This window comes from Narcine bancroftii, chromosome 5, assembly GCF_036971445.1.
Source record: "Narcine bancroftii isolate sNarBan1 chromosome 5, sNarBan1.hap1, whole genome shotgun sequence".
Lineage (NCBI taxonomy): Eukaryota > Metazoa > Chordata > Chondrichthyes > Torpediniformes > Narcinidae > Narcine > Narcine bancroftii.
Window position 1 is genome coordinate 18,619,588 of NC_091473.1, and position 72,089 is coordinate 18,691,676.

General features: G+C 40.0%; 1 long non-coding RNA gene across 2 annotated transcripts; it reads left to right on the plus strand.

Moving 5' to 3' along the window:
* Positions 1 to 21,637: 21,637 nt before the first annotated feature.
* LOC138762631 (uncharacterized) lies at positions 21,638 to 45,232 on the plus strand. Of its 2 annotated transcripts, none has more exons than XR_011356990.1 (3): positions 21,638 to 21,815; positions 44,466 to 44,522; positions 45,093 to 45,232. It is a non-coding gene; the product is annotated as an uncharacterized lncRNA (long non-coding RNA). The 2 variants fall into 2 exon arrangements; XR_011356989.1 differs by having other exon boundaries at positions 21,638 to 21,758.
* The last annotated feature ends 26,857 nt before the right edge of the window (positions 45,233 to 72,089 follow it).

A 72,089-nucleotide genomic window follows, 5' to 3' on the forward strand; every position in this document is an offset into this window, starting at 1 on the left:
TTGGGATGTCACATTGAAGTTGTATAGGGTATTGGTAAGGCTAAATTTGGAATATTGCATGCAGTTTTAGTCGCCAAATTATAGGAAGGGTATCAGAGTGCAGAGAAGATTTACAAGAATGTTACCCGAGTTCAGGGTTTGAATTACAGGGAAAGGTTAAACAGACTGGGACTTGATTCACTGGAACGAAGAAGATTGAGGGGTGATTTGATAGAGGTAGTTAAAATTATGAAGAGTACAGATAGAGTAATTGTGGACAGGCCTTTTCCATTGAGAGTGGGGGAGATTCAAACAAGACGACATGCATTGAGATTGAAGGGGGAAAAGTTTAGGGGAAACATGAGGCAAATTCCTTCTCTCAGAGGGTGGTGGGAATGTGGAATGAGCTTCCAGTCAAATTGGTAGATGCGGACTCAATTTTAATATTTAAGGAAAAGTTGGATAGGTGTATAGAAGTTTAAGAGGTGGTACAGGTCAATGGGACTAAGTGGGAGAAGGGTTTGGCATGAACTAGAAGAGCCAAACTGGCTTGTTTCTGTCCTGTAATTGTTATATGGTTTTGAGAAGGTTACCAGGAAGATTGACTTGGAAGTATGTGGTTGTTTTCTACATGGTCAGGGCCACACGTGGAAGGTTAGTCAGGATGGTTCAGATGCTATGTTTTCATGGTGAACTGGATTCGACAATGGCTAGATGGGAGAAGCCAGAAAGTGGTGGTGGACAATTACTGCTCAGACTGGAGACCTGTGACTAATGCTGTGCCAATGCTGTGCTTGGATTATTGTTGTTTGTCATCTATATCAATGATCTGGATGATGATGTGGTAAATTGGATCAACAAGTTTCCAGATGACACTAAGATTGGAGGCATTGTGGACAGTGAAGAATGTTTTCAAAGCTTGCAGAGGGATCTGGACCAGCTGGAAAAATGGGCTGAAAAATGGCAGATGGAATTTAATGCAGACAAGTGTGAGCTGTCAAATTTGGAAGGTCAAAGCAAGAAAGAACATAAATGATAAGGAATTGGGGAGTGTGGTAGAATGGAGGGATCTGGGAATACAGATACATAAATCCTTGAAAGTGGTGACACAGTTGTAAAGAGATTTTTGGAATATTGGCCTTCATAAATCAAAGTATTGAGTACAGGATTTGGGATGGTATGGTAAAGTGTATAAGACATTTTTGAGGTCATATTTGGAGTATTGTGTGTAGTTTTGGTTGCCTAACTACAGGAAAGATATCAATAAGATTGAAAGAATTCAGAGAAGATTTACTAGGATGTTACCCGGACTCCAGAAATTGAGTTACAGGAAAAGATCAAATAAGTTATGACTTTATTCCCTAGAGTGTAGAAGAATGAGAGGAGATTGGATAGAGCTATTTAAAATTATTAGAGGTATAGACAAGAGTCTATAATTGAGGGTAGCTGAGATACTAACCAGAGGATATGGGTTAAGGGTGAAAGGGGAAAAATTCAGAGGAACATGAGGAGGAACCTTTTCATGCAGGGTGTGGTGGGACTGCGGAACGAGCTCCAGCTGAAGTGGCGAATGCGGGCTTAATTTTAACATTTAAAAGGAATTTGGACAGGTACATGGATGGGAGTGGTATGGACGTCAATGGACTGGGTGCAGGTTAGTGGGATTAGGCAGAAAAATTATAGACTGCTCTGACAGTACAAAAGTTTATCTGCACTTTTTTGCACTAGGATTAATATGAATGTTTATTATCTATCTTGCATCTTTTAATTTAATTATATTAGTTTACCATCATAGTTTTTTGCAAGTACCTGCTCGTTTGCAGCAAGGAAGAATTTTGGTGCATTTATACATTGCACAATGCATTGAACAATAAGTTCATTATCATTATCAAATGGTTGCTAGTGTTTCAAAAGGAAAGTACTGGGATGTGTCAAGCTCGAGGCCAGTTCCAGCTGCAGGCTTTAGCTCATGGCTGCTAAGATGATGGTAGCCACCTACTATTGTGAGTTAGGCTTGTTTCTGGCTGAAAGTGGCTGCATGCTTTTTGTCTAAGGGAAAGGCATTCTCCCTTCTGGTCAATTTACAGCAGTGGAAAATACTGTGCCTAAAGTCTATTAACTGTAGTGCAAAGGACTAGCATTGACCATTGTAGGACTAGCAACTAAATTGTCAGTGACAGAGCCACCTGGGATCTAGCTTGGATCCTCTTCCCTCTTGCCTTGGTTGCCATCTGCTCAAACCCAATACATGCACACAGTTTCCTGGGTGATGGAAATCTCAATATTAGATCTGGCAGCTGTTGTCAATCTAATGTTTGCTTTCTTGCCCATCTGCCGATAATGGCTGATTTTCAATGATTGACCAATGAAGGAAAAAGTCCCAGGATAATAGTGATAGGAGAGAAGAGGGCAAGTGCTGCATGAATTGGAGAGGCTGATTGGTTGAGGAGTAAATGGATTTTGAGATAGAACATGACTGCAGTATAATATCACCTCTTTCATACCGCAGTCTCAATAAAAGGTCCTGACCTAAAATGTTGACTAACCATTTCTCTCCATAACCTCTGCCTGACCTACTGAATCCCTCCATTAGCTCATTGTTTGCTCAAGATTCCAATATCTAGTCTTTGTGTTTCTCATTATGTTACAATTGTCTTCAATAGTCGTTTTTGTCTGTTTTAGCGTCATGGACTTTGTAACAGTCCCTCCATTTATGGCTGGCACTCCGTCCTCCTGGGCTAAGGCAATGCATTTGTCCCTGTGCCCTGCATTGATGTGTCAGCCCTAATCATTTTTTTCAAACTCCTAGAGTCAGGCGTGCACCTGTCCAATTTCACCACTGCGCCATAAGATGTTTACTTTTGCTAATTTTGCCCCGGATATGGAAAGCTTGAGTACGAACAAAATTCAAGTGGAGCTATTTCAAGTCCAATAGTTCTGTGTATTGACCATTAACCAATTGCTTTTCAATCTTGAGTCCAAATCTCTTTGGATTATACAGAAATAATGAACTGCTGTGTGCAGCTTCTTAACCTAGCCACTCACCTGAGGCATAACATGTATATTGAATTGGATTTTCTGTTTAAAATGACCATAAAATGATCAGCATTGAAGTAATTATTTTGTAAATCTAAAGGCAGTATTTTAGATTGCTGTGCAAGGGGAAGCTGAGGCAAAGTGTTGCTGCCAAGTTGTTCAATCTTTGGTCATGATCAGAACCATTGTTCTACAATCAAGGGAATTTGGTGAAGTTGCTAAACATTTCAACTATTTATGAACTACTTTTGTTGAAAGCAAGTTGAAAACATTGCACAAGGTACTAAATAAGTCTTAAGTGGTGTACCGAGTCCAAGTAACTCAATCCATCACAATTACTGGAGAACACTTGAGGCAAAGTCGTGCGACTTTTGTCTCCACAACCTCAAAGATCTTAAAACACAGTAGCTGCAGAGGTAGCAGATTCACAGGTTGTGATCTTCCAAAAGTCTGAGAACTTCCCAGTGGATTGGAAAACTGTTCATATAACACAAATCTAAAAATAGTCTCACATTTGTTATTGGGAAAATGAAATGTATCATCAAAAAAGATATTTGGTAACTGAAAGTGCAATGAAGATTTGTGAAAGGGCAGTCATGTTTAACAAATTTTATGGAGTTTACAGGTTACCACAGGCAGGATGTTTACAGAGGAATTAATAGATCTAGTGCATTGGGATATCTGGAAGAAAATTGATAAAATGTTCAGTACAATAACCTGTCAATTTGTCAGGGTGCATGAGCCAAGATCCCGTTAAGTCAAGGGGAGCATGGAAATTTGGGCCTAGGAGTTTTGGAAGGAATGCGGGTCTTAGAATCTGGTGAGCAGGAAAGAATGTAGGAAGCAGGAGGTTAAAGAGAATGGAGCTCTGGTGCTACAATGTGTCAGATAGAGCATCTGGCAGCACCCAGTAAGCTGGATGCCCATTCCTCGGGATTTCTGAATTGTGAGATAGCAGATTATTGGGATTTTTTTCAGAGAGATTTACTGGACAATGCACTGGGATAACATATGAGCACAGAGGATTATATGATTAACAGAAAGTAAGGATTTGAAATAACTAGGTCATTTTCAGGTTGGTGAGCTTCAATGAGGTGTGGCATAGTGATCAAATCAAGAACCTGAACTATTTCTGATCTGTATTCATGGTTTCCATGCAGAGACTGAGTGTTTCCTAGCTAACTATGCAGGAGGCACAAAAACAGATGGGAAACTATTTGCTGTTTTTTCCACCTCCCCCTTTTCTGTTCCGAGTTAGTTCTGATGTAACTCTGGTTAGACCACATTTGGAATATTTTGTTAATTTCTGGTTGCCTCAAGGATGTGGAAGCGATGGAGAGGATACAAAGGAGATTTATCAGGATAAACTCAGTTGGTCATATAGTGTCCTTGATATAGCAAAGAAAAAGATACATAACCAATGTTTATCTTTGCTGTATAGGTCACTGTTTGACCTGCTGAGTTTCTTTAGTGTTGTGTTTTCACTCCAATCACCGGGTCTGCAGACTTTTGTGTTTTGCTTTAGATTTATCACAATGTTGCTAAAATTGGAGAACATATGAGACAATGTTAGCAGACCCAAGGCTTTTCCTTTTTGGAACGTAACTAACTAGAGGCCTACAAGATTATGAGAGGCATAGATAGGTTGATAGTCATCATCTTTTTCCTGGGATGAGTGTAGCAAATACCAGAGGGAATTTGTACAAAGTGAGGGGATGAAAGTTTAGAGGAGATGTCAGGGGGAATTTTACACAGAGAGTACTGCCTGCCTGGAATGTATTGCCATGGGTGGTCATGGAGGCTGGTACAGTAGAAACATTTAAAAGACTGCTAGATAGTCACCAGCATGTTGACTAGGTTTATGTAGGTCAGCACAACATTGTGGGCTGAAGACCCTGCACTGTGCTGTAACATTTATGTTCTATACTTGGTGTAGTAAACCACTGTAATGTATAATTGTCTGGTCAGGCACACCTATTGGCTGGTTGTACCCACTGATCCACAGCCCCCTGTAGCTCTGTGCAGGACAACCGAATAGCATGGATGTGCTTGTATTCTTAAGTGAATAAAAGCCTATTGGTTTCTGCACAAAAGTCTTTCGAGTAATTGATGCTGCATCACTTTGTTTTTTTTTACAATGGAGTTGATCCCCAAGCCAGAAAGTAAACATGGTATCGACTGAAACAAATATTGGGTTCGAGGAAAAATATTCATTTTAATACAATTTACTCGACCAATTAATGTTAACGGAAGATCTTTCCATTTAATCAAATCCATTTTAATCCTTTTTAACAAAGGAACATAATTTAATTTATATAAAGATTGATAATCTGCATTTACAATTACTCCCAAATATTTAATTCTATCTGATCATTTTAATTTTATAATATTTTTATATTCTGAATAATCTCCTTCCCCAACTGGCAATATTTCACTCTAATCCAAGTTTACTTTGTATCCAGTTAACTCTCCAAATTTCAGCAAACAATCTTGCAAATATTTCAAAGACTGCTTCGGTTCTGTCAAATACACCAACACATAGTCTGCAAATAAATTAATCTTATGTTCATCATCCGCAATTCTCATCCCTTTAATCTTATAATTCTGTCATATTGTCTGAGCTAATGGTTTGATAGCCAATGCAAACAAGGCTGGTGATGATGGACAACCTTGCCTGTTCGATCGCATCAATTTAAATGGTAAAGAAGTTTGACTATTTGTCATCACCCTTGCAATTGGATTTGTATATAGAGCCTTAACCCAACCAATAAAATAAGGGCCAAAATTAAACTTTTCTAACACCTTAAATAAAAAATTCCACTCAACCCTATCAAAAGCTTTTTCCGCATCCAATGCAACTATCATTGGGTGGTTGGTTTGCTGTCTAGATGCATTGACCAATGTTATCAATCTAAGGATGTTATCAGATGCGTTTCTATTCTTAATAAAGCCTGTTTGATCTATATGTATCAACTGAGGTGAATATTTAGCAAGTCTATTCGCTAACTCTTTCGCTATAATTTTATAATCTACATTTAATAAAGAAATAGGTCTACATGAAGATACTTTGAACAGGTCCCTATCTTTCTTTGGAATCACAGTAATTATAGCACTCAAACAAGATTCTGGTAACAACTGATCCTCAGTTATTTGCTGCAATACTTCTCCAAATACAGAGGATAAATCTTCATAAAATACTTTATAAAATTCAACTGAAAATCCGTCATCCCATGGCAACTTTCCATTTGGCATCTCCTGTATAGCTTCTTTAATCTCAAAATCTGTAAATGGAGCTTCCTCCTCCCCTAAAACAGGTAATTTTAATTTGGATAAATAAGATTCAATAGGTTCAACATCCTCCTTTCCCTCAGAAATATATAATTTTTGGTAAAATGAATAAAACTGATCATTAATTTCCTGAGGTTTAGAGGTAACTATTGAATTCTTTTTAACAGCATTAATAATTTGCGATGTCTGTTCCAGTTTTAATTGTCATGCTAATACCTTATGAGCTCTCTCACCCAGTTCGTAATAAAGTTGCTTAGATCGGTGAATTAAAGGCTCATACCGGTAAGTTTGTAATGCATTATAACATAATTTCAACTTCGTTAAAGCAGCTTTTTAAAAATCTTCTGTAATATCTTTCTGAAAATCTTTTTCCAACTCAGTAATTTGCTTCTCCAATGTTAAACTTTCCACCACATATTTTTTTTTTTTAGCTTTCATAGTATAACTAATAATTTCCCCACGCAAATATGTTTTCAAAGCATCCCACAATATGAAATTACTACTTACTGAATTGGTATTCTCAGTCAAGAATAAAGCAATATGTTCCTTAACAAAGGTAATAAACTCTGGTTTCTTCAGTAGCATTGTATTAAACCTCCATCTATAAGACAATTGCACCACTTCTGGACTTGCACAGGAGAAGAACAATATAGAATGATCTGATATAACCCGGCTTTTATATTCAGCCTGTAATATTCTACCTTGTAAATGTGCCAATATCAAAAAAAATCTATTCTAGAAAATGAATCATGTCTAGATGAATGAAAAGAAAATCTTTCTCTGTAGGATTTACTCTCCTCCAAACAGCAATTAAATTCAAATCTTTCATCAGAGCTCCTATTTGTATTGCCGTCTTTGATTTCCTTACACTTTTTGGAGATCTATCCAATAAAGGATCTAAAACAGTTAAAATCTCCCCCAATCAAAATATTTTCATTGGCCTGATTTAACAATAAAAAAAGCCTCCGACATAAACCATTCATCGTCTAATTAGGTGCGTAAATATTTAACAAAGTCCATGATTCAGCAAAAATTTTACAATTCACCATCAGAATCCTCCCTGCATTTTCTTCAAATATTTCCAATTCAAATGGTAATTTCTTATGAATTAAAATCGCTACACCCCTTGCCTTAGAATTAAAAGAAGAATAAAACACATGACCAACCCACTCTCTCTTCAATTTCAAATGTTATTTTTCAGTCACATGTGTCTCTTGCAAATAAAAGTATCAACTTTCATTTTCTTTATGTAAGTCAATACTTATTTACGCTTAATGGGATTATTCAATCCCTGAACATTAAAAGTTGCAAAACTCAAATTAGACATTTCATTAGTAATAAACTTCACACTATTAGAAAATTGCTCCCCTTTCTAATTCCCTTAATATTCTGAACCCTCCCCCTATATAAAAATTCCACAAAGTCCAAAAAAATAACAAAAATATACTACCCCAAATAAACTACTAAAAAATAGTAGCTCCCTAAAAATCTGGGTGTGGTAAAACCCAGTAGAGGCAGATGAGTATAAGGTCTCAGTGTCATCCACTCCCCAAGTCAGACTTTCACTAAGTACATAATCAAATATATTCAACCCAATTATTCCACTCCCAATGATTGTTCCGGGTCTTCAATGTTAAGAAGACTTTGCGTCAATCCAACTTTCTTTCCATTCTTTCCATATTTCCCATTCTTCCCATTCTCATTTACCCTTCTTTTAGGTGACTATAATGGTGACCGTCCACTTCCTCACAGATCTGGCAATGAATTAGCAAAAATTAATGGATCATGGTCATTTTCAAAAAATTGAGATTGAAAATTCCCATAAAAACTTTCAATACAGCTGGGTAATGAAAAGCAAATTTATAACCCTTTCGCCACAATACTTGCTGAATTAAATTCTCGGCATCTTCTAATAAATTTTTGACTCAGATCAGCATAAAAAAGCACTCTGTTATTTTGAACCATCATTGGAGTCTGATTTTGCCGTGCCTTCTGCACCGCAACTCGTAGTATAATTTCTCTATCCTGATATTTCAAACAATGAATCAAAACTGCTCGTGGTGGTTGACCTGGAAATGGTTTTTTCCTCAACGCTCTATGTGCCGGTCTAGCTACAGACCATCCGGAAAAAAATTATTGCCCAGTACCTCAGGAATCAATTTCTTTAAAAACTTTACCGGATCTGAGCCTTCCATATCTTCCGGGAGACCTATAATTTTTACATTATTTCTTCGACCTTGATTCTCTCATGAATCAATCTTCTTCTTCAGTAGTTCCTTCTTCTGAATCCCCCAATCCACAAAAGAATCTTCCACTTATCCCATTTTTTCTCTATTACGATCCACTTGATTCTTACATTCAAAAAAACTTCTTCAATTAAAAAAAATTATCCTGTACACTATCCACTGGTTTTATACATCTACTAACGTCACTTTTAACTACAGTCATATCTTTCTTCATAGAAGTCATCTCTTCACACATATTATTCATTTTAGTTTTCACTTCCATAAATCCTTGATTTATCTGAGAAGACATCTGCATTGACATGTTTTCCATTTGATGAGCAATCCCTTCCAATATTGTAAACATAGAATCCAGTCCAGGTTCCATCACTTCCCCTTGAGGCCTACCTTCTCTGGTCCCAGTCCCCATATATTCTTCCTGTGTTGATTCCAGCAGTGCTGTACTTTCTTCCTCTTCTGATACAGTGGTTCCTCTTCCTGTGCGGCTGCAAGTCTGGATAACCTTCAACAGCGTGCCGACCTCGTCAGCCCACTGTCTTTCGGGCTCCCCCATAGCCCACACCTTTTCAAATCGTTCTCTGACTCGCGACGCATAGCGTATGCCCAGAAGAGTCACTGACCACACAGGTGCATCTTCTGACACTACACTGCACGCCCCTAGATCACCAGGCATGACTGTAGGCTCGTGAGTCTGTCCCTGCTCGGCTGATCCGTCTGCGCGCCGGGCGCGAGTCAGGGCCGGCCAAGCTCGTCACAGAACCGGCGTCATCTTGCGGACGTGCGATCAGCGCCGCATAATACTCAGCCGAGCAGGGGTCCTTTGAGGCTTGGGAACTCCAGTCGATGACTCCGTGGCTTCAACTTGGTCGGTAGGCCTCAATTCTTCAACACTATATTATAAGGTAATTTATTTTGTAATTGTGTCTTTGATTTCTTCACATTTGTAGCCATTGCAAACCTCCACTATTCCAAAGTCTGTAAATACTATTTTTAACCACTTTTACAGGTTTTAAAATTGGGTATTTATAAGTCTAACTGGGGAAAGGTGGAACTGCACATCTTCCTTCTACACCATCTTGCCATGCCCCCCAGAATGGGTCATCCTTATCAATGGACGAGAGTGTAGCTTTGGCAATATCAGCTTTAATTCTCTCAAAAGCCTTCAAGGCCATTGGAGAGAGAGGAAAAGATTTAGTGTCAAATAGAGGGTGCGCCTTCGTGGTGTAGTCCTGAACCCATTTTCAGTAGTAGGAAAAGAATCCCATACACCTTTTAAGGGCTTTTTCTGAGTCTGGTGGTGGTAACTTCTTAAGGGGGAGCCATTCTTTCTGGGTCGGGGGGGATTTTGCCCTTGCGGACAATAGCCCAGAATGGGTAGCTCTGACGTGTTGAACACACATTTGCCCTCGTTAAATGTAAGGTTGAGTTCTTTAGCAGTTGCTAAAAATTTCTTTAAGTTGTTGTCGTGCTCAGCCTGTGTTTTCCCACAGATAGTGACATTATCCAGATAGGGAAATGTACCCTGTAGGCATCTAGGTTAGTGTAACGGTTGATTGTCTGGCTGTAGTCAATAGCCAGTCATCTCTTAGTGTGATTTTTCACGACTACCACTTGGGCCCGCCATGGACTCTTACTAGGTTCAATTACTCCCTCTTTAAGCAGTCTCTGGGTCTCTGCTTTAATAAACTCACGATCCTCTTTGCTGTAAGAACAGCTTTTAGTGGCAATCGGCTGACACTCGGGATAAATCACTGAAAAGGGAAGGAGCTTTGATCTTTAATGCAGACAGACTGCAGTAACTAGCGCAGGGGATGGTAAGTGTGGGTTGTGGCTCACCAAAATTTAACACTACACTGTTCATCTGAGATTGAATATCTAACCCCAGTAACATAGGGACACGGAGTTCCAGCATAATAAAGAGCCACACATCACCAAGGCAATGTCCCTGCAAATTTAAAGTAACTTTACTCTTGTCCTGTACAGTTTTTGTAAGTTCACTACAAGCCATCGATATCTTTCAGTTCGCTGGATATCTCCGCAAATTTAAGGCTCTGGCAACTTTCTCGTGGATGTAGCTGTCAGTACTCCCCGAGTCTATTGGACAATCAAGAGTCACCATTCACCTCTCCCTTCATAGTCGACCATTCCAGTCCGTAACATCTGCCAAGCTTTGGAGTCAATTGAGCTATCACAGGGGATCTCACCTCGCAGTCACATGAAGTCGATTCAGCCTGCTCGTCTGAAGATTCCCCCTTTTCACAGTTGTCTTCCATTCCTGCAGCTCCAGGATACATTTTCTTGGTGCTTCTCTTCTTCTTCTTATCAGTGGGAGTACTTTTCACCTTACACGCTTTAGCAAAGTGGTCGAGTTTTCCACAATAGCTGCAGGTAGCAAATCAAGCCAGGCACTTCTGTCTGGGGTGCCAGCTCTTATCACAGAAGCAGCATTTTTCAGGAGTTCCCCCTTTTCTTTCCTTCGGGGTTCCAGCACTCCTGGATGTTTCCTTTTCAGTTTCTAGCATTTCACTGGACTGCATGGCACTTCTCAGTGTTTTGGCTGCTGGTCGTAGGTTAAGGGCTCCGTCTCCAGCAGCCTCTGTCGGATATAACTGGAGTCAATCCCGTTGACAAAAGTATCCAGCTTCAAGGCATTGCAGTGTTGTTGCACATTCTGACATCACATTCATTTGCCAGTGAATCGAGGGCCAATGCATAGACAGCATCACTTTCCCCGGGTTTCTGGCGTCTAGTCAGCAACTGGTGTCGAGCAAACACCATATTCCTTGGCGCTGCATAGTAAACAGTCAGACATTCCCGGGCTATAGCCAGAGTGGTAGCTCCTTGCGTTATGGCGAAAGGGACCTCACCCTGCGGAGAGTTCAGGTGGCCCCACTGTATTGCCTCATCGACCATGTTGTTTCAAGCCAGGTAGTAATCGAAACAAAGCAATCCAGTGGTTGAAAATTTCTCTGGCCCTTGGGGCAGACTGGTCGATTATCAGCTGCTCTGGTTTGAGTGCTGGATCCAATTCTGCTAATAAAATTGAAGTGCCAGTTGATGAAGTAGACAAAGATGATGTGGTCAAACAATAATTATGGCTTTTATTAGCAGAAACTCATGGTACAATAATGAAAGACAATAGATGCATACACAGTTATACCTAAGGGGAGTATCCTTAACAGTAGAGATAATGCACAGCCAATGTTAGCACATCAAGGCTTGCCAGAGGGGAGACAGGCAGCTTGGCAGACATTCACCAAAATGATTGGCTGCATCAACAGAGCATTTATGGAGGGGTTTCGCTGCCGCACAGCATTCTGAGAAATGAGGTCTGCCATTGCTTTTTCCCTTGGTCTTTATAAATTGTGTGCTACAGCAGTACCAAATTTCCCACACTATTTAAAATTGTCTGCTATTGCTATTTATTTCCTCTCTTTCTTTCTTCCACATCTCTCTTTCCAATGGCAAAGTTTACACCTTCATTATAATCTTTTCTTCCATCAGGTTTCTGTACTCATGCAAAAACTTGGGTCTTTTCAATCCCAGAATGCAATTACCTGTTTCACGCTGGTGTCTACAGACACTGGGGATTGAACTTGGGGTCGAGGCCGTCAATCCCCAGCATGAGATGATTGATCTAATTTTGCTTTCACACTTGGCATTTTAAAGACCAATTGATAGTTAATTCCTGGGATCACTTTCAAGTGTGAAAGTGGCTTTAGAAACTCTCTTTAATTTCAGATTTCCAACAACATTTGTATCACTTAGTCCCAGAATGTTTCTTTCTGATTCTCTCTTCCATTCACCCTCCATTTTCACCTCCTTCAGACAGATTAGCTGCCACATTTATACCAGCTTTACCCATTCTCAGTTAACATCAGTTTAGTCTTTGCCCAGTAAGAGATGATCCTTCTGTTCTCAGGATCCTTCTGTTCTCAGCATCTCTCCCTTTCTGCAATTTAACTTATGCATGTTTCCTAAGTTTTCTCTAGCCTGACAAGTGTTATTGACCTGTAATGTAAATATTCCCAGCATTTTCTATTTCTGTCGTGCTAAAAATCCACTTCCATCAGGGACAGCACCAAGGCAAGACTTAGCGGGGGACAGTAGGGTAACCGCAGGGGGCACAATCTGACTTGTGAAAACTCGCTCGGGGGGGGTGAGGGTGGTGGTGCCGCCTTCCCCCTCCCTTCAACATAGGAGAGAAACATGCTGCTTATATTTCTTGGAGACTAGTGACGTTAGACGCTAGTGACATTAGGCTATGGGTCACAATACCTCATTTGGTGGGGCAATGGGTGTGAGCGGGTGGGGGGGTCTCATTGCCTTGTTTGGAGGGGGAAATGCCTGTGAATGCTCCCCCCACCCTTGGCACTAACCCTGCCTTCCATCTCTTTGAAGCCTCACAGTTTGCCCAAACTGACAAGAGCACCCTTGAGATTTGAAGGAATAAAACCTGAACTCAGCCAAACATCTGTTTGAATATGATTCGTCCCCTTGATTCTGATCCATCATTGAATTTGTTCCTGGTTGGCCTGCATCTTAACTTGATCGTTCTGCCTTTGCTCGATATCCCTTGATATTTCTACCTGACAAAAATCTATCAACCTTAGACTTGCATGTTTCACTTCCTCCTGAGGCTAAAACAAAGTTACTGCCTCCCCTGAATATCAATAACTCTGCTGTCAGTTTTCTTTATACTAATTTGCGATTATAATTATTCTAAATTTTAAAAAAATTAAGGGCTGATTTTCCCAATTAAAGTCTCCTAGTGCCACAAGTTAAAACAACCCTTTCTGCTGTTATTGGCTGATCACACTGGTTTTAAATACTTTTGTTGAAACAGTGCTAAGATCATAATTGGTGGAACTGACTCACAGGAGTGACTGAGCCAAACAGTGCAAATTAATTTTGGAGAAAGCATAGACATCAACACAGGGGGCTCAGCAGCATGTCAATTCAATTTATATGCAAATGCACCTCCCCTGTGCTGTCAAACTCAACACTTTTTCAGGTCCAATTTTCTAGTCCTGCCATCAGAGCTCTTTGTTAATCAAAGCATAGTTCAGGAAGAAAGGCAGAAGAGGAAACCATTTTTCTTCATTTTTTTTCCCACAGATATAGAGACTTCAAACCAGTGGTTTTCAGCCTTTTTCTTTCCACTCACATACCACTTTAAGTAATACCTATGCCACAGATGCTCTGTGATTCGTAAGGGATTTCTTAAAGTGGTATGTGACTGGAAAGAAAAAGGTTGAAAACCACTGTTTAAATCATACCTAATTGACTCGTTATGTGCATGGTTTCATAACTCCAAAGGAAATGGGCCCATGACAATTTTCTCAAGCAAAATATTTCAGTAACAATTGAGTCTAGAGCAGTCGTTCTCAACCTTCCTTTCCCACTCACATCCCACCTTAAGCAACCCCTTACTAATCACAAAGCACCGATGGCATAGGGATTACTTAACATAGTATGTGAGTGGAAAGAAAAAGGTTGAGAACCACAGCTCTGGAGTTTATTCTTGTCCTGAGATTTGGTGCCTCCACACCAGAAAGTGATACAACCAGCCAGAATGCTCTCCATGGTACACCTGTAGAAGTTTTCCAGAGTCTTCGGTTTCATACTGAATCTCCTCAAACACCTCACAAAGTATAGCTGCTGGTGAGTCTTCATCGTGATTGCATCAGGACAGATCCTTTGGAGATGGTGACACCCCAGAATTTGAAGTTCTTGACCCTCTCCATCACTAAGCCCTAAATGAGGACTGGGTCATATTCCCCTAACTTCCTCCTGAAGTCCACAGTCATCTCCTTGGTTTTGCTGATATTGAGCACAAGTTTGTTGTTACACCATTCAAGAAGCTGCTCTTTCTCCCTCCTGTATGCTTTCTCATTGCCGTTTGTGATTCTGTCGACAACTTTGGTGTCATTGGCAAACTTGTAGATAGCATTGGACTTGTGCCTGGCCACACAATCATGGGTGTATAATGAGTAGAGCAGTGGGCCAAGTACATATCCTTGGGGTGCACCTGTGTTGTTGATCAATGAGGAGGTAATGTTGTTTCCAATTCATAATGACTGTGGTCTTTTGATGAAGTAGTCAAGGATCCAGTTGCAGAGAGGGGTACAAAGGACCAAACTTTGTCCTTCTTGATCAGCACTGAGGGAATAATGGTGATGAAGAGAAGCCGTATGTATGAATTGCTGTTTTTGAGGTGATCTGAAGCTGTGTGGAGAGCCAACGATATTGCATCTGCTGTGGAACGATTGTGCAAAATGTGAAGTAATTTGGAAAAATAATCAGTATTGTGGTCCTTAATTATGTCATGTTCAGGTAATTGTGTAAGTTACAAAGTTTAAATTTGAATCCCGGTCGCTGGCGTGTACCAGTGTTGCGCTAACCGTGCCACCGTTATGATTAACACCTCCCCCCACCACCAAGTTTACAGATAAAACCATACTAATATATTTAATACTAGTAAAGATAAAGACTGACTAGGCAGGGATGGGAGACACTTTGGGAGAGTCACCCCAGCAGCGAGCGGCATCGGCCGGCTCTTCATCCTGGGTGCCGCCATTTTATTCAAATACAATTTTATTGAACACCGCTGGCTGAATGTTTGCCCCCATCTTCACTGAGGGGTTGTGTGGCTTTGAAGAACATTTACAATTTTAAACTTTTTAAAAAACTTTATTTAAGATTTTATAACATGAATAAAATAAAAGATTACATTTAAAAAGAATAAAAGTAAGATAATAAAATTACAGTACCACATCGGTAAACTAAATAAACTAACCCCCCCCCCAATAATTATTACACAACATTAATAACCTAACTTAAAATTAGTCTAACCCCCCCCTACAATTTTAAACTTTTATTTAATTTTTAAATTTATTCTTATTCATTTCTGTATTTATTTCCTATTTTTTTGTCAGTTGGTTGGGTTGCCAGTTCTGGATACTGGGGATTGTACTGTACTTTAGCCTGTCAAGGGCTAAAGAAATTTGGAGAAAATTTACTATTCATTGTCATCATGTACATGGTGCGTTATGCATTTCATTAAAAATCTAGGGCAAAAGATATTATTTAACTTCATTGCAACAGACATGTTACCGCATCTTAGATATGTTTGAACTTAAATAAAATTTTATCACATACTTCCCTTGACTTCTACTAATAAATTATCATAAATACTTGGGGAAATGAGGATCCTTTGTCCACTCACAGTGACTGTCATCCCACAGATGTGCGTATCGCTGTAACAGATTGAAGCAGTCATCATCAATCAATCAATCAATCAAAAGAAATTTGAATTTTCTAAAGATAACATTATCTTTTTAATTGTAGGGCAAATGTATTTTCTAAAGAATTCTTTAGTGGACTTTCTTTGCAAATACAGCTAATTCAAAAGAGAGGATTTTGATTTCATAGTTCTGTAGATGGAAATGCGATATGACCCTCAGTGAGGTTTAAGTGCCAAATTGACTTGTATTTAAAAAAAATATTTAGATCCGTAAAATACTTTAAACTACATGTTCTTTCTTTTCTGTTCCTCACTGGGATTTCTGATTCTAATGATCACCTTGTTGGTTGTATTGTACTGCTGGACTGGGCTGATAAGATGAAAATGGGTCAGTAAGCTGTGAGATCCAGTAGAAGAAAATACTGTGTGTTTAAAAGAAAAAGAATGAATTATTTATGTTCTTTGAAAATAGTGATGTAAAAAAAATCACTTTGTACAAAGCTCCTTGGGCAAATTCCATCCTTTTTCTTGTCTTCTATGCATTAAATACAATGGAAAAAATAGTCGAAGATCAAACAGGCCTCATTTTCTTCAGCAAAGCTTTTCATTGAAGTTGATTGCTGCCAAGTTTTTAAAGGGAATGCCACTGGTATCCATGAATGTGGCACAAGCACCTTTGACACTTCTGAATCTCTAAAAATAGAATCAGTTTGATCCTGAATTTCCATATTATTATATGGCATGGTGTTCGAAAGTTCACCTGACCTGTTCATCAGGAAACAGGTTGGAAGTCGCCTCACCTGCCAACGATGGGTTAGACTCACCCACAAGTGAGGCTGCTAAGCAATTGGTTCTCACAGCACATACGAGCTTGCCCCCGACATATTTGACTCTCACAGGTCACGTGCATGTACCAGAGCCTCCACCCCCTCAGTCGCCTGCAGTATAAAGCCTACCACATGGAGCATCTCCCTCTCTTGTTCCCTTGAGATGATCTGTGAGCTCCACTCCAGGTTTTGAGTGATGAGCAACCCTGGATGACTGACGATGAAGGGTCTGATCCAGATTGTGAGCTGGAATCCAGTTGTGATGTGCATGCCAGTGCAGGGTGTGGTCTATTGTGGCACACACCCAGGAGAAATCATTGTGTTTCACCTGTTGCAATTGTAACTCGAATAGTGTTCCTCTGTTAATTTGTGTGCCGTATTTGTTTATTGTGGAGCAGTGGCGGGTATTGCTGTTTAACCCTAGCATCACCATCGGAAGTTGCGAGTATCTTTGACTGACTAGCATCTGATGTGTGTGATTTGTGTTTTAATGGTGTGTGTGTGTGTGTGTGTGTGTTCCCTATGGTGAATTCCCCTGCATGTAAATAAAGATCACCATTTTCTACTAACCCATGTCCAGGACTTGTTACTTCTTGAATCGTTCTCATCTTCACACACGGAAAAAGACCCTTTGGTCTATTGCATCCATGGCTACCATTAGACATCAGTTCCTCTATCCTCTGCATCTCTGTCACTTATCCTGATTCTCCTGCCGCACACTTAGAGCAAGGTCAGTTTGGAATAGCTAATTAACCTATCAACCAGCATGTTTTTGGGATTTGGGTGGAAGCAAAGCAACTCATGTTGCCACTGGGAGAATGATCCCAAATTAGCTTGTTGAAAACCTGTGATGAGTGGTGCTGCACAGAGATTGGTTTTGGGAGCCTTGCTGCTTGCTGTTTGTTGTACAGGTAGACCTCAACTTACAACCATCTATACACACAACCAAAAAAAATCTATAATTTTTTTTAAATAAAGAAAAAATATATAAAAATTATGCTTTTGGGGTGAAAGTAGGGCTTATTTATAGAAAATAGTGCCTTTCATGAGAGCTGGCCTTGGTGGCCACCAGTGAATAGCAAGAACAGGGAAGGACTGAAGAATATGTACAAATAATGCTGAGGCAGCAGTCGAGATAGAGAAGATAATGTGGTACGGTATATTTGTTTTCATTAGCCTGGGGATAGATGTAAATATAGGGAGGGTATTGGTGCAACTTTCTAAAACATTAGTTAGACCACAGCTAATGTATTGTGTGTAGTTTTGGTCACAAGGCTACAGGAAGGACGTTATTGCACTGGAGAAGGTGCAGAGGAGATTCTGCAGGATAGTGGAGTGTTCCAGCGACAGAAAGAGATGAGATCAGTTGGGTTTGTTTTCTATGGAATGGAAAAGGCTGAGTAGATCCTGATTGAAGTGCTCAATTTTGAAGGTAGTCCAAAACTACAGTAGAAATCCAAAAAATCTGGATGCCAGAAATCCAGACCACCTGAGAAACTGGACTTTTTGAAAACTCTCAAAAGTTTTTAAATTTAGTGGGCTTTTGTGTGCATGCGTAAGTGCCTCAGATGCACAGTGGCCACAAGTGTTGACTTTATTTTTCTTTGAAACTGCTCGTTTTTGAAAAATGAAGCATACTGTACTTGCTAATGAATGAATTATAAAAATGTACCTGTTCATCTCCTCTTCATCCCTCCTTAAATTTTAATTTTAAAAGTGCTGCTCGAAAATCCAGAAAACTGGACTGAGCCAATCCCCAAGCAGTGTGGAATTTTGAACTCCTACTGTAGAAGGCATAGGTTTAAGTTAAGGGTGGGTGATTTGGAAAAGATTTTTTTTTCACAAAGTGGATGGTTGGAGTCAAGGGTCCTTGACGATGGAGGCTCCTTTCCTGAGACACTCCTATAAATGTCCTCAATGGAGTGAAGACTAATGCCCATGGTGGCATTGGCTGGGTTCACAACACTCTAGCTTTTTCCTGTTCTGTTCATTGGCACCTCCATACCATACAGTGATCTAGTCAGAATTCTCTCCACAATGCACCTGTAGAAATGTGCAAGAGTCTTTGGTGACAAACCAAATCTTCTCAAGTTCCTAACAAAATATAGCAGTTGGTGAGCCTTCTTCATAATTACATTAACGTGAAGTCCCTAGGATAGATCTTCAGAGATGTTGACGCCCAGGAATTTGAAATTCCTTACCTTACCAGTGCTGACCTCTTGATGAGGACTGGTTTGTGTTCTCCTTGTTTCTCCTTTCTGAAGTCCCCAATCAGTTCCTTAGCTTTGCTTACTTTGAGTGCAAGGTTGTTGCGACACCACTCATCTAGCTGATCTATCTCCTTCCTGTACACTTCCTCATTGCCGACTGTGATTTCACCGACAACTGTGGTGTCATCGGAAAATTTGTTGATGGCATTTGAATTATGCCTGGCAACACAGTCATGGGTCTAGAGAGAGTAGAACGGAGGGCTAAGCATGCATCCTTGAGGTCTACTTGTCTTTATTGTCCACCTGTCTTTATTGTCATGTCTGTTCATGGTCTCATGCACTGTCAGACTGAGACCACCCACAAATTGGAGGAACAACATCTCATCTTCCAACTATGTCTCCAACTGCATGGCATTAATATTGACTTCTCTGGCTTTCATTAAACTCCCGCCCCCCCCCCCCCCCCCACCACCCTTGCTTCACCATCCTCTCCCCTCCCCCGTTGTCTCTCCAATTCCACCTAGACCCATATCACATCTAATTAACACGTTTGGTTGGTCTGGATTCTTCCCTCAATGATGGAATTCTGAGACTTCCTGATATATTCTGCTTCTGGCTTTTCTAATTTTATTTTTCCCTTGAAGAAGGGCTCAGGGCCAAAATGTCAGCAATATATATTTGTCCCCTATAGATGCTGAACACCCCAGATGAGTTCCTTCTGCATTTCAGCATTTTTTTTTTTACATACTGTGGTTAAACAAGATAATTTGCAAATGCTGTGATTGTAGTTTACACAAAAATGCTGGAGAATCTCATCAAGTCTTGCAGCAAAGATAAAGATACATAAACAACATTTCAGACCTGGGTCCTTCATCAAGGTATGAGCAAAACGCAGCCAGGAGTCTGATTATAATAGTAGAGGGAGGAGCACAGGCCCATAGGCAAGAGAGGTCATTGGTGGGAAGGCACAAGAGAAAAAAAATGCAAAGTGTTAGGGGGAGGTGATAGCTCTCTGAATGAAGAAGGAAGGGGGTGGAGAGCTGGAGGAAAGGAGACAGAGGGATGGTGAACAGAGGGAGACAGGGAAGTGGCCCAATGGAAACTGGAGAAGTCGATGTTAATCCATCTGGTTGCAGAGTGCCCAAACGGAATATTCGGTGTTGCTCCTCCAATTTCAGGTGGCCTCAGTTTGACAGTGCTTGAGGACATGGGTAAACTAGTTGGTGTGGTGGTGAGATGTGGTATTGAAATGAGTGGCTACTAGGAGATCCCCACCATTGCCGCGGAGAGAGCGAAGGTGCTCAACAAAATGAACTCCTAGTCTGTGTCCAGTCCGTCCGATGTAGGGAAGGGCACACGAGAGAATTAGATGCAGTAGATGACCCCTGCACATTCACAAATGAGTGTTGCTTCACTGGTACAGACTATTTGGGCCCCGAATGGTGGTGAGAGAGGAGGTTTGTCACAAGTGTAGCACTTCCTGTGGTCACAGGGGTAGTGTTAGGTCCTCGGTTGTACCATCGGGAATTTTAATAAACACTCAGGGAAGCTTGCAAGTTTACAGCACAAACATTTACTCACATCTCAGGCTGCTGGTCATGTGTATATATATATATATATATATATATATACACACACATATATATATGTATGTATATGTATGTATATATATATGTATATATGTGTATGTATATATATATGTATATATGTGTATGTATGTGTATATATGTATATATATATGTATATATGTGTATGTATGTGTATATATATGTATATATGTGTATGTATGTGTATATATATATATGTGTGTGTATATATACACACACACACACACACACACACACACACACACACACACACACACACACACACACACACACACACACACACACACACACACACACACACACACACACACACGTGTGTGTGTATGTATATATATATGTGTACTGTTGCACTGAGCATGCTCACCACTCAAGTGTGATGTGGCTCTTGCAGTCCTCCTGCTGCAGCATAAAATAGTCCCAAGTTTCCACTGTATATACCAGGTAGATTAGATACCAAAGGGGTGATTAGTGGGAAGGGAAGAGTGGTTGAGGGTGTCTCTCAGGGAGTGCTCCCTGCAGAAGGCGGAGAGGAGAAGTGGTGGGATTATGTTGCAGGTAACAGAAATTTGGAAGAAAATACTGTATGTTTATATACTGTATCAGGTTTGGATTATAATCAGTTTGGATTATAAAGGAGCCACTATTAAATAGCCAGATTATATAGGAGCATCATGCTCAATCCCTTCAATATCATCATGGAAACACTTTGCACTTCAAGCAAAAAGAGCATTCATTAGTAGTCCAGAAGAAATGTTTTTTTTTCTAGCCGTATAATTAAGCATTCACTTTGTGTATTAAAATATATATTTACTGAGAGCACAGTTAATAACACGATGGATAATGAGGGCAGTGCTTTCAAACAACTCTTTAATTTTACTGATGGCAAGTCAGTAGTAGAAAATATTCTTTCTGAAATGGTAATCTTAGACACTTATTCCAGAATCATTCTCATGTTTTGCACAAGGGCATCCAGTTTGTGTAGTTTGTGAAGAGAGTATTGAAGTATGATGAAGCAATGGAAAGTAATTGAGATAAAATCAATCAACAGTATCCTTGACAATGTTTATGAAAATCATTAAGGGGTTCCCACAAAAGTGGCCAATAATATATTCAATATGATTATGACAGGACTGAAATGCATATGTCACAAAGGAACAGTAGCAAATTGCAGGTTACACTTTGCATTCATTATCCTCTTGGATAATTAGATAAACGTATCTGATTTCTTTTCCTTGGTATTCACTAGGGAAAAAAATATTGTACCAGTTGAAGTAAAGAAAAATAGTGGGGAGGTCATGAATCGTTTAAGGATAACTGAGGAGGTAGTGATGGCAGTGTTAAAAAAGATAAAGGTGGACAAATCTCTGGGTCCGGACAAGGTATTCCCAAGGACACTCAGGGAGACTAGTGTACAGATAGTGGGGCCATTAACAGAGATATTTAGGATGTCACTGGTCACAGGGGTAGTGCCAGAGGATTGGAGGGTGGCTCATGTTGTTCCACTGTTTAAGAAAGGGTCCAAATGTAAGCCTGGAAATTATAGACCTGTGAGTCTGACGTCTGTGGTGGGTAAGTTGATGGAAAGTTCTGAGGGGTGGCATTTACAAATATTTGGATGAACAAGGATTGATAGGTAGTAGTCAGCATGGTTTTGTCAGGGGTAGATCATGCTTAACAAACCTTATAGAGTTTTTCGAGGGAGTTACAAAAAAGATTGATGAAGGGAAGGCTGTGGATGTTGTCTATTTAGACTTTAGTAAAGCTTTTGACAAAGTTCCCCACAGGAGGTTAGGTAAAAAGGTGTAGTCGTTAGGTATAAATAAGGAAGTAGTGAAATGGATTCAGCAGTGGTTGGATGGGAGGTGTCAGAGAGTAATGGTAGAAAATTGTTTGTCAAATTGGAGGCTGGTGACTAGTGGAGTTCCTCAGGGATTGGTCCTGGGTCCACTATTGTTTGTTATATACATTAATGATTTGGAAGAAGGGGTGGTGAATTGGATAAGTAAGTTTGCAGATGATACAAAGATTGGTGGTATTGTGGATAGTGAGGAAGAATACCGTAGCTTAAAAAGAGATGTAGGAAAGCAAGAGGAGTGGCTGAGAAGTGGCTGATGGAATTTAATACGGGTAAGTGTGAAGTGTTGCATTTTGGAAAGGCAAATCTAAATAGGTCATATACATTGAATGGTAGACAACTGAGGAGTGCAGAGCAACAAAGGGATTTAGGAGTTATGGCAAATAGTACCCTCAAAGTTGATTCTCAGGTTGACAGAGTGATGAAGAAGGCATTTGGAATGTTGGCTTTCATAAATCGGAGTATTGAATTCAAGAGTTGGGATGTTATGATGAAATTGTACAAAGCATTGGAGAGGCCAAATTTGGAATACTATGTGCAGTTTTGGTCACCAAATTATAGGAAGGATATAGAGAAAATAGAGAGAGTGCAGAGAAGGTTCACGAGAATGTTGACAGGATGTCAGGGCTTGAGTTACAGAGAAAGATTGAGCAGCCTGGGACTTTTCTCTCTGGAGCGTAGAAGATTGAGGGGGGGATTTGATGGAGGTGTTCAAGATTTTAAAAGGGACAGAGAGAGTCAACGTGGATAGGCTTTTTCAATTAAGAGTGGGGGATATTCAAACCAGAGGCCATGGTTTGAGATTGCAGGGGGAAAATTATAAGGGGAACATGAGGGGAAATTTCTTCACGCAAAGGGTAGTTGGGGTGTGGAATAAGCTTCCGGCAGAGGTTGTTGAAGCAAGGACGTTATTTACATTTAAGGAAAGACTGGATAATTACATGGAGGGGAGAGGATTGGAGGGGTATGGACCAGGTGCTTTTCAGTGGGACTAGAACGGTGGGGATTTGTTCCGGCATGGACTAGTAGGGCCAAACTGGCCTGTTCTGTGCTGTATATGGTTATACGGTTATTTGCAAACCGATATCAATTTCTGCCTCAATTTTTCAGGTTGCTATCATTTTAAAAATAACCTCTCAAATGAGGTTCTCTTTCTGTCCCTCTCAAATTAACAGTAGGGTCAAAAGTAAAGGTGTAAAATAAAGATGATTTCAGGATGAAAGGCTTTTGCATGTAACAAGTGATTAGGGACTGGTATTTACTTCCAGCAGTAGGGTTCAAAAGGATCTTAGGAAGGGTGGATTAGCTGGATTGCTCTTGTATAGAGAAGCACAAGGACAATAGATGCTGGAATCTCAAGCAATGAGAAGCTGGATGGACCCAGCAGGTCAGCATGGAAAGACATGGCAGAAAATCTTTTGGGTAGGTAGCCATTTCAGATGGAATGGAGCTGGAGTGGTATCCAGAGGAAATGATTTCCAGGGTTGTGAGAGAAGGTGAGGGGCAGTGACACTTTCTGGATTGCTTGTATGTAGAGCTGGCTAAAACTTGAGGGCCCAATGGTCAATGCCAATGCCAGTGATGTTAACTTGCTGCTCACCAACTACAGTAGTGTTTGAATATTGCTGATCATTGAGGTCTAATATCATGATGGACAATTTGGTGACTGACATTTTAGACGATGTACTCCTCTATGACAAATGCTTGAAAGATTGGGAATGTGCTTGCAGTTTTCTGGTATATTTCTCCAATTGATTTCATGAGTAGAGAAACAAACACTGGAGATGCTGTAATCTTAAGGAGAGAAATTTGTGTGGCACATCAAGTCTTTCTGGTCCTTTCCACTGACCAGACTTTGCATCCAACACATTGTCTTCCAACAGTTCTGCCAAATTCAGTATGATCTCACTTCCAACCACATCTTTCCTATTGCTTTATGCAGGGATAAATCTCTCCACGACCCTTGTTTGCACCTTATCCCTTCCCCTGCCCACCTTCATAACAGTCTGTCCCTTTACCTGTCACTGCACCACACACACCTTCTGTCACAGGACCCTTCCCCACAGATTCTTTTCCTCTTTAAAAACGTATTATCACTCACTTCCCACTATTCTTATTAAAGGGTCCAGTCCCAAAACATTGACCATTTCTGCCCATGATCTGACCTGCTAAGTTCCTGCAGTGATTCTTTAAAACTTGTTTAGCTTTGCATTGAGCTCCCCCTATGATTGACCCATCAGGATGACTGATTGCAGTCTCTGATGACTGATCACACTTCCTAGCAGCTGGCCAGCTGCTCTATGACTACAATTTGCACCTGTCGACTGTTGACTCCCTGCCTCAGCTCACCCTGGCTTTTCTAATGATTTACCAGCTCTGATCACACTTCCAATCCCTGGGAGTCTCTACCCCATTCCTAATCTGGATGTGACTGCTTTGATACAAGCAAAAGAAGTGTCTTTAACCAATCAAAATTTGTTCAGTGTAACAAGGTTCTCTGGGCTTTGTGTAGATCTAAATTTCCCAGTGTTAAATGTGTGATCAACTTGTTTAATATTGAAGTTTTATATATTTTGAAATACCTAGTATGGTGAGAAGACTTCTTCAATTGAACAGACCAACATATTATCTCCAGCATTACATATGAGCGTGTAAAGAGCACAATTTGCGGAGTGTAGGATTAGAATGAAAGGGAATACTCATTAACACCAAAGAAGGGCAGCATGAAAACACTGTTGTGGGGTACTTTCAGGTGCCTGATGGCCTGTGGGGAAGAAACTGTATCTTTCAACCTGTTGGTTCACATTTTAACACTCTTATAAGCCCTCTCTCAAGTTGAAGGGTTGAGAAGAAAGTGTGTTGGGCCTTTTGGTATGTTGGCTGCCTTTTTGAGGCAGTAAGAGATGTAGGTAGGATCTGTGAAATAGAGGGAAGGTTTTATTCTGAGTTGCATTCACAATCTCTGTAGCTTTTGATCTTGAACAGAGCAGCTGCCATATCACGCTGTGATGTATCCAGCAGGTATGCTTTCGGTGGTGCACCTGTAGAAGTTGTTAAAGGGAGACAGAACATCCCAAACTTCCTCAGTATTAAAAAAGATGCAGAAGCTCTGGTACGTTTTGTTGTTCTTCATGTCAATGTGCATGACTCAGACAGGTCATTGGAAATGTTGATTCCTCAGAAATTATTCTTTTGATTTTAGCACGTTTAATGTGGACTCTGCTCCCTCTCCTGATGCCACTGATCATCTCCTTCATCTTATTGATGTTGAGATGGGGGTTGTATTTTGGTATCATGCCACGAGACTTTTAATCTCTTTCCTGTATTTGGAGTCATGGTTATTTGATATCAGCTCATGATTGGCTTGTTGCAAATTTGAAGATGGAGTTGGAATGGTTTTTTGCTGTACAGTAATGGGTGTAGAGAGAGTACAGTAGCTATCATAAACTAACTGTTTAATGTACTTTTGGTGCTGACAATCTTTCACCACATACCCTTTCCCATACATCACAATTACTAAGTTATTTGCCAAATGAGCAAATTTAGAAATCTGTAGGATTTCCTGTTGTTAAATAATCTTATAGAGCTCTTTAAATGTAGGGCTTTGGTCATTATATTCTTTATCCCAAGTCTTTAAGATATCTTGTTCAATTACTTTTTTTCATTTACAATCTCTTTTTTTTCTATAGCTCATTAGTTTTTTTAAATCTTGTATTGAACTCTTGGGAGCCATTAAAACAGAATCAGGTGAAGTAGCACGTTCATACCAGTTTGTGTCTGGCTTCAGAGAGAGAGAGAGAGAGAGCAAAATGAGATTCTGATAAGGTTCAAAATACTTAGCAGGTCAGGCAGCATCCGTGGATAGAGAAACAATTAATGACCATATACCTGTACTGGCTGGTTCAGACATCAGATAGAAAGGCTGGTTATATGAGATTGTTAAATACAACATTGAGTTCTGAGGACTATAATGCCCTAGTTAAAGGAGGAAATGCTGTTCCTTGAGATTATTTTAATCAATGTTGAAACCGTAAAGGAGACCAAAGATGGAAATTAGACAAACAATTGAAGTAAAAGGTCGTAGAAGCTGGCCAGGATGAGGTGTCCAACAGGAGAAGTAAATTGAAGTGTCTCAGTCACCCTTGTGATCTGAGTGGGGATGTTGTGCAGGTCGATGGCATTTGGTTTATCCAGTGTGAAGACCATATTGTGAGCATTGCCACACTTATAGATGTGTCTGCAGTTTTCTCCATCACTATAGAGGAATGTTTAAGTTCCTGGATATCAGGAAAGGAAGAATATAGGAAGATGTTGTATTTTCCCAGTTGCATGAGAAGCGAGAAGGGATCTTGGTAGAGATGGAAGAGCAAATCAGGATGTTGGAAGGAATGGTGCCTTCAGAACGTTGACCGAGGAGGGAAGGAGATAATACATACTATGGTGCTGTCATCTTGAAGTTGGTAGTAAATGCACAGGATGATCCATTAAACGTGGAGGTTTGTGGGGTAGCAGATGAAGATGGAGACAAACAAGGAGAAGATGATTGACAGGCATTATGATCAGAAGATCATTGATCTTAGTTTAGACAACAATGGGAAATCCATGATTTTGTAAGCCAGGAAGCTATGTGATGCTAGGGAATTTGCTTTCAGGGAAATTTCCATGCTCTGGATGGGAAAAGAAAGGGTGAGGTGGGGGAGAATGGAATAATTAGAGTTGAAATCTCTGTCAACTGTGGAAGATGACAAAAACATCTCAAACACTAGTGTTGGTGTCATCAGAAAAATACAGAAAATTGGACATTCACATTGGATGGTGACCTTGACTGTTTCCATATTTTTGGTGAATGCATTTTAATTTTCAATTGTACAAACAAAGTGCTTGCTTTTGAAGAAATGCCAAGTGCTTGGGTATCTTTGCCAAGGAAAAAATTATCCATCACCCCACAGTATTAACATGGCTTCCTGGTTTATAAGGTTGTGCGTTTTTGATGTTTACACCAAGATGAATGATTTCCTCTGAGTCAATCAGTCATCCTCCTGTTTGCCTGTTTGTTGTGTGTTCTGTCATAAAACAAGGAAAAGGGTCCTTTATCTTATTAGGTCAGAGTCAACCATCAAGCATCCTTTGTCATTAATCCATAGATTTAGAAGCAGAATTAGGCCATTCAACCCATCAAGTCAGTCAGCCATTTAAATTATGGCTGATGTATCCTGCCTGTCAACCTAATTCTTCTGCCTTCACCCCATGACTTTTGACACTCTTTCTCATCAAGAACCTACTAAACTCTGCTTTAAAGATACCTAAATTACCATCTGCTGTAGCAAATTCCACATATTCACCACCATCCAAACGAAGAAATTTCTCCTCCTCTCTGTTGTAAAGGGAAGTTCTTTTTTTCTGAGGCCATGTCCTTTGGCCAAAACTCCTCTGATCCCGTTTTATTCTTCCTACATTTCCTGTCAATACACCTCATAATCTACCTCTTGCCTACACACTCATGGCCAATTAACCTACCATCTCAGTTTCCAAATCCGTTTTGCAGTCACAATGATCGACTCAAATGTTTCTGAAGCTTCTAGACAAGGTGAATTGTTCGTTTCCTTCAAAAAAAGATTTATGTTTTGGCTCAAAGTCCTTATCGACTGGATAATCTCTTGTCCAATATCCATCTTACTTGTATTTATGAGGAATACAATATTAAAATAGACAACTGAGCGTTCAGAGCCAAATGGTTCAGAGCCTATTTGTAAGAAATGATGAACATTGTGGCCTTGCTAATTATCCAGTAAAAATTTCTCTGAGATTACAAAGCTAATAGCAATTTTCAATATAGGTAGTAAAAAACTTTGAGAACTGAAAATGTAATGGACCCAGATAGAAAGGCTGCATGATGAGGAGAACTCTAACCAAGGTGAACCCAAACAAGGCAACGGAACCAGGCCATGTACCTGGTCTGGGACTGAAGGACGGTGCAAACCTATTGATGGAGATCTTCATGGACATAGTTCCCACAGGTTTCAGGAGAGCCACATAATCTCTGTACTGCTGAGGGAGGCAATAATAGGCCTCAGCTCAGTGATACCGCCTTGTGGCACTGACCTATACCATTATGAAATGCTTCGAGCGTCTGGTGATTCAACGCATCAAAGCACACCTCCCAGAGATGCTGGACCCATTTCAATTTGTCTATGGAAGAAACAATTCCACTGACCATACTATAGCCTTCTCTCTTCACTTCGACCTGACCCACCTGGAGAACGACATCTCATATGCCAGGCTGCTGTTCATTGACTTCAGCTCGGCATTGAATGCGATTATTCACCAGAGGCTGGTGGAGAGGCTGTCTTCACTGGGACTCAACATCCCTCCTGGTAACTGGATTCTGGACTTCCTAACAGAAAGACCCCAGTCTGTCCAGGTCGGTAGCAGAATATTGAGCACCGTCATGCTAAGCACTGGCGCAGCTCAGTGCTCTGTGCTTAGCCCACTCCTGTTCATGCTACTGACCCACGACTGCATCACCAGATCCAGCTCCAACAGTGTCGTCAAATTTGCAGATGACACGACAGTCACTGGCCTCATCAGCAACAACGATGAGTCGCAGTACAAGGAAGTGGTGGAAAATCTCGTGATATGACCTATATCTCAACGTAGACAAGAAGGAGAGATCATGGTCTTTAGGAGGACCAGGAGTGACACCCTCCACTAACATCAATAATTGGTGGAGAGCACCAAGTTCCTTGGAGTTCACTTAACTTGTGACCTATTTTGGACACACAACATCTCACTTGTCAGGAAGACACCACAGCACTTCCTGAAAAGACTGAAGTAGGAAAGACTATCGGCCATCGTCATGTCAAGCTTCTATGGAGCTTTATCAAGAGTGTCCTAGCTGTTTGCATCACAGTGTGGTATAGGTTGCTGTAGAGAAATGGATTGGAGGTCAATCCATAGGACCATAAGAGTTTCAGAGAGGATCACTGGAGTCTTCCTCCCCCCGATTGATGTGATGTACCAGGATCAATGTCTGAAGAGGGTACACAAAATCACTGAGCACTCCCTCTACCCTGCAGACAATAGAAAAGCCAGCACCACCAGACTGAGAAACCACTTCCCATGGGCAGCAAGAATGCTGAGCCACCAAAAAACTGCTCACACTAACCATCTGAGACTCGTATATTCACAAAATACTATTTATTTATTTGTATATATGAATACTTGTCCTGCATATACATCGTTGTCTGTATGTGGGTTATGTCTGGTTGGGTGTCTGCATGTTTTGCATCATGGACCAGAAAACACTGTTTTGTTGGGTTGGTCTTGTGCATTCAGATGATAATAAATTTGATACGACTTGATGGAACTCTCCCCTCCAACTTGATCAAATTTCAGAATCCTTCACAGATCTCCATCAGTAATGCAACACCACGGGGCTGTGTTCTTAGTCCCCAGGCCTACTTGATATGACCGTGTGGCTCGGTGCGACGACAACCATCTATAAATTTGCTGATGATACCACGGTAGTGGTTGTATAAAAAAAGTACGATGAGTTAGCATACAGGAGGTAGATAGAAAACCTGGCTGAATGGTGCACTAATCACAACCTTACACTCAATGTCACCAAAACCAAGGAGCTGCTTGTTTACTTCAGGAAGGGAAAACCAGAGGTGTACAATCCAGTAATCACTGGGGGATCAGAGGTGGAGAGTAAATTTAGATGATTGGGACTCACTATCTTCAAGGATCTTTCCTGGACCCAACGCACTAATTGTATTGTGAAGAAAGCACGTTAGCGCCTCTATTTCCTCAGGAGTTTGTGAAGGTTTGGTATGACATTGGAAACCCTGGTGAATTTTGACAGATGTGTGGTGGAAAATGTGCTGACTGGCTTAATCATGGTGTGGGGTTACTAATACCCCTGAGTGTAAAGCCCTGCAAAAGGTAGTGGACACAGCCCAGAACATCAAAGGCAAAACCCTCCCCACTACTGAGAGCATTTACAGGGAACACTGCCATGGAGAGTAGCAGCAATCATGGATCCACATCACCCATCACTCACTCTGTTCTCGCTGCTGCCATCAGGAACGAGGTCCAGGTGTCGCAAGATTCGCACCACCAGGTTCAGGAACAGCTGATTCCCCTCCACCATCAGACTCCTCAACAGTAAATTCAAGCAGGGACTCTTTTAAGGACTCTTAACTTTGCACTTTGTTGATTTTTTTTCTCTCTGAATTGCAGTCAGGGGACTTTCCTACAGGCAACCAATGGAGTAGGAGCTATCTGCAGTTGATCCTAATTTCTTAATTACCTTCCACTTCCTACATCCTTATTTTGAAAGATTTTTTCTTCCTCAGACATTTTCTTGCTAATTATTGTAATTGTTTAATGATGACCTTGACAAGAAGCACTAAAGCTGGGAGGAAAATCCTTCGCTTGTGAATTCAATGACGACTTTGATGGAATACATTAAGGAACAGAAGAATGATGTTAAAGATATCAAAACCACTGTTAATTAAGCAGTTGTGAAGTTGGATGAAATTCGCAAGGTATACAGGCAATTAATATTTGATTCAGCAAATCAAATGACTCCCTTAGAAGCAAGAAGCAGAAGAAACAACTTGAGAATTCTTGGTCTGAAAGAGGAAATGAAATCCGGCCAACTTACTAAATTTTTTTTCAGAATTACTTCGGGAAGTTTTTGGTGAAACATTGCTACCTACTTTATCTAAGCTCATAGATCGCTTGCCGCTAAACCTCATTTGGTGAATCTCCATTTACATTATTTCCAAGTAAAAGATTTACTAATACGTGAATCCTGCCAAAGAAGAATGTTGTCATATTGTCAACAAAAAATCAGAATTGTTGAAGATTGTCCCATGGAGGTGACGAAAGAATGCGCCGAATATAAAGATGTTGGGTCTCGGCTGTATAAGGGAGGCTGCACACCCTCCCTTCGTTTTCTGGCACGACTTGGGGTCACACTCCTGAACAATTCGAAACATGGGCTGTGTTCACCATCGGGTGGTCAGAAATTTCTCGATGAACTCCCTTCTACTTCTGCTCTGTGAATCAGTCATGACTTCTTTGTTTCTGTGTTTTTTGAACTCACAAGATGAATGTAACTCAGATTGCTTTAGGTTATTGCACTTATACTTAGCTATATGGAGTAATAAGGATGTGCCAGTTATCTCTTCTTTTATATATGTTGCTATTTTTATGTTTTTTTCACATATCTCTCAAAGTTAATTTTTGATATTCTTATATATTAGTTTGATTTTTTTTAAAATAATTCAGTATGTTGACTTGCTTTCATGGAATATTTTGAGATATTTTAAATTCAATTGGCCTTTACATTAAAGCTGTATATTGTTAATTCAATATATATTGCAGCTTTATAAATTTTTCTAATGGCTATTATCTGTTCATCTGTCCAAATCCAACCTTGCTTTTTAGACATTTGTCATTACAAGTTCGGCTTAGCTGGAAGATTTAATGAAGTTTACATTTAGATAAGGAGTGTTGCCTTGAAGAAAGAATTTTAAGGGGATGAATTTTTTGAGATTTAGCTTGCTATCTCTTTGGGGGAGGGAGAGGGAGGTTTTGGTTTTGGATTCCTTTTTGAAGTTGCAGTGGTAATTCACGATTGCTTACATTTCTTCCTGTGTAAAGCTTTTCCAATCTCACGGCCAAATAGAGTTAATTGGTTTATGTATTTTCTTTTCAAATATCTTTGCTCTTAACTTTAGTTAATATGAGTAAAGGTTTCAATGTTGTGAGGTGGAATATCCTTGGTTAAATCATCTTATTAAGCACAAGAAAATATTTAGGCACTTAAAAAGTTTAAGGCTGAATTTTTTTTTAACAAGAAATGAGCATCCGTTTGATTGACACCGCATCTGTTTCGATGTTGGAAGGGGCAGCACTTTCATGCATCTTTTATGGCAAAGGCTAGAGGGGTTACAATTTTAATTGACCAATTTATTCCATTTGTTAATCATAATGTTGTTTCTGACATTATTGTTCATGGAAAACTATATAATAGAAGGATTGATTTTGCTAATGTTTATGGTCCTAATGTTGATGATCTAGGTTTTTTTGAATGTTCTTCCTTACCGGACTTGTATTCTCTGGTAATGGATGGAGACTTTAGCTCTTGGTTTGACCCTGTCTTAGACTGCTCATCTTCTAAAACAGCTACATTAAATAAGTCTGCTTTATTCATTCATTCTTTCTTGCTAAAGTGAGGCGTTTTAGACATACTTTTTTTTCCATCCTAATGATAAGGAATACTCCTTTTTTTCTAGTGCCCATCCTATGTACTCATGGGTTGATTACTTTCTTTTATTGATAAACAACTGATTCCATTAATTAGTGCATGTAAATATGAGTCTTTTGTAATTTCAGATCATGGTCCAGTTGTTTTATCACTGAGCTTTCCTGATTTACCTCAACCTGTTAGACACTGGTGCTTTAATTCAATTTTACTCTCTGATTCTGATTTTTTAAATTTATGAAGGAACAAATTGTATTTTTCTTTGATGACAATTCTTGTTTGGAGGTTTCTAGCTTAATTTTTTGGGGTTCTTATAAAGCTTATATTGGAGGACATATTACTTTATATATGGTGAAATTGGAAAAAAAGAAGCTAATAATGAGAGGATTGCACTTACCCATTAAATAAAGCTTTCAGATCAACAATATGCCCTTACACCAAAATCTGAGATATTAAAAAACATGTTGAACTTGAAACTAATTCAATCCTGTATTCACCGTGATAAGCTGGGTAAACTTTTGGCTAATTCTCTAAAAGGCTTAGCTGCTAAACATCTTTCTTTGGAGATTCAGAAGGAAGATGGTAGTGTTACCACGGACCATGTAGAAATTAATGACATGCTTAGACATTATGAAAATCAGATTTATAGAGATTAGAATATCGACAGAACTCCTATGACAAATTTTCTGGACTGTTTGACAATACCTACATTTTCTTTGGAAGCACAAGCACAATTAGAAAAACCTATTTTACAGGAAGAGTTAATAATGATGATTAAATCATTGCAAGTTGGCAAAGCACCAGGCTCTGACAGCTTTCCTGTTGAGTTTTGTAGAACTTTTTCCCACCTGCTCGTACCCCATTTATGTTCTGCATTTTCTGACTCTTAAATCTAGGAACTTTCCAACAACTTTTTATGATTTCCCTCATCCCAAAAATAAAAAGATTTATCAGTTTATGCTTCCTACAGGCCAATTTCTCTTTTAGATGTTGATGTAAAAGTTTTATTTAAAATCTTGGACAGTATTTGAAGATATTTTGTCTCTTATTATTTCTGAGGACTAGATGGGCTTCGTTAAAAACTGTTATTCACATTTTAATATGCGCCTGTTATTGAATATTAAATAATCCCCCTTCCTCTCTTCATCAGAATGAGTTATCTCTTTAGATGCTGAAAAGGCCTTTGATAAAATTGAGTGGGAATATTTATTTGCTATATTAAAGGTTTAATTTTGGTCCCACATTATTTTGAGGATTAAGTTACTACAATGATCTCCTGCTGCTTCTCTTACCTACTCTTTGCAATCTAAACCTTTTAAACTTTGTTGTTGGACCAGACATTGTTGTCCTCTTAGCCCTTTGTTGTTTAATTTAGTTTAAGAACCCTTGGCTATTGCCTTTAAGAATCTCAAGATATTTCTGGTTTTATTAGAGGAGGATTGGTCCACAAAGTTTCTCTTTACGCTGATGACATTTTGCTTTTTTGTATTTGATCATAATTCTTCAGTTCCTGCCATAATAACATTACTCCATCAATTTGGTCAATTTTCTGGATACAAATTAAAATTACACAAAAGCAAACTTAAAAAAAAACTTTTAATCCACTGCTTTTTCTTTCAAGACTGCTAAAAGCCAATTTACATACCTTGATGTAACAATTGCTAAGAATCACAAATATTTATTTAAGGAAAATTTTCTTGCTCTATTAAATCAGGTGAAGAAATCTTTATATCAGTGGTCTCCTCTTTTGATGTCACTAATTGAACAAATTAATATTATTAAGGTGAATATTTTACCCAAATTTCTAAATATATTTTCAAGTTATTCCAATTTTTGTTTCTAATTTTTTTTGACTCAGTTGATTCTATTATATCATCCTATATTTGGAAAAAAATTATCCTCATTTAAATAAAATTTATCTCCAAAATCTCAAAGAATGGAGGTTTAGATCTACCCAATTTTAGATTTTATTATTGGGCTGTTAATATTCATTATGTTTTATTTTGGTTATACTATGATAACAAAATGGGTGGCCCAGTCTGGGTTGATTTGGAGTTGAATTGAAATGAGAAATTTTCTTTTGTTTCTTTATTTTGACCATTCTTGCCTTTTTCTATTGGGAAAAATTGATAATCTAGTGGCCAACACACAATTAGGATTTGATTTCAGTTTAGAAAACATTTTGCCTTTTCATTTTGGAAAAGCAAAGGAATTGTCTTTTTTGGATCTGCCTATAGATGGGTTTAATGTCTTTTGATATAATATGTAACAAATGTAATATATCTAAGTTATATTTCTTTTGGTATTTCCAAGTTAGAAGTTTCTTTTTCATTTGAATTCTTCCCATAAGGGTTTAATGGGTAATATTTACAATAATTAATTAAAATTGCAATCTATCTCTAATGATAAAAATAGAGGGGAGCTTGGAAATTGGAACTTCAGTCACTTCTCCCAGATGAACTTTGGAAATGATTTTTGGAATAATTAATACCTCTTCATTATGTGCCCGACTTGCATTGATTTAAAGTGATACATTGGGTTCATATGTGGAAATATGAATTGGCCCTAATGATAGATGTAAATCACAAATGGCCACACTAATGCATATGTTTTGTTCTTGCTCTGTATTGGAGAAGTATTGGACAGGTACTTTTAAGACTTTGTCAGTTATGCTGGGTATTAGATTGCAACCTAATCCATTGACTGCTATTTTTGGAATTATAGTTCCAGAGGTGGGGTCGAATTTCCACTTCTGCACACTGGGTTGTAGCCTTTACTAGACTGTTGGCCAGAAGAGCCATCCTTTTTAAATAGAAAGATTCTTATTCATGTATTTTGACTCAATGGCTCTCTCAAGTTATGTCATGTTTAAGTTTAGAAAAAAATTATTGTACTTTTGATACCTCTGTTAAGTTTGAAGAAACTTGGCATCCTTTTATAAATTATTTTTATATGAGCTAATCTGTATTTTGACTTAACCATCCAGACTGTTTTGGATTTCTGTATTTTTTTTAATTGGCAAGGACCAGCTAAATAGTTTGTTCTGATATGTTGTAGTGAACCCTCAGTTGAGACCACTCAGATCTGTCAGTGGCCTTGTTTGGGATGGTTGAACAGAAGGTAGTAAAATTGTCTTCATCTTAATGCCATTTATTAGCCTTCGCTTCTCTTATTGCAAGATGAGAAATTTTGATCAGATGGAAGATGCTGTCCCGCCCACTCAGAATCATTGGTTACATGATATGATGTCATATCTATCTTTGGGGGGAAAAAATGTTTAACAAGTGTTTTAAATTTAAATGTTTCTAATCTTTGGAGCTCCTTTTTAAATTACATTCATAACCTTTAATGAGAATGTAAATTATGGGGGCATGGTAAGATGGCATAGAAGAAAGATGTGTATTCCACCTTTCCCCAGCTGGATTATTAAATACCCAGTTTTAAAATAGCATAAAAGTGGTTAAAAACAATATTTACAGTTGTTTAACTAACAGTGATTAATAATGGCAACTAATTTGAAAAAATCTAAACCTCAACTTCAGAAAAAATGACCATACAAAAGTGCGGAAGAACTGAGGCCTACCTGTATAGCTGAATCCATGGAATCATGGTTGGGAGCCTCCAAGCCTCAGAGAACTTCAGCCCATTCGAGTTTGACCTTGGCGCTGATCCTGCCTCTGCAAGATGGCGCCAACACTTTGGTGAGTTCGGCTGTTGCCGACCCACATTCATGTGAAGCCGTGTGTGCGGGTGGGACGGCCGAAAATGGCACCCGTGACCTTGCTGGGCGGCCCGGGGACGCACTGTGTAACGTTGGAGGATGCATTTGCACGTCCAGCGGCTTTGCCTGGCTTGCGTGGGGCATCTCGGGTCCGAGAATTGCTGGACAAAATATGGTCTGTGGGGGAGCCTGAACGCCGATGTCCCGAAGAGGTCAGGGTGCAGGTGTCGGGTGTCCAGACCTGCAGCTGTTCAGTTAAAGGATTTATGATGACTGAGGAAGAAGAGGAACTTACCTTATTGGAATTTGTCCAGGAGGAGGAGCCTATAGTTAAAGGAGGTAGACCTCAAAAAGTGGAGGTGGAATCTGAAATGGATTCAGTGTTCCCTGTTTTGGAAGGGATTGCTTGTCAAATGGACAATATGTCAAAACAAATATCAACTCAGATGATTCAAGGATATATGGAGATGAAAATAAAAATGAATGCCTTGTGTGATGAAATGTCAATGAGTGATATTAATAGATGTATACTGTGGAAGATAATTTTAAGAAAATTGAAACAGCCTTTTCTGAGTGTCAAAATCAGGTGGAACGTAATAGAGAAAAAAATGGAAAAAGTGGAAGGTTATTTTGTAGATTGGGGGATTCAAAGAAGAGACTTATTGAAGAAGATTTATTCATTGGAAAATCAAAGCCGAAGGAATAATGTGAAAATAGTTGGTCTTCCAGAAGACATTGAAGGTTCCAGTCCTATAAAATTTTTTGAGCATTGGATCCCAGAGGTGCTTGGTAAAGAGCTTTTTCCTGAAGAATTGGAATTGGATCGGGCTCATAGAGCTCTGAGAAGAAAACCACTTCCAGGACAAACACCGAGGGCAGTCTTGGTTTGTTGTTTAAAATACCAAGACAGGGAAAGGATTCTATGTATGGCAGTACAGAAAGCACGGCAGAGTCAGTCTCCAATAATGGTTCAAAATAACATAGATTTTTTTAAAGCCGATTTGAGCCAAGAGGTTATTAGAAGATGATGAGAATTTAATACAGCTAAAGATGTTTTGTAGCGAAAAGACTACAAGTTTGCTTTTCGTTATCCTGCAATTTTGAAGGTTTTTAATGGAAATTTTCAATCTTAATTCTTTGAGAATGATCATGATGCTTTGGTTTTTGCTTAATCTTTGCCAGAACTGTGAAGAAATGGGTGTTTCTCTCCATTGTCTCCTAAGAGGAGAGTGAATGGAAAGTATGGAAAGAAAGAAGAGTTGACACAAAGTCTTCTTGATGTTGAAGATCCGGAGCAGTTGTTGGGTTTGGAATCATTGGGTTGAATATATGGACTATATTTGATTGTGTTTAATGAAATAATAAATATGTATCTGGCCTGGGGGGGGTGGATGAAACTGAAAACTTTGATAGTCATCTGCCGCTAGTGGGTTTACCACACCCAGGTTTTTAGGGTATTACTACCTTTGGGCTTTTTTTTTGTTTTTTTGTGTTATTTTTTTTAATTGTTTTTTTTTGAGTGGAGGATTTTTTTTTTCCCTTTGAAGAATTATAGAGGGGAGCATTATTTTATAGTGTGTAAATATATTAGTAGTTAAAAAGATGTCTAAATTGAATTTTGCAACTTTTAATGTTCAGGGATTAAATAATCCAATTAAGATAAAGAGAATATTGGCTTGTATAAAAAAATGAAAATTGACATTGCTTTTTTACAAGAAACACATCTGACTGAAAAAGAACATTTGAAATTGAAAAGAGTTTGGGTTGCTCATGTTTTTTCTTCTTTTAATTCTAAGGCAAGAGGAGTAATGATTTTGATTCATAAAAATTTAGCATTTGAATTGGAATCTTCAGAGGAGTATGCTGGCAGAGTATTAAGAGTGAATTGTCAAATTTTTGCTGAATCTTGGACTTTGCTGAATCTTTGTCCCTAATATAGATGATGAGCGGTTTATTTCAGAAGCTTTTTTACTGTTAACTCAAGCTAATGAAAATGTCTTACTTGGTGGTGATTTTAATTGTGTTCTGGACCCTTTATTGGACAGAAATCCAAAAAGTATAAGGAAATCAAAGATGGCAACACAATTTAATGTTTTAATGAAAGATTTAAATTTGGTGGATATTTGGAGAAAAGTTAATCCTACATAGAAAGATTTTTCTTTTTACTCTTCACGACATGATTTGTTTTCTCGAATTGGTTTATTTTTGGTGTCATCACATTTATAAGGTAGTGTATTATGAGCTGAATATAAAAGTAGAGTTAAATCAGATCATGCATTATTACTTTTTTCTTGTGAAAGTTCGGAGGTAGTATGCCCGTCATTTAGATGGAGGATTAATGCAATGTTATTGAAAAAACCAAAGTTTGTTACTTTTGTTAAAGAGCATATCTCTTTATTTTTGACCGAGAATGTTAATTCTGTGGATAGTCATTTTGTAATATGGGATGCTTTAAAAGCTTATTTGAGGGGGCAGATTATTAGTTATTCTACGAAAGTTAAGAAACAGTATATGGCAGAAAGTTTAGAGTTAGAAAATCAAATTGCTGAGTTAGAAAGATTTTCAGAAAAGTGTAATAGAAGATAAAAAAGCCGTATTAGCGAGGTTGAAATTACATTATAATATTTTACAAACTTATCAGTTTGAGTGCTTAATTAATCAATCTAAACAATGTTATTATGAGCTGGGGGAAAGAGCTCATAAGGTACTTGCTTGGCAATTGAAAGCTGAACAGGCATCTCAGACTATTAATGCTGTTAAGAAGAAATCAAAAGTTTCTTATAAACCTCAGGAAATTAATGACCAATTTTATTCATTTTATCTAAACTTCTGAGGGGAAACAGGATAATGGTTCTATTGACTCTTACTTATCTAAATTAAAGTTACCAGTATTAGATGGGAATGATGTTCAGGAATTGGAATCTTCATTTACAGATTTTGAAATTAAGGAAGCTATTCAGGAAATGCCTAATGGAAAGTCCCCAGGGGATGATGGATTCCCTGTGGAATTTTATAAACCTTTTTATAATGATTTCTCCAATGTATTTGGAGAAGTGTTGAATCAAGTTACTGAAGATTAGAAATTATCAGAATCATGTTCAAGTGCTTTAATAACTGTTATTTCAAAAAAAGATAGAGATCCATTAAAAGTGCCTTCATATAGACCTATTTCTTTATTAAATGCAGATTATCAAATTATAGTGAAAATATTAGCTAATAGACTTGCTAAATATTTACCCAAATTGGTACATATTGATCAAACGGGTTTTATTAAGAATAGAAATGCATCAGACAATATATTTCAATTAATTACTTTGGTCAATGTGTTAGATGCAGAAAAAGCTTTTGATAGGGTTGAGTGGGATTCTTTAAAATTTAAAGTGTTAGAGAAATTTAAATTCAGCCTTTTTTATTGGTTGCGTTAAGGCTTTATATACGAACCCTTTTGCTAGGGTTGTGACAAATGGACAGATTTCTTTACCATTTAAATTGACTCGTTCAACTCGGCAGGGCTGCCCATTGTCACTAGCCTTATTTGTGTTGGCTATTGAACCATCAGGCTATTAGACAAAATGAATAAATTAGAGGGATGAGGGTTAAGAATGAAAAATATAAAATTAACTTATTTGTGGATAATGTGTTGATATACTTGATGGAACCAGAATGATCATTGAAACAATTGCAAGAGTGTTTGTCAAAATTTGGAAAATTATTGGGATATAAAGTTAATTGAGATAAAGGGAAATTTTACCAGTTGGTAAATTATTCTGAAATTAAAACTATTACAAAATTAAGGTGGACAAGTAAAATTAAACATTTAGGTGTGTTTATTGATACTAATGATCAATCATTATATCAATTAAATTAAGTGCCTATATTAAATCGGATTAAAGCAGATTTGATTAAGTGGAAAGATCTTCCATTAACTTTGATTGGTTGGGTTAATTGTATTAAAATGAATATTTTTCCTCAAATTCAATATTTATTTCAGTCAATACTTTGTTTACTTCAAAAGGTTTTTTTTTTCAAGATTTGAATAAAGCAGTGCGAGAGTTTTTATGGAAAGGTAAATTAGCTTGAGTGGCCTTGCATAGACTTACATGGAAGTATGCATTGGGCGGACTACAGTTACCACATTTTCAAAATTATTATGAAGCGGCCCAGTTGATGTTTGTTAGTAGATTGGTGGATTTAGATCAGCCTCCTAGCTGGGCTAAAGTGGAGATGGCGTGTATTTCTCGGGTTGAGATACATGAATTTATATTTCATTGGAATTTGATTTTATTACAGCAATATTAAATGCCAATATTGAAACATTCGTTAAAGATTTAAATTAAAAAAAAACAGGATGTTAGGGTCGAAAGATAAATTATCAATCCTAACTCCATTGTATAATAATCAGCTTATTCCTTTTTCAATGTTTAATAATCATTTAAAGATTTGGGACTCTCAAGGTATAAAGACAATACAAGATTGTTTTGAAGAGGGGAAATTTCTTTCTTTTAATCAATTGAGAGAAAGATTTGATATACCTGTAAATTCTTTGTTTGTGTATTATCAACTTAGAGCTTCGATAAAAGATAATTATGGTAGAGAGATGATTTTATCTACTTTGTCGAGATTTGAATCTTTGATTTTCTCTATACCGATAAAGGGTTATATTTCAGTTATGTATAATTTGTGACAAGATAGTATGGATACAAGATAGTATGGATAAGTCAGATTGGGAGAAATCTAAACTTAAATGGGAGAGTCATTTAGTATTTATTTTTCCCGAAGATGATTGGGTGACTATGTGACAGGACAATGTAATTAAATTGACTAATGTAAGATAAGGAATGGTTAATTATAATTTTTTACATCAATTATATTTGACCCTGGTAAAGCTAAAAAAAAATTGGGTTTAGTAATTCGGATTCTTGTTTTAGATGTGGCTCATGTATTGGAACTTTTCTACATGCCGTTTGGATGTGTTAAAGTTCAATCATTTTGGCAAGGAATTAAAGTAGTTTTGGAAAAATTATATAATTTTATATTACCATTAGATCCAATGATTTTTTTGTTGGGAAATTTGTATTCATAAAGGGGAATGGGATTGGACAAAATTCAAATTGCTTTTGTATGTTTGGTATTATCAGTAGTGCATAAATGTTGCTAGTACTTGGAAAGATGATACTGAGATTAATATATTACACTGGCACAATTAATTGAAAGTATGTATTGTCACGGAAAAAATTACCTATAATTTACATGATAATTCTTCCTCTTTTGTTAGTAAGTGGTCTCCGTATTTGAAATATATGCATTTAAATATACTTTGAAATGTTATTAACATTTATAATATTTTCTTTTTAAATATATATATATATATATATATATATATATATATATATTTTGTTCCCCTTAAGGGAGCGGGCTGAAGGGGTGGGAGAGTGGGGTGGGTTTTTTGTGTATTTAAAAAAAAAATTTAAAATTATTTTTTGTTATTTGTTTTTTTTAATATATTTCTTTCTAAAATATTTTTTTGATTACTATAATGTTTTTTCTATCTTTTAAACAAAGTTTGGAAAAAAAAAGGAATGTAAATTATATCACTTGTGCTTCTCGTGGATTTGCATTTCTTATTTTTACTAGAAGTGCTCTTTTTCTTTATATTGCCATGCAACTACCAGCCCCCCCACATCTCCATCGGGCACACAAAACTCAAAACGGTCAACCAGTTTACCTACCTTGGCTGCACCATTTCATCAGGTGCAAGGATTGACAAAGAGATAGACAACAGACTCGCCAAGGCAAATAGCGCCTTTGGAAGACTACATAAAAGAGTCTGGAAAAACAACCAACTGAAAAACCTCACAAAGATAAGCGTATACAGAGCCGTTGTCATACCCACACTCCTGTTCGGCTCCGAATCATAGGTCCTCTACCGGCATCACCTTCGGCTCCTAGAACGCTTCCACCAGCGTTGTCTCCGCTCCATCCTCAACATTCATTGGAGCGCTTTCATCCCTAACGTCGAAATACTCGAGATGGCAGAGGTCGACAGCATCGAGTCCACGCTGCTGAAGATCTAGCTGTGCTGGGTGGGTCACGTCTCCAGAATGGAGGACCATCGCCTTCCCAAGATCGTGTTATATGGCGAGCTCTCCACTGGCCACCGTGACAGAGGTGCACCAAAGAAAAGGTACAAGTACTGCCTAAAGAAATCTCTTGGTGCCTGCCACATTGACCACCGCCAGTGGGCTGATATCACCTCAAACCGTGCATCTTGGCGCCTCACAGTTTGGCGGGCAGCAACCTCCTTTGAAGAAGACCGCAGAGCCCACCTCACTGACAAAAGGCAAAGGAGGAAAAACCCAACACCCAACCCCAACCAACCAATTTTCCCCTGCAACCGCTGCAACCGTGTCTGCTTGTCCCGCATCGGACTTGTCAGCCACAAACGAGCCTGCAGCTGACGTGGACATTTACCCCCTCCATAAATCTTCGTCCGCGAAGCCAAGCCAAAGATATAATTATATTTTAATTTTTTTTCCTTTCTTTTTTTTCCCCTTTATTCCCAATATATCCTTGAGTCAATAATGTTGTATAATGTAAAAATTCTGTTAATGGGCTTGCTTACTTTGTTACAGCTGTATCAGTGTTATATATCAATCTTTTTCTATATGTATTATAATATAAAAACAATAAAAATATTGAAAAAGAAAATAATTGCAGTCAGTTTGTTTATATTTCTTTATAGTTTCCATGTTTACGTGGTGTACAGTTTTTTTATTTGCACTACCAATAAGTGGTAATTCTGCCTCGCCTACAGGAAAAAAGATCTCAAGGTTGTATGTGATGACATGTATGTATTCTGACAATAAATTTGAACTTTAAACATTGAGTTCCAGAACAAGATGTATTCCAATCAAAGCCATTCAAGTTGATTGGTTAAGGATTTCATGTTTGTATTTGGTCATACATTTTTTTGTTTCCTTGACATGAAGCACTTTGGACATCGTAAGCATGTTAAAGGCATTGTGTATGCGCTAAGTTGTTCCTCCTTGACTAAACAAGCAGAGATATGCATGTGAATTAAAATTTGCTGTTTGTTTGAGTGATCTATGTGCTCGTACTAGAATCAAGTTTTTTTTATTGTTGTGCAATAAAGCAGATGTAATATTGCACAAAATTGCATTTATTCTGCCGTTAGGCAGACAAAAATATGTCATCAGCAAAAGTTGCTGGCGCCCTTATAGTTAGAGAAAGAGAATCAAAAAAGTGTCCATTCAGAGCCACTGAGTCTCCGTGAATTCATCTCCAACAATCCTGTATCCTCTGCAACTGCACAGACTTGTCCAAAATCAGCCACAACCCAAGCTCCAGATCCAAACCTCTGACACTATCAGGAACCCTTCAATGTCTGAGGCCCCTCGGCACCCTCTTGGATCTTGGTTCCAACACCTGGTACCCATTCAACTGACCAGCAGTCCGCAGTCTGGTGTGAGTCCTTTGACTGGCATCCTGCAGCTTGTGTGGGTGTGTTCTTCAGCCATAGAACCCCTCAGTGGTTTGCTGCTGTGGTCACCATCCCGTAGGGTCATCTCCTCTGCCTCTCATTCTCAAACCAGAGGTGATTTCCCCATTTCTGTTGCCCTGCACCAGTCCTCTACCTGTATTCTTGAGCCCCAGAATCAGCATCCCCTTGAAGCCACTGCCAGCATGACGTCGCCATCTTGGGCCCAAATCCCATTTTTCACAGGATTTTGAAATAAAACACTGTCAGCTCTTTAAACAGGCCATTTAAAGCCTCTATGGAGCTGTCGGCAGTAGGACTGGGTGGTAGAAGCCTGCGGGGAATGCTGTGTCTCCATTTTCTGCTTTTCCCAGGTCCGCACCAATCGCAGCTCTACCATTATAACAGCTCTGGCAGCGCTGCATTTTAGCGTAAATGTTATGGTACAAATAGGAACATGCTTGATACAAAGTATGGCCATGGGCTTATTTTAAAAAAATTGTTGGAACGGAGGGCTCATTGCCTATTTTAAACCACACCCCCACCATTTGTACAAAATGTAAAAGAAAGGATTAAACTTTGCAGAAGTAAAAGCTTTCATAGATTCCTATAGCAGATCAATTTACAACTTGTTTTCCTGCTGCATCAATGGACTAATTATTTTCACACTACTTCTCAGATCCTCAAGCGCTCCTGCTGTGTTCTGCTAGATCTGCTTGAACCTCCAAAGACTAAGGTATGCGAATAATCTTTGATTATTAATACGCTGCACAAAATGCTAAACTTTCTCATTTAAAGTGACTGATGGTCCAAACACTTGTGCCATGGAACCTGGCAGCTCTCGAGTAACTTCTGCTTAGCAAGAAGACTTCAGAATTTTCAAATCATCAATTGAACTCTTGGACTTCTAAAAGGGTCTAAATCACTGACATTCATTTTCTTGATTAATATGTGAAAAAAGTTGGTGTGTTCTTCTAACATTTTTCAAATTTGATTTGGTTGAGTGGTGAATTCCAGTTGAGCGGGAACCAGCAGAGCTTTGTGTAGTCTTGAGATGGAACAGAACACAGATGCAACTGTTTGATTTTATTTCTTGGCTTTTTTTTTTAAGATGCAAGCATCATTCAACTATGAATATTAATCCTTTTATACTTGATCTTTGATTCTCTTGTCTGGTATTTTAATTTGTACTTATTGTTTTGCTTTTGGGGATCCTGTTTATCTGAAGCAAAAATGAATTTCAGTGCATCTGTCCATGGTACTTGAGTGCATGACGATAAACTTTTGTCTCTTCATCTTCATCAAGGTGCTTTTAGCCCCAGCAAGCTGTGCTCACTTTTCATCACTGGCTTGTTACCTCCAAGAAGAATGGCGTTCTGGCACATATTTGCCCATCAATAATAGTTCTGTGGAATATTACTGTATGTGTGCAACATAAAGAGAATGAATACGAAGATGCTATTTTGTCAAGTGATTCTGAATATTTACTTTATTATTCTGAGTGAATAAGTAGTGTCTTCCTACATATAATTGGGTGATTTTGCTGCTCAGTGTTGGTCTCTCGAAATTTCATACAGCTTACTCGGAACCATTAACTAAACGAGCTGAGATTTCATTCAGTACTTGAGTCAGAAAACTGGTGATCAGCCTTATTTTGCCCTTGAATAGAGCAATACTGGATTGCAGCACTGAGTGGAGGTTGAGGGCTGGTCTTCTTTAGCTGAAGTTGTTCTTCCTGTGTATATAGATATTAAAACTTCCATTCCATTGACTTCAGTGCAACATAAAGAGATGCAGCATAGAATCAGACCAATAGACTTTAGTTTTGCTCACTGATTTACCCTGGTAGATACATTTTGATAGTCCACGAATACAGCATAAACCCGCTATCTTCAAAAATTCTCATCATTACTTCATCAACAAACTCTACTAAATTAGTCAAATGCAATTTGCTTTGAACAAATCTGTGGTAATTCATATTTTAGGTCTGTGCTTTTGCAGTGCCAATTGATTTTGTAGTCAGGCCAGAGGACTTTTAGTCACCTATTTTATCCATCTTTCTATGCTGAACAGGAGTGATTTGGAAAAGGGATTTACGACTATGGCAAAAACTTTACAATCTATAACTTGCTCTGTAATCCAGGTTACTCATTGATCAAAATGGGTAATATTCCTTCTTTGAAAACTGGAATCAATTGAAGTGAATCTTTATTCCTACCAATTTCTTTGCTACCTTGCTAAGATCCTCATTTTCCAGAAGCTGAAAGCCATATACTAGGGATGGCCAAACTGGGCTCATGAGCCCACATGCGACACTTTGAAATATAATAAATGGTTCGTGGAGATATGTTGGCTGAGATAGGAATCATGTGAGCTGGTGCTCCAGTGTTTTAGTGGGCATGGCTTGTGATCATGTGGTTGTGGCTGTGTTGCGGCCAGTGAAGTTATCCAAGTGATCACGCCGCCTGCCCTCCAGAGCTCCCGATGCAGTAAAGGCAGACTTTCACCTAGGCCCTGGCCACCTGCCCATCTGAGTTTCTGATGCTTGACCGTGGACTCTCACCTAGTCTCTTGCTGCCTGTCCACCAGAACTCCTGATGCCCTGACTGCCTTCCCATCTGATTTTCTGACACCCTGACTGCGGGCTCTCACCTTGTCCCCGACTGCCCACGCATCCAAGCTCCCGACGCCCCAACCGCCCTCCCATCTGAGCTCCTGACATCCCAATCTCAGACTCCCGCTAAGGTCCCGGCCTCCTGGTCGCCCATCTGAGCTCCCAACACCTCGCACGACGCAGGTACTTACTGTAGTTAAAAGTAGCATGGGTGTAATAGTTAAACCCCCTAAATTTTACCCTAAAAATTTGTCCACAAAATTTGAGCATAACATGTATATGCAATTTATGTACTTTTTGATTTTTGAAACTAATACAAATTAGCAGTTTAAAAGCTACATACTTGAATAAATATAAGTATTTCTTAATATTTATCTCAAATATTTGTAATAAAATGTGCATGAAATATGTGTAATTTTTTGTGTCTCTCAATCATCTGAAGTTTATTGTATATGGCACTTATGTTAAGCAGGTTTGGCCACCTCTGCCATATACTCTTTATGTGGAGTCAAGTCTTCTGCCTCGGTCGAGTGAGGCAGGCGGAGGCCCCGGTCCGGGCAGGGAGTGGGAGGCGGCGGCCCCAGTCCAGGCACAGGGAGAGCAGCAGCGGCCCCGGCCCCGGTCCGGGCGAAGGGTAGACGGCGGCGGCCCCGATACGAGCAGGAGCAAGGGGGAGACGGCAGCCCCAGTCCGGGCACAGGGAGAGCAGCAGCGGCCCCGGCCCCGGTCCGGGCGAAGGGTAGACGGCGGCGGCCCCGATACGGGCAGGAGCAAGGGGGAGACGGCGGCCCCGGCCTCGGTCGAGTGAGGCAGGCGGAGGCCCCTGTCCGGGCAGGGAGTGGGAGGCGGTGGCCCCAGTTCAGGCACAGGGTGAACTGCGGCGGCCTCGGCCCCGGTCCGGGCAGTATGGACCGACCTAGGAGGGGAGGCAGACCCCTCCAGCCCGGGTAAGAAACCTGCATAGGAGAAGGCCACTCCGATATAAAACCTACGACCCAAGGACCTCGCTGCCACGTCCCAGCTTGCTTGGCCACGGCACACGAACCATGGGTGTAAAGGGTGGGGCCAGTACTGCGCGCACTGCACTCCACCTAAAAGCTCCTTTGCGCAGGCCCGAGGACAGGTCCACGTCCTCCCCCTCAACGTCCTCCCCCTCCACGTCCTCCCCCTCCACGTCCTCCCCCTCAAAAGATGCTCACAAACTCAAGCTAGCATGCTGGAACATCAGAACCATGCTAGACAAGACTGACAGCCACCGACCTGAACGTCGGTCTGCCCTCATTGCACATGAACTCCTCAGACTTGACATCGACATAGCCGCTCTCAGTGAAGTCCGCCTGGCAGATGTAGGCAGCCTCCAAGAACGCGGCGCGGGCTACACACTCTACTGGTCTGGCAAGCCTTCGGATGAACGACGCCTATCTGGTGTAGGCTTCATGGTCAAGAGCTTCATTGCCTCCAAACTCGAAAACCTTCCGACAGGCCTCTCGGACCGAATCATGTCCATGCGACTCCCACTTCAAAACAAGCGTCACATCACCCTCATCAGTGTCTATGCTCCAACCCTCCAGGCGGAACCAGCAGAAAAGAACAAGTTCTACACCGACCTGCGCAACCTCATCCAACGTACCCCTACAGCCGACAAGGTTGTCATCCTGGGCGACTTCAACGCTCGTGTCGGCAAAGACTCAGAAACCTGGCCAGGAATCCTGGGCAAGCATGGCGTCGGCAAGTGCAACGACAATGGGCGCCTCCTGTTGGAGCTCTGCGCAGAACAGCGGCTTGTCATTACAAACACCCTTTTTCAGCAGAGGGACAGCCTTAAGACCACCTGGATGCATCCCCGATCCAAACACTGGCACCTCCTGGACTACATCCTGGTGCGAGAAAGTGACAAACAAGATGTGCTCCACACCAGGGTCATGCCTAGCGCGGAATGCCACACTGACCACCGGCTGGTTCGCTGCAAGCTCAACCTTCACTTCAAGCCAAAGCCCAGGAACAATAAAGCCCCCAGAAAGAGGTTCAATGTTGGAAAACTGCAGTCAGATGAAGCGAGAGGAAACTTCCAGGCAAACCTCAAAGCAAAGCTTGACGATGCAACCCGCCTCACGGACCCGTCCCCTGAAACCCTCTGGGATCAGTTGAAGACTACCATACTGCAATCCACTGAAGAGGTACTGGGCTTCTCCTCCAGGAAAAACAAGGACTGGTTTGACGAAAACAGCCAGGAAATCCAGGAGCTGCTGGCAAAGAAGCGAGCTGCCCACCAGGCTCACCTTACAAAGCCGTCCTGTCCAGAGAAAAAACAAGCCTTCCGTCGCGCATGCAGCCATCTTCAGCGCAAACTCCGGGAGATCCATAATGAGTGGTGGACTAGCCTCGCCAAACGAACACAGCTCAGAGCGGACATTGGCGACTTCAGGGGTTTCTACGAGGCTCTAAAGGCTGTGTACGGCCCCTCACCCCAAGTCCAAAGCCCGCTGCGCAGCTCAGACGGCAAAGTCCTCCTCAGCGACAAGATCTCCATCCTCAACCGATGGTCAGAACACTTCCAATCTCTTTTCAGTACCAACCGCTCAGTCCAAGATTCCGCCTTGCTCCAGCTCCCTCAACAGCCCCTAAGGCTAGAGCTGGATGAGGTTCCCACCCTGGATGAGACATATAAGGCAATCGAACAACTGAAAAGTGGCAAAGCAGCAGGTATGGATGGAATCCCCCCAGAAGTCTGGAAGGCTGGCGGCAAAACTCTGCATGCCAAACTGCATGAGTTTTTCAAGCTTTGTTGGGACCAAGGTAAACTGCCTCAGGATCTTCGTGATGCCACCATCATCACCCTGTACAAAAACAAAGGCGAGAAATCAGACTGCTCAAACTACAGGGGAATCACGTTGCTCTCCATTGCAGGCAAAATTTTCGCTAGGATTCTACTAAATAGAATAATACCTAGTGTCGCCGAGAATATTCTCCCAGAATCACAGTGCGGCTTTCGCGCAAACAGAGGAACCACTGACATGGTCTTTGCCCTCAGACAGCTCCAAGAAAAGTGCAGAGAACAAAACAAAGGACTCTACATCACCTTTGTTGACCTCACCAAAGCCTTCGACACCGTGAGCAGGAAAGGGCTTTGGCAAATACTAGAGCGCATCGGATGTCCCCCAAAGTTCCTCAACATGATTATCCAACTGCACGAAAACCAACAAGGTCGGGTCAGATACAGCAATGAGCTCTCTGAACCCTTCTCCATTAACAATGGCGTGAAGCAAGGCTGTGTTCTCGCACCAACCCTCTTTTCAATCTTCTTCAGCATGATGCTGAACCAAGCCATGAAAGACCCCAACAATGAAGACGCTGTTTACATCCGATACCGCACGGATGGCAGTCTCTTCAATCTGAGGCGCCTGCAAGCTCACACCAAGACACAAGAGAAACTTGTCCGTGAACTACTCTTTGCAGATGATGCCGCTTTAGTTGCCCATTCAGAGCCAGCTCTTCAGCGCTTGACGTCCTGCTTTGCGGAAACTGCCAAAATGTTTGGCCTGGAAGTCAGCCTGAAGAAAACTGAGGTCCTCCATCAGCCAGCTCCCCACCATGACTACCAGCCCCCCCACATCTCCATCGGGCACACAAAACTCAAAACGGTCAACCAGTTTACCTATCTCGGCTGCACCATTTCATCAGATGCAAGGATCGACAATGAGATAGACAACAGACTCGCCAAGGCAAATAGCGCCTTTGGAAGACTACACAAAAGAGTCTGGAAAAACAACCAACTGAAAAACCTCACAAAGATAAGCGTATACAGAGCCGTTGTCATACCCACACTCCTGTTCGGCTCCGAATCATGGGTCCTCTACCGGCACCACCTACGGCTCCTAGAACGCTTCCACCAGCGTTGTCTCCGCTCCATCCTCAACATCCATTGGAGCGCTCACACCCCTAACGTCGAGGTACTCGAGATAGCAGAGGTCGACAGCATCAAGTCCACGCTGCTGAAGATCCAGCTGCGCTGGATGGGTCACGTCTCCAGAATGGAGGACCATCGCCTTCCCATGATCGTATTATATGGCGAGCTCTCCACTGGCCACCGTGACAGAGGTGCACCAAAGAAAAGGTACAAGGACTGCCTAAAGAAATCTCTTGGTGCCTGCCACATTGACCACCGCCAGTGGGCTGATAACGCCTCAAACCGTGCATCTTGGCGCCTCACAGTTTGGCGGGCAGCAGCCTCCTTTGAAGAAGACCGCAGAGCCCACCTCACTGACAAAAGGCAAAGGAGGAAAAACCCAACAACCAACCCCAACCAACCAATTTTCCCTTGCAACCGCTGCAATCGTGTCTGCCTGTCCCGCATCGGACTGGTCAGCCACATACGAGCCTGCAGCTGACGTGGACTTTTTACCCCCTCCATAAATCTTCGTCCGCGAAGCCAAGCCAAAGGAGTCAAGTCTTCTGCCTCTAGATCTTGAAGATCTTTAATTGGCCTGTCCTTCCTTATGATTTTGTTGGGTTAAGAAAACTAATGCTCCTTTCTCTATTAGCAGCACAGAAGCAAATTAATTGTCCTTTCATAATTGTGGAATATTCCTATGAATGAAATAGCTGCTATACTTGACCTGTTGTATTCACTCCGCTGAAAGGTAATACATTTGATCTGATATCCTCTGCAAGATGCATACTATAAGGAGCCATATAAATGAGTTGTGTACTTGTCTGTTAAGATGGAAAGGTCATTTGATTTCCTCTCTATATTTCCTTATAGAATTCTGTGCCTCATTTTACACCCTTTACTATAAACACACAATATCATCACATTCCAGAGAGTACACATTGCACAGCATCTTGTCGCCTTTCCCCCAACTCTGCATTCACTTACTGCCTCCCCTGATCAATTCTCGGCCTTTTTCTCCTGATCTCCTATCCATGTTCATCTATGGTCTCTTGGCTGTTGGCCTGTGCTCATCCCCCTGCCCTTCCCCCCCACCCCACCCCCACCTTTTTTATTCAGACACCTGCATGCTTTTTGTTCATAGCTTGATGAGGCTCGAAACATTGGTTCTGCATCTTTGCCTTCTATGGACCCTGTGGGACCTGCTGAGTTTCTCCAGTACTTTTGTGTAGAACCACAGAATCTGCTCCTTTGGCCGATCTGAATCTGCGGTGACAATCAAGAAACTGTTTACAGCAATTGGATTTCATTCTCTTCAAATGTCCATAAACCTGCTGCAGATTCCACCTTTCACATTGCACTTGCCGGCATCTGTGGGGCAATTTACCGACCAGTCTCTCTTTGGCACATAAGAGCACCCGAAAGAAAACCCATGTGCTCACAAGGTGGAGGTGTAAATTCCATACAAGCAGAAGCAGTGGCCAGAATCAAAGGGTCAATAAGGCTATGAGGTAGTAGCTATACTACCTTAACACTGTTATCCCCAAGAATGCATCCCACAATTTCCTGTTGCACTCTGCATGGCATTATTACGTGTAGCTTCTACTGAGTTAAGGAGCAAATCTTTGCAATTAGCTTACCTTCACAAAGGTAAGTTTCATGCACCTTTCCTTGACGTTTCAAAATCAATACAAGGTCCCAAATAATTGAGCCAATTCAAAAGCAGATTCTGATGCGTTTTATACTTTAGCTTAACATTTTGATGTACCCCTACAAAGACCTTTCTTTGAAATGCAAGTGAGAACACAAGAAGAAACCCAACCCCTCAAGCCTGCCCTGCCATTCAAAATGATCCTGGCTCATCTCTGCTGCCCTGGACTCCCTTTTGTGCAAGCTACCCATACCCCTAGATTTCTCACCTCCACCACTCCCTTGGGCAGGGCATTTCAGAGGTTCACTGCCCTCTAAGAGAAGAATTTTTTTATGTACCTCAGTTTTAAATTGGCTATATATCTTTGCCTCCAATGGTCACTGAGAGATGTGCTGAGTTACTCAAGCACCTCTGTGTGGATATTTATTTAAATGACCAGCCATTTACTTTGAAACTGCCCTTTTGTTCACAACTCTCCCAATAGTGCAAGTATCTCAACAAACCTGAGCTGCTCTGATCATTCTGAAGACCCTTTTGTCTTGTATCCAATATTTCTCCCTATAAGATTCAAATAATTTGAGCTATTTGAAATATATAAATATATATGTCAATAGTTCATTTCTGCAATGAGGAAATGGCTTGAGCCCATCTGAACTGAATTAACACATGCACTCTTGTGCCACCTCGAGAGAAATCTGCCTAATATGTGGAGGTTTAATCCACATTAGGATATTCTTTAGATCCCTCAGTAGAGATTTTACTTCAGCCTTGTGTACGTATGTGAATGATAAGCGTGATGCTTTGTTGGAGATGCAATGGATTAGTCAACTTCAGCCAAAGTTTACACTTAAAGGATTACTCCTTTGTTGAGGTTCTGTTGAATTATTTGACCCTGAGAGTCTATGACCTCAGGTGGAATCTTTCTATGCCCTGGCGGTCAATAGAGCAGTTTTCTGGTCCATGTTAGCAATCCAAGATGGAGAGGGTCTGACAGGTCACCATGCACAGTTCACCAGACAATGAGGGCAAGAGCATACCCAAAGTGGCCCACATTCTGATGACCACGTTCATGTGTGACTGCATCAGGCTGTGCATAGAACCAAAGTATGAAGGAATCAAGTCCCGCTATGTGCTGAAGTTCTACCTGTACCAGGTGTTGCGAGGGATAGACCTGACCCTGTTGCGGTGCAATGTCCCAGACGGCTGGATTTTGCCATACCACCAATCTTTCATGGAAAAGTTTGTCCAGACCAACACCTTTGACCACAAGGCCTTTGAGATGTGGTCAGCACGAAACATCTTACAGAAACTAGAGATGAGAACTTGATGGACCCTATGGGGTGGTTCCCTGCACAATCCATCCACGTCATCTGGTGGAATACCTCATCACAAGGGGTCACAAACAAGCACCAGCACTTGGCCCGGCAGACAGTGAGAAGAGCCCTCCCAATCAGATCCTTCCTGTACAACTGGAAAATCACCCACCACACACGTTGCCTTTGAGATGACTGTGGTGGATTGGAGACAGTGGTTCATCTCTTTGCTGAATCCAGATTCGCCAAGAGTGTGTGGAGAAGGATGCAAGGGTCCTTGTCACAGTTCATCCTCAGCAAAAGAGTGACAGAAGACTGATCTATGAGCTGTTCCTAGGGGGTGCACACGCAGTCACACATCTGGAACCGCTGGAAGTGCTCAATGAAAGACGCACTTTTGTCTGCTTGAAACCTGATGGTCTTTCAACACATGAAGATGTTGGTGAGGGAATGCAGCCGACTTACAGATTCCAGTCTGCAGGAGTATGCATTGAGGCATGGTATAGCCAACTCAAGGGCGCCGTGGGGAAGGACCACATTCTTGAGTCCTCCCATTACTGGGCATTGAGGGGCTGAGACCAAGGGGAGGCCCCTCAATCAACAGAGGGAAAAGCGTCAAGATGCCACAGAGGTGGTAATGGGGTATTTAGAGAACAAATGTGACAAAGTATATTGATGGGAATGTGCAGATATGATTGACACTGTGGGTGTGTAAAAACTGAATGTTTTTTTTTGTAAATAATTTATTAAAGTCTATTTTTGGGAAAAAGGACCTCTCAGAGAGGGAATGAATGGCACTTGAGTTTATAGCTGGACTTCCAATTCCCTTTGCTTTGGTGATAATTTGAAATACTGCCTTTTTAAAAGCTCCCATTAACCATGGGGAAATCTGATCATGTAATTATTTTATTTCCACCTCCCTGTAGAATCCCCACTGTCTCATTCTTTTGTGGCAAGCCTAATATGTACTGTCATGTATAGTGATAAAGTGCTGGCCCCCTGGAGCTGAAGCAGCTGATGTGCTTTGAAATGGGAGGCCTGCTGCATAATTTAAAGCTACAGTTTGACAGCACAGATTTTCAATTCTGTAAGCGCATCGAGAAGAGAAGATTTACATTACTGCAGCCGAAGCCAACATAAATGATGCATCTGGATGGTGCTCAGTGAAAACATTACTGTCAAGGAGATTATAATGGGTTTTATCACGCATTTTGCTTCAACAGTGGCAAAGCACAATCAAGGCAGTGAATGCATTATTATTCTCCATGGTGGTGATTATGACTGCAGGCTATGGGAGTTCATGCAATGTATCTACAATACAGTAAGTGGCGCCAAACATGTGCTCCCAAGCAAGATGTAGATTACTTCAGATGCTGGTGAATGCACTGGATTTCATTACTTGCCCTTTCTAATGAATTCTGTCATCGTATTTTAATTTTATTTGCCTTCCTAGAAAGGTGTTTGATAAATTATTGGCAAATCTTCTTTCTAATTGGAGCAGCGAGGTGTGTGCCATTTCTGTAATGATAATATTGTGTGGCAATGATGCATGTTGATGCAAATTGTTGCATTGCATTCTAAACACAATGCAATATTAAAATATGGTAAAAATGCCTCGCTGCAATACGACATTTTCATTCAAGAAGAGAGAGATGAGGGACAATTTTTTTTCCCCCACACAGGGTCCATTCAGCCCGAAACACTGCCTGGTCTTCCATAGATACTCCCTGGCCTGCTGATTTCCTCCAGCATTTGTGGGTTGTGTAATTTGAGGCCCTTGATTCTTAAGTTACCTTGCGTGTAGCTCTCCTGAAATGCATTTTGTTATTTTATTTTGAACAGTGATTTAAGGATAAATTCACTTGCACATTTTAATTTACTGACTCTCCATTGTTAGTATCTAGGACAATGCACCAGCCTGCATTGAGTGGTGGGAAGGGGTGTATTGACCTTCCAATTCAAGATTCAATTTATTATCATAGTAATAAAACAGTGTCATATTACATAAAATCTCTTTTTGCTTGCTGCAAGGCAGACAGATTTGCCATCAGCAGGTATTGCCTAAGTGCCTCTTACAGTCAGAGAGAGAGAAGAAAAAGGGAGTCCCCCAAAGTCGCCGGGTGTCTGTAGATTCGCCTCCAGTGCTTCTAGTCCAGCCAGTTCCATCCATCACAATGCTAACTTTCCCTTGGCATTGACAACATACTCTGCCCATTCCCTTCAGCAGTGGTTCACCATTCACCAATAATAAAAATAAAACCTCTTCAAAACTTCAGAACCGTAAATTCAGTCCATTAGTCTTGTGGAATGTATGTGGGGAATGAATTTTCCACCATTCCAGGAGGCCATTCAGAGCCAGGCTAGCACCCAGTATAGAAATCCACTTTTTCTCACATTTCTTGTGGTCCTGGAACATATTTTCCAATTTGTCTGCATTTCACATAGAACATAACAGCACATTACAGGCCCTACAGCCCACAATGTTGTTCCAACCTGTATGTATGTATGTATGTATATATATATATATATATAAGAAACCCTCCCTACCTCATATTCCATTCTTCTTTCATCTATATGCCTGTCTAAGGGTCTCTTGAATGCTCCTATTGCTCTAGTCTCCTCCACCATCCAAGGCAATCCATTCCAGGCCCACAAAACTCTCTATAAAAACTGATGTCTCCCGTAAACCTTCCTCCCTTCACTTTGTTCTGACGTTTGCTATTCCACCTGGACTTTGCCTCTCATAATCTTGAAGTCACCTCTCATCCTCCTTCGCTCCAAAGAGAAAAATCCCACCTCTGCTAACCACCCTTTCTTAAGACGTAGTTTCCAATCCAGCCAACATCCTGGTAAATTTCCTTTGCACCCTCTCCATAGCTCCAATTTTGAACATACCTTTCTAAACCCTCCCTACCCATATATTCACCCATCTGTCTTTTCCATGTCACAATTGTACTCGCTTCCATAGTTACCTCTGGCAATCGTTCCAGACCCGGACAAGCCATGCCGCCACCTAGAAGTAATCCGCAGTGGTCGATTAGCCTCTCAGGGTGTCTTTTGGATGTCGGTGGGAACTAGAGCCCCCAGGAAACCCATATGATCACAGTGTCACTAACTGGATTGAGGACCAAACCCAAGTTGTTGAAGCTTTGAGGTAAGCACTGACTCTGGTGCTACTGTACCCACACTGAAGCAGGTGAGAAAAGTGCACTGGGACTTCTATCACCCATAAAGGCCTGATTTGCATCTTCCCCTTACAAAGCTATTTGGGTCAAGAGCTGGCAGAAGGTTATCCGCTTCCAAGGTTAATTTTAGCAGATCTGAATAGCAGACGAATTTTTTTCACTAATGTCTTCTCTCTCTCTCTCTCCTGAAACTAGTAAAATAAACCCATGAAATTACAATGAGAGCTTGTAATATTGGGATTAAAGGGAAAGTAAGGTAGCTTTGTCCTTTTAACCCAATCATCGTTACAAATATGTGCCTTAAAATTTAATCCAGGTTCAGAGAATCAGTTTGTTAACATGGTGGTAATGATTGAATAAAAACATTCAACGCTTGAAGGTTAATTAAACTTCCAGTTGTTGAATAAGATGTCAAAATAGTTTTGTTTCCATGTCATGAGCATTATCTGCTAACTTTAAAAGTATTTATAAAGGAAACAGATGTCGGCTGGTGCTGAAGAGAATGCAGAGTGGATTGAGTGGCAGGATTGTTGACATTTTGGGCAGTAAATTACTATTTCGTCTGCCAATTGTCACTCGTGAACTGATGTGATGTTTTCATTACACTTATTGTCAATTGTGGCCATGATTTTTTAAATTACCAATGATATCCTTGCTGTAATCATTATCCAGAACATTGAGGCCAACAAATTACTGTCAAGTAAGGTAACTGATGAGCTGATATTATACTCTAAAGTTGAAGCCATCTAATTTATTCTCCTTGCAATTTGGTTGATGCTTTTTGAATTATGTTGATGATTATGGTGGTAAATCTAATGAATTTTTTTAACCACAGGGTATTGCGTAGGCCAAGTCATTGGGTGTATTAAAGGCAGAAATCTATAGTTTGTTGATGAGCCAGGGCATCCAAGGTTATGGGGAGAAGGCTGAACAGTGGGGCTGTGGGAAAATGGATCAGCTCATGATTAAATGGCAGGCAGACTTGATGGGCTGAATAGCCTATTTCTGCTCCTTTGTCTTATGGACTCATGGTCTTGGCATTAAGGGATGATAAAGTTCTGAGGTGTAGTCTCAATGGTAAGCAATTGTTAAATAGACTGATTTTGTCAAATTTTTGCTGCATTTGTCAGTCTGAGCATCTTATTAGACTTACATTTACTCCATAATTAGTGAAAAAGATGAGTTCAAATCTTCCTTCAAAGCAATTGGAGAAATGAAGTTCAGGTAACTGAATGCAGAGTTAAGAAGCTGGAGCAGGAGTGGTGAACTGGCAGGTTGTTGTACAAATCCATTTGCTTCAAAAACTACCTGAAAGGATCCCTGTGGGTGCTTGGTAAGGCTTGCTGTAACTCCAAGCCACAATAAAATAAATGCCCTCAGACTGCCCTCTGAAATAACCCAGCAAGTTGATGAATCACTGACAATAAAATATTCTGTGGTAACTAACAGCAGGCATAAAAATGGATAAAGCTTGTGTTATTGGCTTAGTCACTGGAGTTGGAGGGATCCAAAGTGTATCCATCTTAGCATTACCTGCAATGCTCATGAGGACTAATACATAAATTAGTGAATTGTCCCACCAATTAATCAAAAGCTTGACATGTATTCACAAAGTTACTATTTTCAGTGAATGTCCTGCTTGCTTCTGACAGCATTCTGGGAGGTCAATCCACTAGTGATGTACAAAAAGGATGGATTACCTCTGTAATTCACTGAATGCCATCAACGTCACCTGCAAACCCAATGAATTCCCCTAGCATCAGGCATGCAAATCGGCTAAAAAAAGTTTCTGCCTTCCTTCATCTGATGACATAGTATGTTGAATGTCACTAGTGGCAAGAAAGGCACAGAATGAACTTTGGGTGGAGATCTGCGTGCTCAGCATCTGGTATGGCTCAGTGGTATCACTGTTGACTGACCTAGCTAAATCTTGAAGGGCAGAACTTCCTAATACACTTGTAACAAGAAGTGGGAGAGCCAATGAAAGGCTAAGGTGAGGACAAGGAATCAAGTTCACCTCTTCATTGATCCACTGCTGATGTATCTGACAATGTCAATATTGGTGGTTCCAAGAGAGTGTGAGTTTTGTTTTTTATAAAGTTAAAGAGTAAAAGCATGGTAATGGGTCCTTCTAGCCCATGAGCTCACACCATCCAAACAAACCGATTTAACCATCAAATTTCTAACCCTGTATGACTTTGGAATGTAGGGGGAAACCGGAACACCCGGAGGAATCCCACGGGATGAACATACAAACTCCTCACAGACAGCACTGGATTCAAACCATTGTCGCTGGGCCCTGTAATAGGATTGCATGAACTGCTACTCTAACCATGTTGGCATAATCCTTGAATAAATAGGCTGGATTATATCAGATCAAATCTGGTTATCCACGAAGCACGTGAGCAAATTGTTGCCACTATGCTGTTTCATCATCCAAATTGCATTCCACTAGACAATCTGTGTTTGTTGTTTGGCATATTGCCATCAACTCAGACCATCCTTAGTTCAATAATCAATGTTAATAAGCATGTTGGAGTAGTGCCAGATGATTCTGACATAGGATAAGCCAGCATCTTAGGAAATTAAATCTAAATTCAGATGTTAGAACTATGAGGGGCAACCTTAAGGAAACATGACAGGATAGATGTTGACTTGTGGAAGAATCTCAGTCGAGTGGGTATAGATTACAGATAAGGGGCTGGTCATTTAAAACTGAGCTCTGTAGATCATTCTTGCTCTAGAATGTAATGAATCTCGAGAATTCTCCACCGCAGAAATTTGTGCGGGTGAGATCCTTGGCAGTATTGAAGGTAGAGATGGATGAATTTTTTTTGGATGGATCAGGGCTTCAGCCTGCTGCTGACTGGACTGTGGGAACCCGGTATTGTGAAGGTGCCAACGGCAGGTAGGGATCCTGAAGGACTTTGCCTGCTGTCCGTTTCCTAATTCTATTTGGGGTTCAGAACCAGGGCTGAGGAGGGTGATGCCCCGAGCTCAGGTACACTGCTGGAGCAGATAGGAGGCTGTGAGTTTATGGAAGAGTTCTGTTTGGAAAAGAATCAGGTTCAGTGGGTTCACAGAGAAACGAGACTGGACACAAATGTTACAATTACAGGTAACTTCAGTGAACACACAGGAGACCAATGAGAGAATGTCTAATGATACTTAATTACTCTACTACTAAACAATTGTAAAGACATTCACATCAGACCCAGGTTGGACTCCAATACCTATGGCTGCCTATTTTCTACATGCTCACGCACATGGACACCTGAGAGACAGGGACTGCAGCAGACACTCCCAGTCCCTGTACCTCAGGGTGCGGCTCAATGTTAAATAATATACGGTTACTGACACACTCTAACATGACAGGGACTTAAATGCAGACTCCCGGTTACCTGTACCAATAGGGCACAGCTCTCTGCAAGCTCTGATCTTTTGCAGTACTATGGCTCAGCTTGAGTGTAGTGTTCACCTTCCCCATGATCCCTTCAGCAATGTCCACAGTAGTGACGTGGTGAAGAGCGATGTCCTGGACTTGGATCATGAGGCAGAGAGGAAGAATGTGCTATGTGTTGATGTTATATTGTTACATGCTCCCATTTTCAGTTCATTTTCATGTGAGTGGTACTGTCACTTTAAGAGAACAAATCAAACTGCAAGCCCTGCAGACTTTGGAGATTGACTGTGGGTTGACAAGCTGGGGGCAGCCTGTATCCAAATTGGGTACTTCTGAAGAGAGAGGAAGGCCCTGGAAAACACAGGTGCAGAGACCAACAAATTAAAGTCCAGTACAGTGTTTGCTCAGGGGCCATTTTAAGGAAGCAGAACTTGGAGAAGCATCTCTTTGAAGGGATACTGTGCTGGTGGCCTTGTGTGGTAATAGACAATTTGTCTGATTTCTCTGTAAGAAGAATGTCTATACCTCACCATGACCAAAGGAATGGTCACATTTGAAGGGGTATTAGTATGCCACACTGTGACCAAAATGGAAAGCCACTATTTCAGCTAACCCATGAAGGTGTTCTGGAAGATTTGTGAAAAATCACTCGCTTTGTGTCCCCTATGGAAAGAAAAGGGGAGTTTTGATTGCCACTCGTCTGAAAATAACATTTTTTGGAAGCAACTTGACAAGGAATTTGTGAGTTTACAACAATCTGACACCCCAGTCTTTCCCATCTAATCTGTGATTACTTTGATCAATTTAAAGCCTCCGTGTCAACAGTGGATTTTCTGAGACTGAACTTTGAACTGACATTACAGAAAGGAGCCTAAGCTGTCACATATATAATTGTGCATAGTTGGGGTTACATCAGATAAAGTGTTATTGGTGAGTAATATAAAAATATAATTTTAAATTTAACACTAATCTTGTATTGCTGCTGTCTGAGTACATAACGTGTATACAGTTCTGATTTGGGTGCCTAGCCAATAATGACCCAAAGTAATTGAAATGAGTCAGTGGCAAGATGTGCACTAATGGGAGGCCGGATTCCAACCTTAATTGACAGGAAATATGACTTCTGAATAAGTTTCAGACAGGGAGGACATATGACAACATGCAATACAATATTCCAGACAGGCAGGGTGGCCAGGTGTTTCTCCACAATCCACATATGGCAGGAGGTTACAGGGGCACAGGAGGCAGTGTTTACTGAGGAGATCTGTGGACACTCTGTCTCTGAAAGGACACTCTTTTATTTCCCTTTCTCTTGTTGATACGGACGCTGGTCTAATTGTGCCTCTTTGTGTGCCTTTACTGGGCAAACAAAGGAAAACATATTTTGTGCACATAACAGGACCGTGATTAAGGGCTATGAAAATCTGGCACCAAAGAGGAGTTGACATCTTTGGTATATCGTTAATGATTAGCTAAAACGATGGGCAGGTTTAAGGGGCAACTTTTTGTCTGCTTTATGTCAGGCAGAAGGCAATTTTGTGTAATATATCTTCTGTACATGACACAAAAAACGAATCTTGGAGTAGCCTACACCTGCTATTTTTCTTGTGTAAATATGTAACTCCTAAATGCATACTTGCTATACAGTGGTAATCAGATGACTATAGCCGATTCTAATAGCTAGTTGATTGGATCAAAGTTCTGCACTTCTGTAACATACACTTGCAGTGGTAGACAGACATCCAAGTAACAGATGGCATGGGAAGGGGAAGGATCTGTAAATCTTCCCATCTTTGATGTTGGGGGCCAAGGGGATGATTGTTAAAGTTGAGACTGGAGGATTTGCAACCATGTTCAGAAAGAAGTGCCAATCATTGGTTCCTCCAGAGATCCCTGCCAACTCAGGTTCATGATTTCAAAAAATCACAGAGGGCACGAGATAGAGAGAAGGCTTTGCAACCAGACAGCTGTAGTCCTGAAGATGTGCACTACAGAACTTGTAGCTCTAACCAAGCCGCTTGTGAGGTAAAATGCTGGCATCAACCCTGTAATGTGGAAAATTCCCTAGTGCATCATTAGTTTGTAATTTCTCTCAAAATAGGAGGCCATTTGGCCCATTGAGAGTATGACAGCTCTCATACCATTTCCATCAATCTCATTTACCCCCACTCAATTATTTTCATGCAATCAATTCCCAATTATGCCTCAACGATTTTAAAAGATACAGTCCAAGTACGACAATAGGAACCTAATAAGTAATTTCCTATACTTCAGACAATTGATAGTGTCCTTGGCTCTGCTATCTTGTTGTGTTTACTGACAAGCCTCAATTTGAAATTTGCAGGAAATACACACCTCCGCACCTTGTGTCCTTGATCAAAGCATGGACATAATTCATTTTAAGGCATTTTTAAATTGGGTTCAATATCAAGGAACCTGAGTAAAAGTGAAGCCAATTAGAATGGAAAAAAAAATTAAATGGCTGCAGTCAAATCTTGGAGGATTGCTAGACAGTAGTTATTGGTGGCTCATCAATCTCTGCAGGAATTTATGAGAGACCCAATTCAATAATTTTATCAATTATCTTCTCTCAATCAGATGATCAGAGGTGGAGACACAAGCTGCTTATGGGTGCTCGGGTGCAGATAATGCGCCAGCAGATGCGGCTGGGGGAGTCCAGCTGGGATGTTCAGGTGGCTGCGGAGAAGATGCCTTTCTGTCACCTGAACGTGCCAGCTGAAGGAGAGCCACGTCCGAGCGAACGCCAGCTCCTGTGGACTGTGGCCGTAGTCCCACTGCTGCTTTCAGGTGCAATGGGGGATTGTCGGAGCCGGAGACTATAACAACAGGAGGAGGGTTAAGTAAGCACTCCTGGCCAGGTTCTCCACTTTCAGGTGGCCACCGACAGCTGCATTGGAGTACAATAGGCAGTTTTACATCGGGGTATTTTTGCCACCTGAAAGTGCCTACTGTGTCAGTTTCACATGCAGCTTTACAGTTCATATAACAAAACTGCTAATTGGCAAATAATATTAGTACCATATTGGGTTGATCTCTGACCTAGACTTGGGTGTGCCCATCTACCTTCCTATGATATTCAATGGGATTATTAGCATCAGATCTCTCACATTGACATCCGTATGAGATGGTCAGGAAGCAATAGTTGCCGCCATTGACCTGAAATTAATGTATCACTCACTATCTGTTAAAGCTATGATCAGAAGCCAGGTACTCTGTGGCCCTTCCTGGTTTCCTCAGTGTGTTTTTATTATGTACAAGGCACATCAGCGGAGATTTCCTGGTTATCTGGCTGAATGAACTTCACCAGCCCACCCAGTCTGATGCAGCGTGTATGTTTGGTAACCTCCATCTGTCTCTTGACATATTCACCTCCCTACCCTCCAGTGCCCACAGCTGTGTTTTGCACCATGTCCAGGATGCATTCCAGCCCCTCTTGCTCAAGTTGCTCGACGACACCCAAACCCAAAGCCTTTACCACCTAGAAGATGGGAGCAACAGATCCCACACTTCCATTTTCCCCCAGATGTCAAATGCCTTCCTGACTTGGGAATGTGTTTTTCCTCCTTTGTGTCTGCTCTTGGAACTTTCTAGTTAATATCACAGAATGCAGTTGTTTATGAAAGCAGTTACCATCACCTTCTTAAAGACATGTTTGAGAGTTCCCTGCTGGTGGTGCATGGGGTGACATGCTTTTAAAGCTGCTCATAACCTTTTCAGCTCCCTTGCCTTATTTTCTTGATCTACTTTTTCCTTAATGCGGGGTTCTTTTTTAATTTTAGTTCTTCTCTTTTCCAAGTTTATTTTACGTATATACAATATGACATCTACTCATGGAACTAAAACTGGGAGAAAGGCAGAAGATTTTGCTTCCATGATGAAATATGTTAAGGACTTAAGTAAAGAACTCAAAAGACATGCAAGCCCCTCTTGCTCAAGTTGCTGAAAACTTGGGAAAAGTATGAGATTTCATCAAGGAACACGACTCCAAAATTAAGGAATTCAAATAAACAGTTGAAGTTCATGATTCTCTGCTGGATGATGTACAACATGATCATCTGGAATTAAAAAAATCTAATGACATTATTTGAAGAAGGTCGCAGACTTGGAAGTGAGAAGCAAAAGAAACAATTTGAGAGGCGTTAGCTTGGATGAGGGAACCGAATCAGGCCAGCTTTCAGATTTCTTTAACAGGGATATTGGTCTGTACGACAAAGTTCTTGGTGGGTCCTTGTTCTTATTGGGTAACACTGTAAATCACAATTGAGAGTGATTCTAGGAGGGTCTGAATTTCCATTGCTTGGTCGAGGACATCCATTAACAGGAGCATTAACAATTCTTTGAATTCTCCCCTGGTGATTTATGAGCCTGTAGGGTGCCCAGGGCCTCTTTGATTTCTTCCCTTGTGAAGCGAGTATCTAATTCTACCCTTTCTCTCTCTTCTAGTTCTGGAAGTTCAACATTCAACAAAAAATCTTCCATTTCATTCTCAGCTCCTAGTGATTCTGATTTGTATAATTTTGTGTAATATTGTCTAAAAATGCTATTAATTTCTTTTTGCTTATATACTAGGGTAACTGTCTCTGTTTTTATAGCATTTATCATTCTTGATGACTCCTCTGTTTTAATCTGCCAAGACAAAACTTTCTGCACCCATTCACCCAACTCATAGTATTGTTGTTTAGTTTTTAATATAGCTTTTTCTGTCCTATATGCTTGTATTGTATCTTAGTTTTTGATTCTCCAGTAATCTGTATTCTTGTAGTCCTGTTCTTTAATTTTTTTTTCTAATTCTTTAAACTTTCTCCAAACTGTTTACATCTCTCATATATTCCCTCTTAAGATTCTTTGTAAAGGATATAATTTTTCCCCCTAACTATGCTATGAGCTTGTCCCATATCAAAAAGCTATTATTAATAGATGGCAGATTCGTTTCACAAAATAATTCTATCTGTCTCTTTATAAATTCACAGAAGTCTGTTCTTTTAAGCAATGTAGTATTGAAACACCATCTATAGACATTCTCTTGCTTTTCCATTATTGCTACAGTTAATATTAATGGTGAGTGGTTGATAGAAGCCTTGCTAGGTATTCTATTTTTATCACTTTACTTTTTAACTAGGTAGACATTTAAAAATAAGTCAATCCTTGTATGGGAGTTGTGCACCCTTGAATAAAAGGAGTAGTCTCTCTCTGTGGGATTTAATTGCCTCCATACATTGATAATATTTAGATCTTTCATATATGAAATTGTGTTTTTTGCTGCTTTCACCCTTGTCATTGTTCTTGCTGATTTATTTAGTATTGGATCCAAGCAAAAATTAAAATCTGCTCCAACCAATATATTTTGTCTTCCCTCTGCTGTTTTTAAGAAGATATCCTTCCTAAAGGCTTCATCATCATAATTTGGAGCATAAATATTCATAAATTTCTATGCTTCTCCACAAATTTTACAATGTGCCGGCTTGATCAATCAAAGTATTTTCTATTAACACTAATGTATTTTTGTTAATTAGAATCACCACTCCTCTTGCCTTTTAAGCAAAGGAAGACATTATTATTTGTCCCACTCATCCTCTTTTTAATTTATAATGTTTCAATTTTGTAAGATGTGTTTCCTGCAAAAAGATTATATCCACTTTTAATTTCTTCTGGTATGCCAAGATCCACTTCCTATTCACCGATCTGTTTATCCCATTAATATTAAAACTGATAAAATTTAGTGTTTTGTCAATACCATATCTTTCCAATTTTTCGAAAACTATCATAACATTTTCCTTTTAAGACACATTTCCAACATGTACATTTCCCTTTTAAGGAACACACTGTGACAGATTATAGATATGTTTTTGGGAAATAAATTGGGGCTGGTTTTTTAAGTGTAGGTCACATATAAACACTTTAAAACAGATCTTATTTTAAAATACTGGAGCTCTGTTCATGTTGGACAGGCTGGCTCCAAGAGCATTTGCAAAAGCTTTGGAGAGTGTCCAAGAGACTTCACTAATAGATTGTTGTTTACAAAAAGGCAACAGATGAAAGAACTAATCAGAGCACAGGCTGTCTGGAGTGGAACTTGCTTTTCTAAGAGGGTCATGTGGTTTAGCAAGCAGAGAGTAAAACAGGCTTTTCTCTGCGAGAGAGAATTCAGTCCTGCAGGGGTACAGTCAGCAGCAGCAGCAGGGACTGAAACAGGACAAGCTGGAAAGCTTATGGAAAAACCCCATTTGGAAGACGAGTTGTGAGTGCTTAGTTCAGCCTGGTTAAAGCCCTTGTGGCTCATACAAGAGGAGAGGACTGATTGCCTAATGTTTCACTTGAAGTAAGAGAAACAAAAGGGAACTCTGTGGTGACCTGAAAGAAAGAGGTTATCATCTGGAAAACCCTGATGGGACAAATTTCTTCGGCTTGACACTGAAGTGGCTGGTTGCAAGGAATCAGTTGTGGGTGTCCAGCGAACAACAAATCTCTCTCTGAAAACCAACAAGAACCTTCCTGAGTGGTAACTATTTACCTTTCAAGTACCAAAAAATTCTGTGCACAGTATATGAATTCCCTGCAACCAGTAAACTTGGAGGAATGAGATTGAACTGTGAATCAAAGAACTTTTCTGAACTTAAATACACATTACATACACATGCACTTAGAAGGGGGTTAAGTTAGGTTAGTTAAGTTGATGGTAACAAGTTAAAGTTTGATCCTGTTTACATGTTAAAAGATAATTAAAATAAACTTTTGCTTAATAACCATTTGTCTTGGTGAATATCTATTGCTGCTGGGTTTTGGGGTCCTTTGGGCTCATAACAAAACAAATCCCTAACTCTGATGGTGACAATGATAATAGTACCCAGAAGCCCATGAAAAAAAGCCCACGGTTTCTTCCGAAGAACAAACCCTCCCTTTAAGCGACATCTTTCAAAAACTACTCTTCTCCTGGTGCTATCTTCTCCCCCAGATCAAAGTTCCTACCTTGCTACTTTCCTTACCACCTTTCTATCTTTTCAGAGCTCTCCATATAAACCATAATGATTTTTCTTTTGATAGTGAAAACAAGACAGTTCAGTACTACTAAATATAAATAAAAAGATACGCCTTTCTGTTAGTCCCATTTTGAAATGATATTTTCATCCCTTTCAGCTGGCGACTTTAATCTTTTCATAACTTCCTTAAAATCTCTTCCTCTTCTTCTTTATTCTTGAAAATTCATTGATTACTTTCTGAGACTTCCACTATCAATGTTGCTGGGTAAATCATTAAATATTTAAAGATTTTAGATCTTTACCTTGTCAAATTCCTTTCTTTGTTTGACCAAGGCAGAAGTAAATTCCTAGAAAAGCATTACTTTTGCATTGTCCACTACTAATGGCCCACTATTATTTTTTGAATATTTGTGTGCTGCTCCCAAGATTGCATCTCTCTCCTGGTAACTTAAAAGTCTTATCAGGACTAGTTGTGGTTGCTGTTCGCTGGTGCTTCTGGGTCTGAGGGTCCAGTGAGCCCTTTCAGTTTGCAGTTTTGCATTTAACTTGTTTTATCCCAGCATTTCTAGGATATATGTTTCAAAGAAACTCACCGTGTCTTTTCCCTCCATTTCTTCTCTCAGTTCAATGAAACTTATATTGTTACATCTGCTGAAATTTTCCATATGATCTTGTCCATCAATCCTTTTTTTTGTGTCCCATGTTTTTGCTTTTTCTTCCAGTGCTTTTAGCCTGTCTTTTGTCCACGTCAGCCTTTGAATGAGTTATTTGTTCCATTAAGTCTTCCACGACTTCTTTGATTTCCGTTACCTTTTCTGATATGCCTCTCATTACTGAGAGCTGCTGCCAAGAGCAGTGGGGATTCACAGGGAGGAGATGGGGTTTAGTAGTTTAGTATGGAATTTTATTTGAGAGGCTATATTGGCTATTTATTATTGGGCATGCCAACACTTTTAAAAGTTTTGTATTATTGACTTCTAATTTCTCAGATGGCCAAAGGTATTGAATATTTGTGTGCTGCTCCCAAGATTGCATCTCTCTCCTGGTAACTTAAAAGTCTTATCAGGACTAGTTGTGGTTGCTGTTTGCTGGTGCTTCTGGGTCCGAGGGTCCAGTGAGCCCTTTCCATGAGCAGTGGGGATTCACAGGGAGGAGATGGGGTTTAGCCCTTTCAGTTTGCAGTTTTTCATATACTGTCATGGAATTTTGTGGGGTTGAATCATCCGGTTAAATCCGAAAGGTCTTTTCTTATATTAGAAAGTTTCAACCTGAGATTATTCTGTTACAAAAAACACATTTTTGCCTGCCTGATACCTCATGATTTTTGAACTTTTGGAAGGGATAGCAATTCCATCAGCATTTTTGGCTAAATCTAGGGGTGTTTCAATCTTGGTTGATCAGTTGGTGCTGTTTATTAAACACGAGATTGTAGCCGACACTAATGGTCATTTTCTTATATTGTTTGGTAAACCATATCATAAACTTTACGTCTTTGTTATGTTATGTACAAGATCAACAGCAATAGAAAGTCATGAACATAATGGTATCTTCAAAACAATAATTTTTATTAATAACTTACCTTAACTTGCTTAACTCTAACTTAACCCCACTATGCACAAATGTGTGTGTGTGTTTGTGTGTGTGTGTGTGTGTGGAAAAGCCCCAAACCATTACAGTTCAGGCATAAATCTGAAGAGATGATTTTAAAGTTCTGTTAATTTTGTTTTGAATGTCAGATTCTTTAAATTGTTGCTGAAAAGCAATTATGGAGTAGCTGTTAGGCATCAGACTTCTCAAAACTCACAGAATTCTCATAGAGTTATTTTCAGAGAATTGTTTCTTCATAGGAATGATTTACTTCTCTTGCATGGAGGTTTCAGAACTTGTGTTTTCATCCACAATGATTTCATTAACTCAGGTATGAGTCTGTCGAAGTAACCATTACAATGGTTATGATCCAGAAAGAAGAATGATCTTGTTTTCTTTTACCCAGAATTGGATCAGTCACAAGTGGTCATTTAAAATGCTACTGCAGCACTGCTTTCTCTCTTGACTAAGAGAAGCAACAAAGTGATTATCATTTCTGGGGCCACTGTCAGTCTGTGTTACTCACAAAATATTATAGTATTTCTGCCCTCAGATGTTTTTGGTTCAGTAATATTGAGGATGCCTCTTGAAATGGTGTAATCACCTGACATGACCTCACCGCTGGCTTTTAGCTAGCCAAATTAAAAATTATACAGCTAAATGGCTTATTACTGAGATTTGTAGAGATGATATTAAAATTACTAATGATCATGTTGAAAAAAATTACACTTTCTCTCAGATTTACTCTAAGTTGTACAGCTCTGATTCAATCAAAGACCGGAATTCTATACAGAAATTTATGGATGTTTAGACTATTCCTTCAGAGAATAAATTAAGGCTGGAACAGTCTATCTCTGAGCAGGAGTTTGCAGCAGCTATTAAATTTTTGCAGACTGGTAAGGACCTGGGCCCGACAGATTTCCAGCCGAGTTTTATAAATCATTTTCCCATTTGGATTCCATCTTTACTCAATCCTTAGTTAGTGGGAGTTGCCAGAAACTTTTTATGAAGCCTCAATTTCTCTTATTACTAAAAGGAATGAGGATCCATTAGACTGTTCCTCCTACTGACCAATTTCCCTCTTAAATATTGACACTAAATTTTAGCTCCGAGGTTAGAGAACATCATGCCTCTAGTCATTTCTGAGGATCATCTGGGTTTATCAAGGGATATTACTCACAATTTAATGTCTTTGTTTGTTAGATAATCTTTATTCTCCTACAGTTTCATCCTCTGAATTTATTATTTCCTTAGATGCTGAAAAAACCTTTGATCGAGTAGAATAGGAATACTTATTCCAGTGTGTAATAGAAATTGAACTTTTAACCCCAATTTATAAATTTGTAACAGATTTATGTTCATCTTCAATTTAATGTTAAACTATATTTCTCAAATATAAAATGTCTTAGTAAATTATAGAGTTAAAATATTGTATCTGTTTTTAGTAGTTAGATCTGGGTGATTACAGGGGCACAAAGACGACACATTAGCAGTTTAAACACACATGGTTCTTTGAGATAGAAGACAGAAACCAGTTTGAGACAAAAATGGATGCTGATTGAAGTTAGAGTCAAGAAGATTAAAAGGATTTATGATGGTTATTGAGATATTGGGAAGAATGGGTATTAGTTCAGAAGCACCTGTGTAAATGCACGACCATTTTAGTTCTGAGGAAAGCAGACTTCTTGGAGGCATAAGTGGACTTGAGTGCTTTTTAGCATGCTTGTGTCAGAAGGCCTTATGAGCGTCAAAGACAGAAATGATATTACATACCATGTGACTTGAGAAAGGAGAAATATCGAAATAAGAGACAAAGCGATCAGTCCAGTTTGGAGAGAACAGAAGTCAAAACTCTATGACACAGGGGTTAAAACCTTGTGAAAGACTGGATTGAGTTACAATTATTAGAATTGGTGCTGTGTTACTCCTGGGAAAAGGAGAACACCAAATCAGTGGCTTTTGAAATAAGGAGAATCACTTCACTGTCTCTGAGGAAAAGAGGACAGATTTCTACTGGGTCTATTTTTAAATGGCCACTTTGTTTAACCATTGTCTGGTTTGTGACTTCATCATGGAAGAAGATATCCACATTTGTTTAACCCTTGTCTGAGTTTGTGAATCCATTGTCGAAGAAAATAGCCACAGTGTGAAAAAAGGAGCCTGAAGATATGTTTATAAGTGCATTATAATGATCTGAACTGAGAATTTAAGACCTTCAAGAATAATTTAATTAAAAAAACTATTATTTTGAATTTACCATTGTGAATCTAATGAATTTTCCATTGCTGTTCCTGTGTAAGTGCCAACAACATCCCTTTAGTCCCAAAAATAATTAAAAGTGTTGTTAGTTTGTAAAAAAATAAATTGGATTAAACTGATACATGTATCTTCTACAGCTTCAATCTTTACAAATTCAATTAATTCCAAGCCTTTTAAGTTGTATCGTGGTACCAGACAGGGATGTCCTTTCAGCCCATTATTATTTAATTTGGCTTTAGAACCTCTAGCAGTGGCTTTTCGGCAATTGGCTGGTATCCCAGGAATCACTGGAGCAGGAAGTATTGATAAGGTGTCCCTTTATGCAAATGAGCTTTTGTTACATATATCGAATGCTGACCAATAGATTCCATCTATTTTTGTCACTTCACTATCAATTCAGGCAATTTTCAGGGATAGAAATTGAAGTTACAGAAGAGTGAGCTGTTTGCTTTGAGTTCTTCCTGCTCTTTAGATTCCTCTATTCCTTTTAAAATAGCTAAAAATCAGTTCAACTATCCAGGTATTACTATTACCAAGAAATTCAATAATTTGTATATAGAAAATTTTCTTACTTTAATGAGTCATGTCAAGAAGTCCTTAACATGGTGGTCCCCTCTTTCAATGACATTAGTTGGACACATCAATATTATCAACATGAATATCAGTCCCAAATTTTTATATATTTTTCGAACTGTTCCTGTTTTTTGTTTCCAAATCCTAGGGACAATTCCCTGGACAGAATTTTAAAAAAACTGGGAATGGAATTTTCAGCAGTTAATTTCTCAAACTGATTGGAAGCGAGTGCATTCATCCTCTCCTTGTGCTAGACATTCATTAATACAATTTAAAGTAGTACACCAGCCCCACTATTCCAAAGTCCAATTGGCTAAATTTTATTCTAATCTCTCTTCTAAATTTAATAAATGTATAATGGAAGAGGTACACTGTATCATATGTTCTGGTTATGTCCTTCTCTTTCCAATTTTCAGGAATGTGTATTTCATACCTTGCCTTTAGTTCTTAATATTAATTTGATTCCAAATCCTTTTCTTGCTCTCTTTGGAATAAGTGGAACATCTGGTTTAATTCTGACTGCTTCACAATCCCATGTTGTTGGCTTCACCTCCCCTATTGCTAGAAGGGCCATTTTAATGAGCTGGAAAGATGTTGTCCCTCCCACTCACACTCAATGGTTGTCTGATATGATGGCATGTCTGACTTTGGAAAAAATTAGATGTTCCACAACTGAAATTAATCTTAAGTTTGTTTCTTCATGGGGGTTCCTTTCTCCATTTTTTTTCAAAATTTGTAAGATTAACTAGTTTTGATCCCATTGTTTACCTTTACTATTAGTAGTGGACTGCTTCTATTTACCCAGTAGTCTCCAAAGGGAGGGGATCGATA